At 45.5% G+C, this 71,841-nt stretch overlaps 3 protein-coding genes across 5 annotated transcripts; 2 read left to right on the forward strand and 1 right to left on the reverse strand.

Annotated features, from left to right (window-relative positions):
- Nucleotides 1-8,478: 8,478 nt before the first annotated feature.
- SF3A2 (splicing factor 3a subunit 2) lies at nucleotides 8,479-18,847 on the reverse strand. The gene is made up of 9 exons (XM_083179410.1): nucleotides 18,700-18,847; nucleotides 17,265-17,427; nucleotides 15,313-15,384; nucleotides 15,081-15,127; nucleotides 14,885-14,994; nucleotides 14,741-14,790; nucleotides 14,421-14,561; nucleotides 10,008-10,076; nucleotides 8,479-9,123 (listed from the first exon to the last, which is right to left on the reverse strand). Exons 2-9 carry the CDS (start codon nucleotides 17,388-17,390, stop codon nucleotides 8,581-8,583), a joined length of 1,158 nt encoding a protein of 385 aa, XP_083035536.1. The 5' UTR covers nucleotides 17,391-17,427; nucleotides 18,700-18,847; the 3' UTR covers nucleotides 8,479-8,580.
- On the forward strand, nucleotides 18,792-45,078 carry PLEKHJ1 (pleckstrin homology domain containing J1). 2 transcript variants are annotated; one of them, XM_083179412.1, is made up of 6 exons: nucleotides 18,792-19,063; nucleotides 23,360-23,427; nucleotides 30,723-30,789; nucleotides 32,037-32,127; nucleotides 32,993-33,056; nucleotides 44,908-45,078. In XM_083179412.1, exons 1-6 carry the CDS (start codon nucleotides 18,970-18,972, stop codon nucleotides 45,061-45,063), a joined length of 540 nt encoding a protein of 179 aa, XP_083035538.1. In that variant the 5' UTR covers nucleotides 18,792-18,969; the 3' UTR covers nucleotides 45,064-45,078. The 2 variants fall into 2 exon arrangements, with proteins under 2 accessions (XP_083035538.1, XP_083035539.1); XM_083179413.1 differs by lacking the exon at nucleotides 44,908-45,078 and adding an exon at nucleotides 33,138-33,711 and having other exon boundaries at nucleotides 18,798-19,063.
- Nucleotides 45,077-50,828, forward strand: LOC146070914 (uncharacterized). 2 transcript variants are annotated; one of them, XM_083179409.1, is made up of 5 exons: nucleotides 45,077-45,182; nucleotides 45,467-45,558; nucleotides 46,204-46,621; nucleotides 47,499-48,090; nucleotides 48,920-50,826. In XM_083179409.1, exons 1-5 carry the CDS (start codon nucleotides 45,123-45,125, stop codon nucleotides 48,955-48,957), a joined length of 1,200 nt encoding a protein of 399 aa, XP_083035535.1. In that variant the 5' UTR covers nucleotides 45,077-45,122; the 3' UTR covers nucleotides 48,958-50,826. The 2 variants fall into 2 exon arrangements, with proteins under 2 accessions (XP_083035535.1, XP_083035534.1); XM_083179408.1 differs by having other exon boundaries at nucleotides 47,499-50,828.
- Nucleotides 50,829-71,841: the final 21,013 nt, after the last annotated feature.

Here is a 71,841-nt window from a genome sequence, read left to right on the forward strand (position 1 = left end):
GTGAGGTAAGCTCCGGTATTTATTTTTATGTTAGGCAGAAATTATTTATTTTTAGATATTTAGTGACAGGCATTTAATCTCATTTTAGTGTGCCTGCCAATCCAGTTGTACCAAAGAAGAAAATTGCAAAGCAGAAAAATATTGATAAAAGTTGTTGAAAGTTCTTATGAAGAAACCATTTGAACCACTAACAGAGACTTCGCTAAAATTCCTCACATGGAAAATAGTCTTTCTAGTCGCGATTACCTCCGCGAGGAGAGTAAGTGAGCTCCAAGCTCTATACATAGAAGAGCCCTATCTAAAGATATTTACAGATCGAGTGGTGCTAAGAATGCATCCAGATTTCTTACCAAAAATAATCAGTTCTTTTCATCTTAATCAAGAAATCACACTTCCAGCCTTCCACTCTAATCCAAAGGATGAGAGAGGAGGAATGGCATAAATTAGAATTGGCGAGAGGCATCACCATTTATTTAGATCGTGTTAAAGATATCGGAAAATCAAGGAATTTATTCATTATTCCAGAAGGAGTACTAAAGGGTTTGTCACCTTCTAAACAGACTATGGCGAGATGGATCAGAGAGATGATTTCTTTTTCTTATGAACATGAGGACAAAGTAGTTCCCGGTATTATAAAGGCACACTCCACCAGGGCGATGGCGACCTCATGGGCTAGGAAGGCTCAAGCTTCAATCAAGGATATCTGCGGTGCAGCAACTTGGTCATCCATTCATACATTTGCAAAACATTATGCTCTTAATGTATCAAAATCTTGTTTCGGAGATCAAGTGCTTCAAAGTGTCCTTGATGATTAAAACATTATTTGGCATGTATTTAGTTTCCCTCCCTCTTCTTGCTTTGGTATTATCCCAAGGTCTTGGCTGCCATAGGGATCGTAGAAGAAAACTGCGGATTATACTTACCGATAATTCCTTTTCTTCCTAGAGATCCTATGGCAGCCATTAGTTTTTCCCTCCCCTTGTGGTGTTTTTTTCCAGGACGAAGGAAGGAGACACTCAAAAAGAAAAGGTGGATAAGGAGGAGCTGGGATTTATACTAGAAGCGGGAGGTCCTAAGGAAAAAAAACAGCCTGTCTAACTAGAGAGGGATGAAATCCCAAGGTCTTGGCTGCCATAGGATCTCTAGGAAGAAAAGGAATTCATACCCCCACTATCCACGTCGGCGTGGAGTTGAGAATAGAAAGTGTGGCGAGCGCAGCGAGCCCCGCGTGGGGACGTGGATACCTTCACAGGTATCCGTGTCCCTTCGCGGGCCTCACAGGTATACGTGTCCGCTTGGTGGCTCGCTGCGCTCGCCACACTTTCTATTCTCAACTCCACGCCGACGTGGATAGTGGGGGTATGAAAAGGTCGTAGGACGCGTACCGTCGCCCCAAGGGTTGGCGTTGATAGTGGGGGTGGTACAGTGTGAAAAATGACATTTGGGGTGCATTTTACATGATTTCAACTCATGTCCATAATTTCTGTGAAAAATGACATTGCATCAGATCGTGATGCGATGCTCCCCTGTACGATGCCCATCGTGGGAGCCGTGATTGTACACAAGTACCCAATTCTCTATTGAAGAAGATGAAGATGCTTGATAATTGAAAGAAGTATTGGAGGATTGGTTGAAGAATTGGATGATTGGTTTCAAGGTTGGATGATTGAATAAAGAATTGGATGATTGAATAATAGGTTGAATGATTGACTGAGGATTGGATGAAGGATTGGAAGATTGGATGAGGATTGGATGATGAAGTCTGAGAGTCCTTGCTGAATGTGATCGTGGCTGCAGGACCAGAAGTAACTGTGGAGAATAACAGTCAGGAATAAGGATGAAGATAATACCCCTTTGGGGGGGCTAACCTTGTCCAGTCCGTATTGGCGGCAGCTGGTTCCGTGGTATTCAGGTATGCAGTAGACAATCGGCAGGAGGAGAGTAGAACTTCACCAGAGGCGCAGGAACTGAAGTATTCACCACAGACAGCCAGGAGAGAGCAATGATGTTAAGGCATAGACATCATTGTACTGACTGCTGGTCTGTCCGGCCAGTCAGTACTTAAGGAGTGGACTGTGTGGCTATTGGACAGCCACTTGACAGGCGGAGGTGGTGCCGCACAGTACAGGTTGCAGAAACCGAAAAGATTGTGGCCGCCAGCGGAGGCGACAGAACCCAGCCGGCATTGAGGAGTATTCAATGTTTTTTGAGAGTCTGGCTCACTGCTCACTGTTCTGTGTCCCTGTGATCTCGCTGAAGTGCTCGGCACTTTTTCTTATCTCCTCATTTCTGACTTCCTCAGTATTCAACGTGTGGCCAGCTCGCCGGCCCCTTTTGCGAACTTAGCATAATTATGCGAGTTCAAATGGGAGTGCTGTAACTGGAGACATCTGTTTTCTCCTGCTCTTCACGTGAGCTGGTCAGACTGGGATATTTCTTTAACAAAGATAACCTTACAGTTCACCTAAAAAAGATGCCGAGGGAAAAATGGAGTACATCTCTAAAAAAAGAAACCAGCAGGACTCGCAATTTGTGCATTGAATACACTTTGAGAGAGACACTAAAATCCCCATTGAACAGACATGGGGAGAAGTGCAGGGTGAACTGAGTTAGCTTGGCAAAATATTTTTGGAGAAGCAACATAGCTGAATACAGGGAAGCACAAAATAGGAGAGAAAAGTTCACTACTCTCCAAAAAACATGCACACTCACCGTTATTTACGGCGACATAGGAGCATTGAATACATGCCATTGAGTGTGCGCAGCCTGCCGGTGTTTCCAGCCAGAGGCCTATCCAGGAACGAACACACATGGCACCTCACACCACCCATGTCCTGCGTGGCACCGGAGCACAGTGCACCATTGTCACCACGCGGTGACAATGCGGACATCTGCACCCCACCAGCAGAAGGACCAGGAGCGGAGGTGAGAGCTAGGGTAGGAGACACGCTGCTGCAGGGCCCAGGGCTAGGCACAGCACAGAGAGACAGGGTGGCAGCCATGGTGGTCGTGACACCTTCCCATTCCCCATCAGACCACAGTCTTAGGAAAAAACTGTGTCCGGGAGGTAAGGAGCCCCAGAACCTCTGAGAAAAATCACCAACAGCCAAATACCAAACAGGAATAGAAGAAGAAAAAAAAAAACCCGGTACTTATGTATTATCTGGGCTCCCATGTTAAATGCACCCCATTTTTTCATACCCCTACTATCCAACTACGCATGGAGTTGATTTTATATAGTGTGGCGAGCGCAGCGAGCCATCGTGCCTGAAGCGTGGCGAGCGCAGCGAGCCCCGCGAGGGGACGCAGTCTCATAAGAAAAACGGGAGCCCAGATATTACATAAGTACCAAAAAACCTATCACCAGTGAAAATACATCCTTCCATTCAACCAGACCTACTGGTCTACGAATAAATCAAGACAAAAAAGCGCTGGGAGGGAGCGCAGTGTCCCCTGTGGATTCGGAGAAATGGAATTATCGGTGAGTACTAAATTCCTATTTTCTCCTCCATCCAGCAGGGGACACTGCCTTAACCATGGGGATATACCAAAGCTAACCCCACAGGAGGGAAAGCGCTACTCTCCCTGTAAAACGGCCCGGCCAAAACTTGTCTCCGGCCGAGCAAAAGTATCAAATTTGTAAAATTTAACAAAAGTATTAAATCCTGACCAAGTGGCCGCCCGGCACAGCTGAGCCAGAGATACCCCTCAAGTGGCTGCCCAAGAAGCCCCCACTGACCTAGTGAAGTGGGCTGACACTACCGCTGGGATAGGACGTGAAAAGAAATTATAAGCTTCCCGAATAGTCAGGCAAATCCAACGTGCTAATGTCGCCATAGACGCTGGATAACCCTTCTTTATTGCTTCATAAAAAACAAACAAGGAGTCCGACTTTCTGACCGAATCTGTACGACTGAAGGGCTCGAACAACATCCAGAGATGCTAGGTCCCCCGATAAAACTGGTACCACTATAGGTTCGTTGATAAGGAAAGCTGATACCACCTTTGGCAAGTAATCCTGGCGGGTCCTTAGTTCTGCCCTGTCTGAGTGAAAGACCAAAAAGGGAGATTGGCAAGACAAAGCACCCAAGTCTGAGACTCTATGAGCTGAAGCAAGGGCCACCAACATAAGAGTCTTCCATGTCAAATATCATAATTCCACCGTCTCCAACGGCTCAAACCGTTCTGACTGTAGAAACTGTAGAACCAAAGAAAGATTCCAGGGTTCCATCGGAGCCGAAAAAGGTGGTCTTAACCGAAGCACCCCCTTCAAGAAGGTCTGGACCTCTGGAATTATAGCTAACCGCTTGTGGAAAAACACTGACAAGGCCGAGACCTGTACCTTCAAAGTACTTAGACCTGATGCAAATCCAGACTGTAGAAACTGAAGGCGTGCCAAAGAAAAAAACGCTCTTGGCAACTGACGCCTTTCACATCACATTATGTACGCTTTCCAGATTCGATGGTAATGTGCTGACGTGACCTCCTTGCTTACTCTGACCATTGTCAGAATTGCCACCGCTGGGTTACCCAGTCTCCTTAACAGCTCGGCTTCAATAACCACGCCGTCAAACCAAGACGAGACAATTCTGGGTAAACGCACGCCACCTGCAGAAGCAGATCTGGTCTCCGCGGAAGCCTCCTGGATCGTCTATTAACATTTGTCTCAGATCTGTCTACCATGATCTCCTCAGCCAATCCGGGGCGATCACAATGACCACAGTGGACTCTCTCTTGATCCGTTTGGGAAGCCGAGGTAGAAGCGGAAAAGGTGGAAAAGCATATGCCAGCCTGAACTGCCACTGAACGGTAAACACATCCGTTGCCACTGCCGCCAGGTCTCTCGAGCGCGCAAAATATAGGAGGCACCTTGTTGTTCCTTCTGATCCACCTGAGGGACCCCCATCTGAGTGTCAACTCAAGTAGTCTGCCTCCCAATTCTCTACTCCAGACAGGTACACTGCTGATAAGCTCAATGCATTGCGTTCTGCCCAAAGAAAAATTGGGCGAACTTCTCTCATTGCAGCACGACTCCTGGTGCCTTCCTGTCTGTTGATATATGCCACTGCTGTGGCATTGTCCGACCGGATCTGGATTGGTCTTCCCTGAAGAAGATGCATAGCCTGGATTAACACCAATCGAATGGCTCTTAATTCCAGCAAATTTATATGAAGACGGGCCTCCTGCTGGGACCATAGACCCTGAAAGTAATGTCCTAGAGTCACAGCTCCCCAGCCCAGAGGACTGGCATCTGTCGTCACTAATGTCCAGTCCGTGAAACCAAACCGACGCCCCTCCAACAGATGATCCATGTGCAGCCACCACATCAAGGCCAGCGTTGTGTGCGGTTTTCATTTTCTGCGTTTGTTCATCTGGAGAGGAGACCCCGACCATTGGGAAAGAATGTCCAACTGAAAAGTCCTTGACCGGAACCTCACATACTGAAGGGCCTCGAAAGAGGCTACCATCTTCCCCAACAATCTTATGCATAGGTGGACTGTAAGGTGTCTCATCTCCAGAACCAGCCTCACCAGAGCTTGGAGGGACGCAATCTTGTCTCCAGGAAGATATATGCACTGTTGCACGGTGTCTAACAGGAGTCCTAGAAAAAACAGTCTCTGAGTTGGCTGTAACTGGGATTTCGGAAAGTTGATTATCCACCAATGCTGTATCATAAACTGGTATGTGTGGAAGGCATCCGAAATCAACCTCTCCTTGGACAGAGCCTTGAGCAGAAGATCATCCAAGTATGGAATGATTGTGACTCCCTGTTGTCTTAATGCCGCAACCATGCGTGCCATTAACATTTGTAAAATATCCGAGGAGCTGATAACAGCCCGAAGGGCAGGGTTTGAAACTGAAAATGCGCTTCCTGCACCACAAACCGCAAAAATTGATGATGCGGCTCCCAAATGGGAACGTGCAGATACGCATCTCTTATGTCTTTTGACATGAGAAACTCCTCTGGCTCGAGGCCTGCCACCACTGACCGTACTGATTCCATCTTGAATCTGTGGTAAACAATAAAGTGGTTTAAACCTTTTAATTTCAGAATTGGACGAAACGTGCCATTTCAGCTTGGGCACCAGAAAAAGGTTGGAATAAAACCCCTTTCCTCTTTTATCCACCCGCACTGTTACAATCACTCCTGATTGTAACAGTTTCTGTATTGAGGACTGGAATGCTTCTCGCTTTAATTCCGATATCGGAAGTCCTGTTGAAAAAAATCTTTTTGGTGGAAAAGTTGTGAACTCCAGCTGATAACCTTTTGATACAACCTGCTGGGCCCACGAATCTGTGCAAGTCTGCTGCCATGCTTCTGCAAATGCCAGCAGCCTTGCCCCCACCTGGGCATTTCCCAAGTGGTCGGGAGACCGTCATGCCACGGGCTTGTCAGGAGCCTTCTGCTCCTGGCGGCGAGAGGTAGAGGCTGTAGGAATTGACGTGGCTGCTCCCCTTACACGTTTTCCTCTGAAAGCTGAAAATGCTCCTCTACCTCTGCCCCCTGACGCTCCTTGAAAGGCCCGAAAGGACTGCCCTGTATACGGCCTTCTGGAAACCGGTGCCAGGGAAGGCAGAAAAGTTGATTTACCGCCAGTAGCCTGCAAAATCAATTTGTCCAACTCTGGACCAAACAACATTTCCCCATTGAATGGCAGAGCCTCTACGCCTTTTTTAAATTTCCACCTCTGCCTGCCAAGACCGGAGCCATAACGAACGTCTGGCCAGAATAGCTGAGGCCGAAATCCTGGCTCCCAACGCAGCAGTATCTGTGGCTGCACCTGTCAAATATTCAGCCTCATCCTGAATATATTCTGCTAGATGCAATAGTTCTGCCCTGGGCCTATTACCGCTAAGCCGCCCACTAACTGAGCTGCCCACTTTTCCACAGCCTCATTCACCCAGGCTCCTGCCAGAGCCGGACATAGCAAAACCCCTGAAGTGGAATAAAAGGACTTCAGAGTGGCTTCCAATCTGCAGTCCGGACCTTCTTTCAATGCCACAGCCCCCAGAATAGGGAGAGTGGTACGTTTAGACAATCTAGAAACAGAGGTATCCGCCGGAGGAGGGGACTCTCACTTTTTCCCTAGATTCCTAAGAAAAAGTGTACAAAACCCCGAACACCTGAAATTTTCTATCCGGTGACTGCCAGGCCTTCAATTACAATGTATCCAATTCCAGAGACTCCGGAAAACAAACCTGTTGTTTTGGCAATCTACCAAATATAGATATTGGAACCGGAACCTCCAGATCTGACAAATCCAAGGTCTGTTTAACGGTCTTAACGAGGGCCTCAATACCCTGCGATTGCTCCTCTGGATACTCTTCCAAAGGAGGCTCCTCCTCCGGGCACTTTTTTCCAAAGACTGGTGGGAATGGGATGGGAAGTAGCCAGCAGTCCAAAGTTTTCTTAAAGTGCCGGCTCCTCCAGATCACACCCCAATCCCCATGGTTAAGGCAGTGTCCCCTGCTGGATGGAGGAGAAATACCCAATACCAACTGGTTAACACCAAGAAGATTGAGCTTCAGTGGTTATGTATTTTAGATCTACAATGTCTAGATCTACAGTCATATGGTGGACAGGGTCAAAAGGTCAACATGAGTTCATCAGGGTGTCTATGTCAACATGGACACTGGCTAAGTGTACCGCGTCCACTCGCCATGCTTCGGGCTCAGTACACTATTATATTCTTCCTCCATGCCGTAGTAAATTTTGTTAAAAAATGCATGTTGACCTTTTGACAGTGTCGACCTAGAGCAGGGGTGGCTGGACTTTTACAACCCGGTATCTACTTTCTGTACATTTACTTACCGGGGATCTACCTCTACCTCTGCCCCCTGTGTAAAGTATAACCCTCCAAATGCAATACGTTATTTACACCTTATGCAACACGGAATGAGAGAAACAGCACATTACAGTATGCCACACATGACACAGGGAATGGGCACGAAATTCACATTCTGACACAGGGAATGAGGCCGAAAATTACATTCTGACACGGGGAATGAGCCGCAAACTTCACATTGTGCCACACAGAATGATGCAAACAAATTTTACACTGAATGATGCAAAATTATATTATGCGGTGGGAGGGGCTCCCTTTACAAATGTAAGTTCATCCCAGTTGCTGCCTGGAGGTTTTTTTTTGGGGGCATCCCTGACCTAGAGTCAATCTATCATGACTCAAGTGTTAGATTTAAAATGCTGTAATACCTTACAAATTAGTGAACAATCTGAAGTTAAGCAATGTCAGCTTTAGCAAAATTGCAAAGTGTTTTTGCTAAATTGTTGCAAATTTTATTGAAATAAACCATTTAAGCAATGTTACTGCAAAAGCCAAAACATATTTTAATGATGTTGCATCTAAAATGAAATGGATATGTGTAACCATTGTTTCTGAAAATACAATGTGAACAATCACCATCTGCAAATCGAAATTCTACAACTTACATGGGGAAAAAAAATTAAAACATAACTAAGTTCTTTAAATGATCCAGTTTAATTAGTCATTCAGTAAAACAGCCTACAAAAAAAGAAGTGAAAATATTATAATGTCCAAGAAAAGTAGCAAAGTAGGTTTAATTGGTTGGGGGTGGTGGGGGGATATTTGAAGGCCCTTCATTTGGTAAAGGAGGCCTCATCATTGGGGGCATAGGTCCAGGTGGAAGTACTCCAGGTGCTGGAGGAGGAACACCTGGGGCTGGAGGTGGAGGAACACCAGGTGCTGGAGGTGGTGGCACCCCTGGGGGTGGAATACCAGGAGGAGGAATTCCAGGTGGTGGGACTCCAGGAGGAGGTACAGAAGTATTCGGAGGTGGTGGTGGTACTCCTGGTGGTGGCACACCAGGAGGAGGTAAGGATGGTGGCGGCACACCAGGAGGGGGCACTCCTGGGGCAGGAGGAAGTTGAGGAGGTGGTCCAGGTGGAGCTGGTGCACCAGGAGGCATTGGAGGCAATGACATTCCACCTGGAGGAGGTGGCGGCATATTTTCTGGCAAGTGTGGTCGAGGTGGCATCCCATTCAGCAATGGTGGTGGTGGTCGTTTAACACCAGGTGGGGTAGGTGGTATTGTGGGTACAGGTGGTGGTTTCTCCATCTTAAAGTGGAACTGCAAGAAAAACTGAAGGGAAAAAAAAAATATTTTTGTTCAAATTTCCAGTGTATTCCTAGAAGAATTTTTTTTGTTTCTATGCTAATAGCACAAAGATGCACTTCCACGATGCAATGTACATGGGGTCAGGAGGTCTTATGTGCAGCCAGGAGGTGGGCAGTGAACGCTGCGTATGAGAAGCCAGGTGCACATAGAAGGTGGAGGCGGAGGGAGCCAAGCGGGGTGGGGGGGCTGCGCTCAGAGAGAGCCGGGCAGGGGACGCAGAAAGGCAGTGGGCGGTGAACGCGGCGAGGGGACCAGAGAGCCAGGTAGCATAGGGGAAGCTGAGAGCTCTCAGCCAATCACTGGTTGCCCATTCATTTGTATGTTTTTTTTTTTTCTCTACGTGCGCCCGCTGCCCTGCTCTCTGGTCCCCCTGCCGCGTTGACCGCCCCACTGCCTCTCTGCGTCCCCTGCCAGACTCTCTGTGCCGATTGTGTCCATACTCTGTAAGATCTCTCACAGTGTATTGGCCACAATATCAGCACTACATCCAGAGAGGACAAGTCCCCGTTCCAAGATATAAAGTAAGAGGAGACATGTTTATAGGGCAGACAAAGTAGGGTATACACTGCCCGAAGCAACGGATGGATATGAATGACAATTTGGTATACCAGACCGACCGTTATTTGGCTTAGTCACATACTTGCAACAATTATCTGGCTAATCTGCAGATGTTGGGCGGTTCGGCCAGACATTTGTAGGGTGTATGCCCAGCATTAGCTTCAACTTATATATAGCTAAATAATTAGTTGAATTGTTGGAACATTGTGTATGGCCAGCTGTACTGCTGATATCCAGATGACAATCATGGCACTGGGGAATAATGATGCTACAAATGTAGTCTTTGTTACCTGCTTAGTTTCTCTGTTCCAGTGTGTCCAGAACTTCCCTTCAACCTTGTCAATCTCCCTGCTTGGGACCTGAATGGTGGCAAAAGAAATCATTACATATACCTTTCAAATATACCTATTGGTCAGCTACAGATTGTATGATTATAATAGGGCTTGTTACTGCTTAGTTAATTGCCAGGACTAATTATTGCTGTGTTCTTACCATATTGCAAAGCTTTAATGCGTAGCTTATTAAACAAACTTACACACTGCCCATGTGTTGATTATACATATGCTAGCACTTTATACTCCCTGTCATACATATTCTGTAAGGAATATAGATCTAATTATCTCTCCTCCTGACTGATTTCTGTTTACTGATCAGTCTAATGGCATCCATACACTTATGTGATCTGATGCGATGCCCCATCGCATACGATTGCATCTTATAGTGCCTAAAGTGCTCTCTTTCAACACCTGATGTTGCATGCCATCTTTGATGCCAAATTGGGTGCTGGAAGAGGGCAGGCCACAAAGTAGCATAGCACTGTGAAGGAACAGTGGGGTTAGCGGCGGCAGGATTTGAAAAAACAGTGGACTCCAGCTTCCTCTCACTGAACCGGACAAAAGGGCTCCCTCAAACTTGCACCACGTGTGCAAGTTCGAGGGACTTGTGCATGTGTGTTGCACTTGTCAACACATTCTTTAATGTTTTTTCAGAAGTAGTAACCAACGCGTTTTGTCCTTAGTTGGACTTCATCAGGGGTAATTGTTTCTAAAGGAATAACTGGTATGACCCATTTGAATTGAATGGAAGGATACTTAAATAACAAAGATAATAATGAAAGAATAAATGAGATATGAAGGGGAAAAGAGGCAATAATTTAGGAACGTAATATCACTAGCACTTGTATTTACTTTAAAATAAGATTAACCACACACCCCATCACAGAGCGGAAGGAAGTGATATAATACTCCCTCCCTATAAATAGCCAGACCTGAGCTAAGGCGGTCATTTGTGCTTCAGACTCAGAGACAGCTGGTTCTAGAGATCAAGGTAAGACTATGTACCATCTTGTTGAGAGCAATTACCAATTACCATTTTGTGAATATTTTAGGCCTGTTTATAGTTCATTATTTTATTCTTGATATACCCTCTTGAGCACTAAGAGGGTATGTATGATTCATATTATTTCACGGTACTTGTGTACTATCACGGCGCCCATCACATCGCAGACCATATCGCATGCGATATCGCCCGATATTGTACAATAGTATACAATTTTAAAATTGTATGTCATTGTATATGGCATACAATTCGATGGGATGCAATTATAAATTGTATAAGCACCCTAATGGGTGCTTACAATACTTAAATGCACCCCCACGCCACCCCCCCCCCCCCCCAGTATAAACGTGAACCCGAAGCGTGGCGAGCGAGGGGCGGCGGTACGTGTCCTACGACCTTTTCATATCCCCACTATCCACGTCGGCGTGGAGTTGATTTTATAAAGTGTGGCGAGCGCAGCGAGCCCGAAGCGTGTTGAGCGCAGCGAGCCCCGCGAGGGGACGCGGATACCTTCACAGGTATCCACGTCCGCTCGCCACACTTTATAAAATCAACTCCACGCCGACGTGGTTAGTGGAGGTATGAAAAGGTCGTAGGACGCGTAACGCTGCGCTCGCCACGCTTCGGGTTCACGTTTATACTGGGGGATGGCGTGGGGGTGCATTTAAGCATTGTAAGCATCCATAGGACATTAAGTACATTTGTCAGCATTCTAAAGATGCGGCCACTTATAAACATCTTACAATAAGAATTTTCTGGGAGGTATGGATCTTTGAAATATTTCTAAAATTATATTGCAGCACCATCAACCTTCTGTCTGTAACCCTTCCTTCTTCCACTGTTTCCCTTCCTTCATTGAAGGTTATATATTACAACAATTGTTACTGTAATCACTTAAATTTATTATATCCCATTTATATTTATTTTAACTTATATGTACATGTATATTTATTTTAGGTTATGAAGTCCAACTAGGGATGAAAGAATGTGTTGACATGTGCAAACTCACATCTAAGAACTTTGTAATAAAGCTCTTTGGATAAGACTTTTTTTCAATTGATTCAAACCTTGGGAAAACGACAGCTCTGCTAAAAGCTGAAATACCAATTGTGGGCTTAAGAACAGCGCTGATTGACTATTGTTGTATACACTGTCTTCTCCATTTCCCATCCCTCTGGGAAATTAAGTGTCTGGGCTGCTATAAACACTTATGCTGCTTTCAGACCGCATAACTGGCTTTGACCCTGTATTTGAAAACGTTTCCAAAAACGGGTCTGCCAGGTTTAACCCCTTTTACACCGCATCTCTTAAACGGTATATTACCATTCAAGTGCCATTTTTTGCACCTGGCAGACCCGTTTTGGAAAAGCTTTCAAATACAGGTTCAAAGCCAGTGGCAGCACCCCCCCCGTGAACGCTGGCCGGGGGACACTGGGGAACCGTATACAGGTGTCGTCGCCCCCCCCTCCCGTGAACGCTGGCCGGGGGACACTGGGGAACCGTATACAGGTGTCGTCGCCCCCCCCCCCCCCCCCGCCCAGAACGCTGGCCGGGGGACACTGGGGACCAGTATACAGGTGTCCTCCCCCACCCCCGAGAACGCTGGCCGGGGGACAATGGGGACCAGTATACAGGTGTGTCGCCCCGAGCCCCCCCCCCCCCCACCCCGGGAGAACCCCCGGGCAGCAGCGTCCACACACACACAACCGCCTCGCAGCCCAGCTTGAGCCGCCCGTCCCCGCTGCGCTGCCCGGGGGGCGCTTTTCACTGTGCTCGGAGAGACTGCGCTGAGACACAGGGGCTGCTTCTACTGCTGGCGCCGAGGAGGTGAGCTGGGACGGGCGGCTCTGGCTGGGGTGCGAGTGGCTGTCTGCCCTGACTCACCGTCAGCCTGCAGGTTCCGGAGCGGGGCAGCAGCGGAGTGCGGGCAGCGGGAGCCCGATGTGGATGCCCCGCTGCCTCCTCACCCGCTGGGGGGGGGGGGGGTACTGCTTATCACTATGCTCTGAAAGACACAGGCAGCAGCGCAGGGTGTGCTGATGATGAGAGGGACAGAGAGCAGCCAGCGGTGCAGATGATGGAGAGCGGGCAGGGGGACGCATGGTGAGGGGTTGCAGAGGCAAACCAAACCAGTGCTATACTGACCATGGCCAATTTGGAAAGGCATAATACTCTTCTAAATTTAGTCCAAATAGACATAATTGAGGGTCAGCAAGAGAATGGGATGTAATTATTATATCATGCCCTTCCGGACTACAGAAAAGGTGTAATTATTGGGCTCCATAACTAATGCCAGACCCCTAAAACAATCTCTCTGGGTGAGATTTAATAGGATGAGAAATTCAGAAAGAGAGCGATTTGGTGAGAAATCTCCACTTCAAAATCAAACTGGTTTTGCAGTTTAAATGATTGCCGCTTTAAAAAAAACTGGAGATTTCTTACCAAATCGCTCATTTTCTGAATCTCTCATCCTATTAAATCTCACCCTCTAAGTCCAGCACAACATAGAAGCTGGAGTACAGTAAACTCTGCGCAAAATGTAGAAGTGGATTTGTTGACCTCTAATATATGGAGGTGGAAAACAATAGAGCCAAGGATTTGTATCCAATGCTAAATCAGAAAAGTAAATAAATAAAAGCAGTATGCAGAAGAGTCAACTCTTCCCTAAGTTGTGAGAATGATTTTAGGAACTCCATCAGCATAGAGATGACCCATAGACACTATACCCTCAGTTCAGGGAATGAAGTATTGAACAAAGAGGTGAATTTGATACCGGTCCAGGAATACAGAGTACGAGCATAGTGCCAGATAAGGAGAGCTTGGTATTACAGGGGAGGTAGAGTAACTGGAGAAAGACTAGAAAGTAGAAACAGAAGAAATGTGAAATAGGACGTAAAGGGGACAATAGTTTGAGAAACTGGTTTACTCTCAAAAGCAAATTCTCTTTCTCTCTCTCTCTAATGGACAAAACCATATGCACTGCAGGGGAGGACAGATGTAACTTGTGCATAGAGAATTAGATTTGGGTGGGGTTTGTACTTCAAACTGATATTGCAGTGTAAAAATAAAGCAGCCATCATATACCCTGCACAGAAACAAAATAACACCCAGACCTAACTCTCTCTGTACGTTACATGCAAATGTAGAGTAAATGGCACTAACTCATTATAGTGAAAAGTCATAACCTCATTTTAAACAAAGCCCCTATTTTCACTTGGATCAGCAAAAACTATTAAAAACAGATGACCCAGAGAACAAGAGTCAGTCTGAATATGTTCAAATGGACTACGTTATTGTGATATTATATACCTCTGGCCACATAGGGTTTGCACTGGGCAGGTTGAGAATGGGGAACTACAACACACCTTAAAAGCAATAGTTTCATAAGGCTCTGCTGCCATCAAAAGATATTGCCAACGTCTGTCTGGAGGTTCAATCCTCTGTTCATAGGCTGACATGAAGCGGTGCCTAGGAATGATGCTCTCTGCTATCTCTGGATAGTCAATCTGACAGAAGAACATTAGAGTTTAGAGCAATTCAACATGGTGATGCAAAAAAAACTAAAAAGGTGAAAACCAGTCACTAGCTTACAAGATTATATAGGTTTTTATAACAGTATAAAAAAATAATATGACTTAGGGGAACAGTATGCAGTGAATGCTTAAATAATAAATAAGTATATTACCTGAAACAGCAGAGACTGTTGGCCCACCTCAGAATCCCTCTGTTTGGTCACTGTCAATTAAAATGTAGAGGTTATGGGTCCACGTTTCATTTAATATATATATGCAAACATCCATATAGCACTATAATAAAAAAGAAAATCCACCTTTATAACCAGGACGTCCAATCTTGACAAACTTCTTGACTTCAACCTTTACCTTCTCCGGGGCTGGTTGTGCAGGTGCCTCCTTGGCTTCCTTTGCCGCACGGCGAGCCCTGACCACAACAAGAAACATCTGAACTACAGTCTTTATAACACAGCTATTACACAACCCCATTTGATGATACTCAATTCAACTTACAAATTGGTCTGATGTTTTTTTCCTTGTGTGTGTGCAAGATAACTCCCCTATGGATATACAAAAACAATAATAATAAATAGAACATAAAACTTGAGTTTTCACAGTGAAAAGAATTAAGACAAGGGAGTCTTTTTAATATTTGTGAGATAATAGATCTCAAACTAAATAAAATTATCATAACGAAAAAAAACCAGTATATATGCCGGGTATACCATTCTAGAATATTACTTACCTCATTGTTGTGGAGAGTGAGGCACAGCTTGCATTCATATGAACCCAAGTGATTCTTCATAAAATATGGATCCTAGGAGAACAAGAATTTTTTTTTAGAATTTTAACCAAACTGGACTAGATCGCTTAGAAATGTGGAATGGATCGCTCCATGTGTATGCCCGATGGCGATGCTCAGTCTAGGGCGTCGCCATCCCCTGCAGGGCTAGCCAGTACACGCACTGTCTAACCTGCTTAGATCACAGGGTTTTACCTATAAGCATAACCCTGCTCAGTACAGATTGCGGGTACATTGCATGGGTACCACGATGTGTGCTGAGCGATCTGTGCTTAAGCACCTTGCTCAGCATGAAGGCTCTGTCGCTCCATGTATAAGGGGCATTAGACAGTAGTTATGGATTCACTGCTTAACAGTCCATGACAATTAGTTTACAAGTTTAACACACACACGGATATGTATACACACACACATAGATAGACAGATGAGGAACACTAAGAGATGTTATCTGATGAGAAATAAAGTGGTTACAATTTGGTGAAAAGACTTCAATCGTTTTTATTTAAGCCTATTTAATGTACTCTCTGATACAAAGCCTTACATCACATTATCAAGTTTGAGGACATAAAGGGCCTAATTCAGACCTGCCCACTAATGTGAGAATTCACAAAATGACAGCGCTAGCGTACCGCACACATCCCACATGCACGAGGGGAAATAACAGAAAATGTGAATGTATCATAAACTTAATCTCTTCCCAGTTTGAACTAACAGGTACCAGGCATTAAAGGGTATTAAACTGCCATTTCTGAGTATTCCGAATAAGATCAGGTGTTTTTGAGGAGGGTCTGCAACATCAGCAATGACCACTTCCTCCCTGTCTCAGTCGCAGATTAGATCAAGCCTCAGACTTACAATTGCACATGCAGCAAGAACTTGTCAATGGTTAGAATATTGGGGCAGATTTATACCCCTTTTAGACAAAACCGCCGGGTCGCACCCGGCTTTTTGGACCCTGGTTGAAGCCGGGTGCGACCCGGCGTTTATCGGCATTTACACCGGACGGGCTTAAACGCCCGCACCCCCTTCCCGGCGCTTGAAGATGACAGCGCGATGTCATCTACAAGCGCCGATTGACGCCGCCGTACCCGGAACGCTGCTGGGGGCAGCCCAGCACTAAGGTAAGCTGCTAGGCTGCCCCCATTACCCGCGCGCACCCCCCCGCCATTGGACAGGAGGTGAATGGATGCCGCACACAGGCATCCGTTCACCTCCCTCCCCCGCTGCTGTCTGCAGAGTATAGCAGACAGCAGCGCCGGCTGTCAGTGTCAGACTGACAATCCGTCCAAACTGCGGACGCTACGGTCCGCAGGTTGGACGTTCCCCATTCATGTAAATAGGAGCCGGGTCATCCGACCCGGCGTTCCCATTTACACCGCCCTCAACCCAGGTCCTAGCCATGTTCTACCCAGGTCAGGACCTGGGTAGAAGTCCCGTGTAAAGGGACACGGCGTTAGGGATTTACAACGCCGAAGATCCGGGTCTGACCCGCCGCTGACCCGGATTTTTCGGTGGTGTAAAAGGGGTATTATTAAGCTTGGAGAAGAGATAAACTGGAGATAAAGCGGAGAAAAGGTAAAAGTAGATAAAGCACCAGCCAATCATCTGTGTTTGAAAAAGACAGATGGGAGTTGATTGGATGTGCTTTATCTCCTTTTACCTTTTCTCCGCTTTATCTCCAGTTTATCTCTTCTCCAAGCTTAATAAATCTGCCCCATTGTGTGGATTTGCCAAAGGATAGCGATTAGCAATCCTATCACAACTCTCTCGCAATGTAATTTCCTGAATGTCCTAAGCAGCATCGCATATAAATTTGTAATAAACACCTATTATTGCCATTTGTTTAATAAATAAAAAATATGTAACTATGCTAGAGACCAATTTAATTTTAATACCTTGTTGATATCAATTGTCTCCAAGGCCAGCTGCCTGAGACGTTCTCTTCTGTCTCTGTTGCTTTCAGATGCAGATGCAACTCCACCACTGCCGGTCTTTCCACCAGCTCTGTGTTGGAAATCCATGGCTGGAGATGTTTAAGGAACACACGGGGAAAGAAACCTGTAAAGTCAAAATAAATAAAAGTGAAGGCTAAAAGTATGCAAATTTGGTTTTGTATACCTGTATTTCTCTGTGTGACAAGAAGCAGTTTACTGTAGATGGAAGTTTTCACAAGGAGCAGCAGAAACCTTATATGCAAGTTTATTGCATTTTTTTCTATAGGGATTAAGGCCTCTAATGAAGACGAGCCATCTGCAATGCATCCAGTTTTCCGAAAAAAAGATAGGGCTTTTAAGGCCCATACACATTGTTATATACATCAACCCCTAACATAGTGTTCCCGCTAGGCTGTTTTGCACCCTGCCCTGCTAGCAGCGCCCCACTAAAACAGCCTGGTGCCTGCCCTGGCTGTGTGCACGGGGAAGCGCAGCGCCGCCTTAGACGGCGATTCCCAGCGCTTCCCCGGCAGCACGGTAACTTCGGCGGGGCCGGGCATGCCCCCTTTAGTGACGGCGGCGGCCGGGCCCATCCCCTTTCATGACGTTGCGGCCCGGGCACGCCCCTTTTGTGACGTCGGCTGCCCGGGACCGCCCACAACTGTGACGTTGGCGGGCCCGGTCTGCCCCCCTTGCGCTGCCCCCATGCAGCGGTGCCCTGCCCGCCCTCATTTCTAGAGGGAACACTACTAACACAGTGGTCAGGGAACTCTGTCCTCATTACCCCGCACAGTGCATGTTTTGCTGGTAACCCAGCAGGTGCACTAATTATTTAAACATTTTATAAGGTCCGCAGGTGGAGTTAATTATTTCACTTGTGATTCTGTGAGGAGACCTGCAAAACATGCACTGGGTGGGGTAATGAGGACCGAGTTCCCTGACCACTGCCCTAGCACATACTTGCCCCTCTCCATGAGGGAGAAAATACTCTGTTCCTGGATTTCCCTGGTAATGTATGATTGCCATCACCTGTATCAATTAACTAACTCCCCACAGGTGATGGCAATCATACATTACCAGGAAAGACCAGGAACAGAGCATTTTCTCCATCATGGAGAGGGTCAGGTAGGCAAGTATGATCTAGGAAGCATAATTTGAAGCGGAAGCACCCACCCCTCTTACATCTACTTCTCGCACCCCCTGACCATTTGTACCCCATTTGGTTTCTAAGCCGGAGGTGCCGCCACGAACTCGCCGCCATAGAAAAACTAATTCCCCTCCACAAAACAGTGTGACTGTGAAAAATCACGCGCTCATCTACTGAGAACCGACTCCCCATTATATTGTACGTGTAACCCCACTGCAGCTGCGATCTCGTGCCCGGGATACTACTCACCGATGCGGCGCCTCTGAGCTCCCTCTGCTCTGTACCGGAAGTGCCGTGCGCCACAGGACGGACGTGACGTTGCTGTAGCCCAGACAAAACTTTAATCAGACTTTTTCAACTGACACAGTCACACTACACAGACTTCCGCCAGGTGTGAGTCGCGGCGGAGGCTGACACTGACTGATGCAGGTGTAACTATGCGGTGCCGCTGTGTATTATAGTGAGAGCCGGACTGCGGCGTTGTCTCCGTGCTCCCGGCACTAGGCTGCGGGGCGCAGCATGCGCTTCAATGAGAAGGAGCTGCTGTCTCTCTCCAGGCAGAGAGCCGACAAGGCGGCCGAGCTCAACATGAAGGTGCCCAAGAAAGGCAGCGGTGAGTGTGACCGGCTCTGCTACCACACCCAGCAGCTACACCGGACGTCGGGGCTGCGGCAGGAGTCCCCTGTCCCTTACTGTTTCCCTCACTCCCGGTCCATCTGGTACCGGTAGCTGTAATGAAGTGCGACACATACGGCGGCAGCTATCAAGTTGTGCATAGTTCAGATTCAGAATGTCCGTCCGCAGTGCGCACAGGCTCCGGCTGCAGATCTGCCGCATTCTCAGAACCCCGGACCCGCCGATGGTTCACTTGTATCAACTCCGAGATAACCGACACATCAGGGCTTAAGCTGGGTACACACACACACACACACACACACACACACTGGGTACATAAGCAAAACCCCGCAATCTAGCAGGAAAGATAGTGGATGATAGCGAACTACGGGGCTGTGCAACACCATCGCTGCAGGGCATACACACAGAACAATCAGTGCTCCATTTCTAAGCGATCTAGTAGTAGTACGTTTATTTATAAGGCGCCGCAAAGTGTCCGCAGCGCCGTACATGGCAAACAAAAAAACAAATTACAAGGTAACGTACAGGGTGTGTTGAAAAATACAGTATAAATAGGGTATAGCTCGTAGAAATAAAATCAGCATCAGTTCAGAAGTAGGTGTCAAAATTGTCGAGGAGACTGAAGATGAAGTAGAGGAAGGGAAGAACAGGACAGGAGGACATGTGAGGTAAAGAGGTAGGGTGAGTACGTGAGGCAGGAGGACCCTACTCATAAGAGTTAACATACTAAAAATAGGTGGGTGGACGAACGAAAAACAACAGGATAAGTAGGAACGGAGGCAGGATAGGAGGATCAAAAGAGGTTAGGAGGAGGGATAGGCTAGTCAGATTCCTTAGAAATGGGGCTGAAATCACCCATGTGTATGCCCCTTTAAGGCCCCCATACACCAGAACGACATTGGATCAAATGTTGAACAATGTCGACTGGTCGTGCAATGTATTGTGTGCACGAGATTGCGCTGTCCCACGGGTCGTGAGATTGCTCCTCAGCTGAGACGTGCTGCGTGTCTAATCTGTTGGCTCTTATTGCGGTCGAGCGATTGTATGTGCTTTTGCACTATCTACTATTAGATTTCCACTATATAGTCTTGCCTGACAAGACTACTTTTCTAATTAATTTACAGTACACATGAGCGCACATTGGGATCGAATGTAGAAAAAACATTTAATGCCCATTTGATTTTCTATTCGATGCGTCTATGAGCAACATTGAATAGAAAAATAGTGCATATTACCTGGCATTTTGCGTGCAGCCTGACCCCAATTCACTGGGTTAAAGCTTTTCAACCTGGGAATTTCCTGAAAATCCCTGTTTTTTGGTGGTGTGAAAGGGTCAACACTGGTCTTAAATCCCAGCACTCCAACCCTGGTCTAGAGCAGGGTCGGAGTGCCGGGGTTTAAGACCCATGCTGACCCTTTCACACCTAAGAAAAAGCCGTGTTTTTCAGCAAATTCCTGGGTTGAAAAGCTTTAACCCAGTAATTTGCTTCTGCTGTGAAAGGGGTATTAAGGCCCCCATACACTATACGATTTTGGGACGATTTCATCCGATTTCGGCACTTGGGGCCGATAACCGGATGAAATCGCCCCAAAATCGCAGGTGTGTGATGTATGATCCGATCCGATGCACGGTCCCGTGCGCATCGGACCGGATCAGGGAGGTCGGACAGTCAGCACATAAGATCATCCGACCTCCCTGTATGCTATGCATATGCCTGCCACCTGTCAGGCATATGCATGCAGACACCGGGGGGGGCGGGGGAGCACGGCGGGCAGACACACTGACCTGGCTGGGCAGCTGTGATCAGAAATAGCAGCGCTGCCGCTGCGGGACGGGACGGGACGCACAGTGGCGGCTATTAGATTTTTAAAATCCCTGTCAAATGACCGGCCGTTCTGTGATTGGCTGAGAGCTCAGCCAATCACAGAACGGCCGGTCATTTGACAGGAATTTTGAAAATCTAATAGCCGCCACTGTGCGTCCCGTCCCGCAGCGGCAGCGCTGCTATTTCTGATCACAGCTGCTGAGCTGCCCGGCCAGGTCAGCATCACTCGCCGCACCCGGCACCCGCCGGGAACTCATTTGTTTGCCGCAGCCCCCCCCAACAAATGCCGCCGCCCGCCCCCACTACCGATGCTGGTTCTTGTAAGAAGTTCACGGATCAGATCTGGTGGAAAGTTATATCATTCAGCAGCGCTGCGGGACGGACGGGGCCGGGCAGTGGCGGGTATTATATTTTTAAAACACCTGTCAAATGACTAGCCGTTCTCTGATTGGCTGAGAGCTCTCAGCCAACGGTCAGTCATTGGCTGAGAGCTCTCAGCCAATCAGAGAACGGCTAGTCATTTGACAGGTGTTTTAAAAATATAATACCCGCCACTGCCCGGCCCCGTCCGTCCCGCAGCGCTGCTGAATGATATATGTGAATGATCACAGCGCCCGGCCAGATCATCACACACAGGCGCCGCCGGCTAGTTACAGCGTCAGGACCCGCTGCCCGCTCCGGCGTCGCCCTGATGAGCCCTGCTGCTGACCACACCGCCCCCAGGTCAGCACTCAGTACCCCCGCTGCCCGCCCCACTGCTGCCACTGATCACCACCGGCCCCCATGCCCCTCACCGCCCGCTGCAGCTCCCCGTTACATGTGGTAAATCGCAAGCGATTTATCACATGTAAAATTTGGCTCATCAAGTGCCAAATTGTATGTGAGCCTCCCGGGGAGCTGCCGGGCGGCTCACAGGAGTATTGGGTCCGACTTGTCCTAAGGACAAGTCGGCCTAATGTATGGGGGCCTTTAGACTATCGTGAAATTTGGCCCTAGACCAATACATTCTTCAGGCGAGATAGTCAAGATAGACTTGCCTGCAAAGTCTATTTTTCTATGTGATACTGACTAAACGGGATCCCTCATATGGATCGAATGTGGCTGAACACTGCGATTCAGACAAACTTTGTATTTGATTTTGGCTATATAGTCAAAATCTATAGTCAGAATCAGGTTAAATACATGTGCCCCAGTGTTCCAAATCCTGGGCAAACCTGGGACTTTAGTGGAAAAGAGGTATAAATCTCTTAGCACATATTTGCCCCACCTGCAGTGTAAAGGTGCGTACACACGGGGGCAATATTGGCTGAAATCGCTGGGAATATGGTCGCTGAGCGACCATATTCCCAGTGATTTGGAGTGCTGCGCGCCCCCGTGTGTACCCCCTTATGGTGGCAGGAGCATGCTCCTGCGACCAGCGGCTTCCCCCGGCGCTGAGAAGGAGGTCAGCACTGCTGCCCCTTCCCCGTGACAGCAGACGGCTACCTGTATGTACTGCTGCTCCCTCCCTCCTGGTCTCTCCCCGACCACCCTCCCGCCCTGTGACAGTAGACGGCTACTGCTGCTCCCTCCCTCCTGGTCTCTCTCCCCCTCGCCCCGTGACAGCAGCAGCGTGAGCGTCTGCTGCTGCTCCCTCCTCCCTTCAGTTCTCCCCCCGCCCCGTGTCAGTAGCAGTGTCTCCTTTTCATCGCTGATGAAAAGGAGACACTGAGCAATATGATTGCTTGCAATATATGATCGCCAGCAATCATATCACCCTGTGTGTACACAGCATTACAGGATTTTGTCCAGGTTTGTTTATTTTTTTATTTGCTCCTAATTTTGTCTCATAATTGTTATCGTGTTAATTAATAGACTTGAGTCAGATTACTTTAAGTGACTGAATTACCCTAAAGGCTTACATATGTTTTTATATTTTTTAACAGCAGGATTATTCAATTCACATTAGTATATTTAACATTCATTGTAATTCTATAGTTAGAGTTTATTTTAAGACTGTGGCTTAAGAAGTTCGACACCTGAATTAGGTCGACATGGTTCAAAGGTGGACGCAAGCATTAGGTCGACAATGGCCGGTATTGAGCCGGTATGCAGCATTTCATGCCCTACCATCCACAACAGCACAGAGGGAGAAAATAGTGCCCGAAGCATGGCGAGCGCAGCGGAACACTTTTGACGGTGTCCATGTCGGCTATGTCAACATTCAGGACAATAAAGTGAAAAACTCAGTTAGACCTTTTGACTGTCAACCTAATGCTTTTGTCAACCCAATGACCCATACCCTAGCTCCAGATAGTGCAATAATGGCAGTAATATTATAAGATCATCTTCAATTAGTGCAAATGTTTAAAAAATCTGTTAAATGAAACCATTGTCTATTCTAGTAAAATACAGTATTACTCCGTGCCTTACCAATTGTTTTCTTTGCATTATTTCTCTCTACTCAGTATTGAAGAAGCGTCTGGTGAAATTGGTTGTGAATTTTCTCTTTTATTTCCGGGCAGATGAGGAGGAGGTACAGTATGGAAATAAAATATTTATTTGTCAAGTCACTTTGAAAGTTACTATTCTTTGCTAATTACCTGAATGCACATTAACCCCTTCAGTTGTACTTCACTGCACTACAGATCCCAGCCTAGCTTCTGCATAAACTTCTGGCATGTTTTTGCTGTAAATGTATGTAACCTCCACATTCACTGCACTACAGATCCCAGCCTAGCTTCTGCATAATCTTCTGGCATGTTTTTGCTGTAAATGTATGTAACCTCCACATTCACTGCACTACAGATCCCAGCCTAGCTTCTGCATAATCTTCTGGCATGTTTTTGCTGTAAATGTATGTAACCTCCACATTCACTGCACTACAGATCCCAGCCTAGCTTCTGCATAATCTTCTGGCATGTTTTTGCTGTAAATTTAAAGAAACAATTGAACAACTACATAAAGAAATACCGGAGGAACACAGGAGGACATAAAAGTAAACATCATCCACTGAAAATCCAGAATTCTGCAGTGAGTTACCTGACCCAGCATCACCTACAGTCTGCACAGCCAAGACAATGAACTCCATACTGAACAAATCTCTGTACCAGAGCCATGGTTCTTCAATCCTGTGCATTCCCTATTCACTCTGCATGCTTTCTGCCCCTAGCAGGGTGTGTTGTGGCATGGCCCACGGTGCAAAGCTGTTAGGGGTCAAGGGTGCAGGTGGAGGGGGAAAAGGAGAAGAGAGAGGACTACTTTGTCCATTCTCTTTAACTGCTGCCTCGTGTCCTGACCATCCCTGCCATCCTCAGGTCTCCTTACCTACACCTCATGTCACCTGTCTGTCTCCCCCTCCCTCTAGATTGTAAGCTCCTTAGAGCAGGGCCCTCCTCCCTCCTGTTCTCACAGCACTCTTCTTGTATTTCAACTACAGCTCTCTTACTCATCTACAATCTATACCTGCATCTATTCTCATTCACTTCCTTATATCTCAGCTGTATTGTGTACTAAGAATTGTGATTTAATTGTGTTATGTCTAGTTCTGTGTATCCTGTACTGTTCTTTTGTGTTCTATATGTACAGTACTGGCTGGTGCAATCGCCATGTGGCGCAGCTGATTGGCTGCCTGGGTGCTGCACAGCTCAGTAATGATATGTTCCCCATGTCTGTGTCCCTCATTAGAGTACATCTAGTATATATATCAGTACTGTTACTGGCTGTGCAATCACCATGTGGCGCCACTGATTGGCTGCCTGGGTACTGCACAGCTCGGTAAATATGTTCCCCATGTTTGTGTCCCTTATTAGAATGCGTCTTGTGCATATCTGTATGTGTGATGTACATCTGTACTGCCATTGTTGCCTGTTCCTTGTACTGATAACCCTTTGTATTGCAGTATGTGCATTGTTATTTTTAATGTCTGTAAAGCGCCTTGAGTCCTGTTGGAGAAAGTGCGCTATATAAATAAAACTTACTTCTGAGAATTTTCCGAGCTATGCTCCATTGCACAGACTGGCAAACCCGGAAAATTCTGGGGGTTAGCACTGTCTACATTGCTTAGTGCCAGGCAGCGCCGCTGAGCTCAGCCGCTGCCCGTCCCCAGCTCCTTCCTCCCAGATTTGTGTGGCGTGACCTTGCTGCAGGGGGCAGGGCTGAGCCGCAGCTGATGTAGTACTCAGCGGATGGTTCGGCAAGCCCCCATCCTAAACCGCTCAATCCTTTCTTGAGGACCGTCAAATTCAGGATGGAGTCCCCCCAGTGGGTGATCGCAGGTCTGGAAAAAGAAGAATTCTTGGTGTCCCTGGGCACTTACACATCCCTATTTTTCCACCTCACCAGACGTTCCGGTTCACAATCCTGAACCGGCACTTCCAGTTTCAGACCCTTCCCTTTGACCTGTCATCAGCACCATGGATTTTCACAAAAGTCAAGGTGGTGATGATGGAGCTACTTCGGGCACAGGGTGTCATGAGAATACCTTACTTGGACCATCTCCTCCTGAAAGCAGCTATGCCAGAGATTCTTATGCACAACATCAGGTTGACATTGATTCTCAATTTCCAGAAATTGCAGCTTTTCCCTCACAGAGGCTGCTATTTCTGGGGATGATTATGGCTATGTCCCTCCAGAGCATGGGTCCTTCAAACTGTGGCCCTCCAGATGTTGTGAAACTACATGTTCCAACATGCATTGCCACATTTTTTCCTATAAGAGCATGCCAAAACTGTCAGAGAATGCTGGGCCATGTAGTTCCACAACATCTGGAGGGCCGCAGATGAAGACCCATGCTCCAGAGGGTCTTTTTGCCTCAGGACAAGGATTGTTCTCTTCAGCTGTTGGTCTGTCAGGTCCTACAGCACAAACGTCCATCTTTTTACCTGCCTTCTGGGCAAGATGGTGGCTGCATTCGAGGCAGTTGAGAACAGCCGGTTTCGCTTCCGCCCTTTCCAACTTTGTCTTTTCCATCAGTGGTCCAGGTCTCACCTGTCCCTCCAGCAAAGGGTGACGTTCTCTCCCAAGGCTCACCTATCTTTGATTTGACATGAGATTGGAAACGTATCCCAGATTCCACGTGTTATAGTGCAATGGGTACTTTTTTGTTGGCTGATAAAAAAAAAAAAAACTTCTACTTGGATACCGCATTAAGGGCCGTTGGTATCAGGCAATTTTTATCTGCCAAAAATGGATAGCATCTAATTTTATACCTTTTATTTCAGTGCCAGTCTTCTGGCTGCTAGTTGGCATTCTGACTGTCGGCATACAATCTGCCGGGATGTTAACCACATCGCATGAAGAATACCTGCAATTCTTCTCCATTGCAGAGGGCAACATGCCTGTATCCTCTACACCTGTGGCACCTGTCACCCCTATGCCAGTTCACACTTCAGTCATATATTTCTCTATGAATCTGCATACAGCACAGTTTATTTGCTGTCCTGATCCTGAACATTTCATCTATTGTATGACTTGCCTGAAAACCCCTCCTTTTTTTTCACCGCAGAAACAGATGAGATCCTGGCTCTTGTTATTTAACTATTTCGCATACATGCCTGTTTCCCCTCAAATAGCTGGGACCATGTTTCTTATTATCTTACTCATGTTTTTTCAGGGATCCGAGGATTGGCCAGATTAATTATTTATGCTAGTGTAACTAGGCTACTGTTTCTTATATACTAGCCCCATATTCTGATAACATTCAAGTGGTGACCATACAGGTTGCTGTCCTTACTAGTATGTTCTTGTATCCGTCTGCTGATGTGCATCTATATATCCTGTTGTTTTTTTGTAATTGTCATCGTTTATATACCGTGCTCCCTAACAATATACAGAACAGGACCATTCTTACATTGTATCTATACTGCTGCATTTTAGCTGTAGTATTTAAAGTCTATCGAGTCACTGCCCCAACTAATCCATTCATTTTATATCTGTCTATGGGGGGGTTGTTTATACTATATAGTTGTTAGTGTAGATATAGTGGGGGAAAGGGTTTTTGGGATTGAGGTATTTCCTAAATTGGGGTTAGGTTATACAGGGAGGGGGGTTCTCAGAAGGTTTGCTTTGGGGACATTTTGGAGATGTTTTTTTTTTGGGGGGGGGGGGGTATTTAGATTTGTTTTTGTTAGATGGACATCAATATTTTTATATTGTTAAATTGCGATCTGATGTGCTGTTGTTCCATTAGAATTCAACGCAACATGTCTTGTACATTTCAATGCGCAAGTGACCCTCAACGTTATACCTCTATATACTTTTTACATGTCCAACCTGGATGGCGCCTCCAGGTGGATAGTCTATTATTCTCCTGATCTAATGGTATTATGTATATCCGAACTGTAATATCTGTCTTTTGCATATGTACATTGATATTTGGTGTTGGATGACTGCACAACACTTAGGGGGATAATCAATCTCCGGCAAGCACCTCCCGCCGAGCCCTATTCAATGCTGTCTTTCCCGACAGCATTGAGCAGGGTATCTTGGCAGAACGAGCCCGACATCACTAGCTGTCCGGCTCGTTCTGCCGGGAAGTGACGAGCTGCCGGCTGCAGCTCGCCACTTCCTGGCCACACCCCCTTCTCGCTCCACGGCTGGCGGGACATTGAATCCCGCCTGCATGTTCTCGGTCGAGCTGACCGAGAACGGGACTGGGTCACAGTGGTCGAGGAAGCTCGACTGCCGTGACCCTCACATTCAATACCCCCCTTTATCGTAATATGTCTATCGGAAAGTTGTTTCGGTACTTGTGGAGTATCACGGCTCCCATCGCATGCCATCGCATGCCATATATAGTGGTTTGATCGCATTCGATCGCATACGATTTTGCACTGAAAAGCATCCAAATGCATTGGAATTAGTATTAAACATGTTCAATGGCCCCCAACTGGCATTTTTGAGGCTGTACCACCCCCACTATCAACGCGAACCCGAAGCGTGGCGAGCGGCGGCGGTACGCGTCCTACGACCTTTTCATACCCCCACTATCCACGTCGGCGTGGAGTTGAGAATAGAAAGTGCCCGAGCCCGAAGCGTGGCGACGCGGACACCTGTGAAGCCCGTGAGGGGACGCGGATACCTGTGAAGGTATCCGCGTCCCCTCGCGGGGCTCGCTGTGCTCGCCACACTTTCTATTCTCAGCTCCACGCCGACGTGGATAGTGGGGGTATGAAAAGGTCGTAGGACGCGTACCGCCGCGCTCGCCACGCTTCGGGTTCGCGTTGATAGTGGGGGTGGTACAGCCTCAAAAATGCCAGTTGGGGGCCATTGAACATGTTTAATACTAATTCCAATGCATTTGGATGCTTTTCAGTGCAAAATCGCATGCAATGCGATTTTTTTGCACACGATGGGCATCGTGGGAGCCGTGATACTCCACAAGTACCGTTGTTTCTGCAAAAAATGTAATAAAAATTACTCAATTAAAAAATAAAAAATACCTGCCATTATGATTATTAATATATGGGGTGACAGCAATTCTTCTCCATTGCAGAGGGCAACATGCCTGTATCCTCTACACCTGTGGCACCTGTCACCCCTATGCCAGTTCACACTTCAGTCATATATTTCTCTATGAATCTGCATACAGCACAGTTTATTTGCTGTCCTGATCCTGAACATTTCATCTATTGTATGACTTGCCTGAAAACCCCTCCTTTTTTTTCACCGCAGAAACAGATGAGATCCTGGCTCTTGTTATTTAACTATTTCGCATACATGCCTGTTTCCCCTCAAATAGCTGGGACCATGTTTCTTATTATCTTACTCATGTTTTTTCAGGGATCCGAGGATTGGCCAGATTAATTATTTATGCTAGTGTAACTAGGCTACTGTTTCTTATATACTAGCCCCATATTCTGATAACATTCAAGTGGTGACCATACAGGTTGCTGTCCTTACTAGTATGTTCTTGTATCCGTCTGCTGATGTGCATCTATATATCCTGTTTTTTTTTTGTAATTGTCATCGTTTATATACCGTGCTCCCTAACAATATACAGAACAGGACCATTCTTACATTGTATCTATACTGCTGCATTTTAGCTGTAGTATTTAAAGTCTATCGAGTCACTGCCCCAACTAATCCATTCATTTTATATCTGTCTATGGGGGGGTTGTTTATACTATATAGTTGTTAGTGTAGATATAGTGGGGGAAAGGGTTTTTGGGATTGAGGTATTTCCTAAATTGGGGTTAGGTTATACAGGGAGGGGGGTTCTTAGAAGGTTTGCTTTGGGGACATTTTGGAGATGTTTTTTTTTTTTGGGGGGGGGGGGGGGGGGGTATTTAGATTTGTTTTTGTTAGATGGACAGCAATATTTTTATATTGTTAAATTGCGATCTGATGTGCTGTTGTTCTATTAGAATTCAACGCAACATGTCTTGTACATTTCAATGCGCAAGTGACCCTCAACTTTATACCTCTATATACTTTTTACATGTCCAACCTGGATGGCGCCTCCAGGTGGATAGTCTATTATTCTCCTGATCTAATAGTATTATGTATATCCGAACTGTAATATCTGTCTTTTGCATATGTACATTGATATTTGGTGTTGGATGACTGCACAACACTTAGGGGGATATTCAATCTCCGGCAAGCACCTCCCGCCGAGCCCTATTCAATGCTGTCTTTCCCGACAGCATTGAGCAGGGTATCTTGGCAGAACGAGCCCGACATCACTAGCTGTCCGGCTCGTTCTGCCGGGAAGTGACGAGCTGCCGGCTGCAGCTCGCCACTTCCTGGCCACACCCCCTTCTCGCTCCACGGCTGGCGGGACATTGAATCCCGCCTGCATGTTCTCGGTCGAGCTGACCGAGAACGGGACTGGGTCACGGTGGTCGAGGAAGCTCGACTGCCGTGACCCTCACATTCAATACCCCCCTTTATCGTAATATGTCTATCTGAAAGTTGTTTCGGTACTTGTGGAGTATCACGGCTCCCATCGCATGCCATATATAGTGGCATGCGATGTGATGCGATTTTCACAGATTTTGGCCGTTTTTTGACAAAATCGTATGCAATCGCATCGCATGCGATTTTGCACTGAAAAGCATCCAAATGCATTGGAATTAGTATTAAACATGTTCAATGGCCCCAACTGGCATTTTTGAGGCTGTACCACCCGCACTATCAACGCGAACCCGAAGCGTGGCGAGCGGCGGCGGTACGCGTCCTACGACCTTTTCATACCCCCACTATCCACGTCGGCGTGGAGTTGAGAATAGAAAGTGCCCGAGCCCGAAGCGTGGCGACGCAGACACCTGTAAAGCCAGTGAGGGGACGCGGATACCTGTGAAGGTATCCGCGTCCCCTCGCGGGGCTCGCTGCGCTCGCCACGCTTCGGGCTCGCCACACTTTCTATTCTCAACTCCACTCCGACGTGGATAGTGGGGGTATGAAAAGGTCGTAGGACGCGGGCTCGCTGCGCTCGCCACGCTTCGGGTTCGCGTTGATAGTGGGGGTGGTACAGCCTCAAAAATGCCAGTTGGGGGCCATTGAACATGTTTAATACTATATCCAATGCATTTGGATGCTTTTCAGTGCAAAATCGCATGCGATGCGATTTTTTTGCACACGATGGGCATCGTGGGAGCTGTGATACTCCACAAGTACCGTTGTTTCTGCAAAAAATGTAATAAAAATTACTCAATTAAAAAATACCTGCAATTATGATTATCAATATATGGGGTGACAGCAATGACTTTGAATATGTTCTATTGAACCATTATACTGTATAATATACAGCAGTAACTGTTATCTTTTGAGTGTATTAAGCCTTTTTGCATCTCTTGCTTTGATTTAATACATAGTTATTATTTATTGTAGCCTATTGGAGCACTGCTTTTAGAGCACTGCAGAGTGAGTAAAGAAGAGGAAACATGTTTCTCAATAAGTAAGTATTGTTTGATTGGCTGAAAAATATTAACCTTTATGTCATATGGGTAGAAAGAATCTCTGTTTTTAAATAGGACATTTTATGTTTACTGTTCAATGATTAGTATATTATTATAATAGTATATTATTATAATAAAATCCTGCTTGTTCCTACTCCTATAATAAATTTATGCTGTGATTTTTGTTTTTTCAAATCTGGAAAAAAAATCTGATAGTCTTAAAGGGGCCAACAAATAAGCAATGATAAACCATATTCTGTGGGGGGTTTTTTCCCCGACTTAATGATTTTCCAATCTACCATATGTGCTCATATATTTTACAGTGATTTTCAGATAATTTTCATCCAAAGCTCAGATTTGTAAATTATGAATATAGAGAGGAAGAAAGGGTTGGTGTTTTTTTGCTGGTGCACTGAAAGAAAGAAATCAATTTGAAATAAAATATACTCTGACTATCGCATTTACACATAGACAGTCACAGGATATTTGACCAAAATGACCCACAACAGGGTAACCTGTGTCTTTATTGTACAAGTGACCATTAACTAGCATTTCTATAATAAAATAAGAGAATCAAATCACACACACAGCACGTGCATCTTTTTAACCTTTATTGTTCAATGTTTGTCCAATAGTTTAGGTGGCATATATTTCACTTGAACGGTTTTATTAAAAATACTAATTAAAAGGTAGCTTTTTTTTCAATTTGATTTCTTTCTTTCAGTGCGCCAGCAAAAAACACCATCCTTTTCTTCCTCTCTTTATATACTTATTGTCTTTGGCAGCACCCCCATCCTATTGTAACTGTAATCCAACACAGTAATTACAGTTGGGGAACCAAAACTACTACAAAATATCAAGAACTAGTACAGAAGTACTCCCAACTCCCCCCATCTTTCCTTTTTTTGTATAAATTATGAAAGTACCTATTTTAAAAGTAGAATACCAGTAATGGTCTGAAAATAAACTGCTAGTTACCATACACTAACAATCTCCATCTTGATTGGTCGATGAAATCTCACACATGGAACAACCTGATTTAATCATTCCAATCACTTTTTTGATTGGAATTGGAGATGGGTGAACCCCAGTCAGTGCCGTTATATTTACATAATCCTCTGTGTAACATAGACTTGTCCACATTGATTGCTGGTGTATGGGGCCCCTTCGTTTAACCCTGCTTTTGAAACAAATGATTTGTTTTGGCATTTTTAGGGATAATTTTTTCAGCTGTTTTTCTTGTCAGACTTTATTGATGAGCCAGACAGGAAATACGTTTTTGAATGCAACGGTCGAGAACAGTGTGAAGAGTGGGTAGAAGCACTGACAAATGCGAGGTAAGCTAGCCATAGTGGTCATTTCTAAATGTAGATTAAATCTCATTATTACCAATATTTATTTTTGGAATGCAGCCAAGTGCAAATTATTTCATGACAAATAACCTCCCCCAGCAAATAAACATATATCCAGTCATAATAAGCAGTCTAATAATACATAAATTAAAACATACTTGAAAATGAAGGTTAACACTTGAATGCACATCAAGTAATATATGGAAAATGTGTTTCTAGAAGAATTTAAGGTATGGGTTTGTCAATACCTGTAAAGAGGGTACAGGTAGAGTATGTAGCCTCAGTTAGAGATAGGGGATCCTGGTACCCTTAGGGTACAAATAGCAAAGGCAAATATTCTCATGGCTGCAAATATCAATAACTATTTTACCACCATGTGATAATGGTTCAGAGTTCACTTATTTCTCCAATATAGAAGCGGTGTCTATGATCCCTTTTGCAGGTTACAGACCACTTCAGATTGGAGACTAACACAATTTTAAATGGAAAGGTCACTCCGAACACAATGCCTAATAAGTGCAGTAACACATGTTTGGAACATCATAATGGAAACAAATGTTTATTCGGAAGAAGCAGACTATGACTAGTGAAACTTTTGCTTTTATTAATTGTCAAAATAAATCAAATTATCACAAAGTTGGAGAATCTATATTGATGTTTCCTGTACCATGAGATATTGGCCTTTCACTACAAATGCTTGTTACACTACATGTATACAAGCATTTACCTAAATTACAGTACAAGTATAAACTACATTTTCTTAAAAGAAAAACACCTTGCGGCAGTTACTGATTTCTGGTTATAGTACATGGGGTGTATAGTGTTCTTAGTGTGAGCAATTGTGTTGCAGCTACGAGTTCATGAGGAGAAGTCTCCTTTTCTATAGGAATGAAATTCTAAAAGTAACTGGAAAGGTGAGTAAGGGTGTTGCGGGTCACTGTTCTAAACCTTGATGTATGGCTCTCATGCTTAACCCTGTTCATATGTGCACATAGGACCCTTTGGAGCAATATGGGATATCTGAAGAATCTAGATTTCAGCTAGAACCCCCAGATATCTAAAGTACAGTGTTCTTACTCTATTTGCCCAGTGTGATTTTCTTCAAGCTTAACATTCAACGCACGTTTATTTGGAAAACTGACTCTGCCTGATGCATTACCTCAAAATGGAACTGCATTGATTCTTATATCGTCAAAGCCATGTTATTATAGATAGAAGTATATTTGAATTAAGATAAATCAGTAATTTTATTTTTATTTTTGGTCAGCAATATATATTGTGTTGCAGCACAGAAGTGAAAGCTCTAATGTAATGTTAAACTGTCTTGCTATATGTTTGATACATGTATCTTATGTTATGCATAGATTTCTCAGGGAACTGGTGCATCTGCAGTTTTTACCTGATTTTACACTGATAATGCTGAAGTGATGCTTTCTGTACCTACTGGCCTGTGATGTTGCCATTGGTACCATTTGGGGGCCTTACTTGGCATGAAGCACTAAATCGCTGGTCTCAGTAGAGGAGACAAAGCTACTGTTGTATACTGAATAAAGTACATATGTGACTTGGTGTAATCTTTTGTTCTCCTTTTCTATGACCATGCTATTGGGTATGTATGCCTTTTTATTGGGTCTGCTATTGTAAATTGGCCATGCTCATTCTACAATCGGACAAATTCATTCATTGTTACAAGCAACAGTTATTATTTAAATGTTCATTGTGTGTGTGTTATGGTCGTAAAAATTGTATGTTTCCTATGCACTTAATTTTCTACTGTCACATTAAAATTTATAATGAATGTAAAGCAGTCACCATTTCTTGTTTACAATGATAAAATAGCTCCAATACAATAGTATATCATTATTCGTATTATTTATTAACAGTTTCTTATATAGCGCACACATTTTCCGCAGCACTTTACAGATCATATTTGAACATTTACATCAGTCCCTGCCCCAGTGGAGCTTACAATCTATATTCCCTACCACATGTACATGCACATAGACATTCTGGGGTTGGGAGCCAATTAGCCTACCAGTATTTTTTTGGATTGTGGGAGGAAACCAGAGTACCCATGCAAGTACAGGGAGAATATACAAACTCTGCACAGTTAGAGCCATGATGGGATTCAAACCCATTACCTCAGCGCTGTGAGGCAGTAATGCTAACCATTACACCATCCGTGTGTACAGAAAAACACCAATCAGCTACACCAGGGTATGAACCACATCCATCCAGTCACACAGTATGTGCCACGAATGCTATAGAATAGTTACCTGCAGGCTGCTAGATTTACAAAGAACCTGCAAACTTAATACAGGTACTGTATTAATAACATTGTAATATTCCTATTATAACATTTAATTGGTCCTTTGGTTTTCAAGAAATTATTTAGGGGGGTATTCAATATGTACTGAGAAATCTCGTCACTCACCTACTCAATGCTTCCATTAACGACCGCATTGAAAGGTGTCAGACCCTACTTTTATTTAAAAAGTCAGATATGTTTACTGGAAACAGACGTTTTTCACCGATACACGGACTTACCGACACTTGATAGCCGGAACACTGAATTCCGACTGTCGAGTTACTGTCGGATCAAGCAAACGGCCCAGGATTCTGACTGTTGGGCCATTCAGACTGTAGTAATCCCATATTGAATAGCCCCCTCCATTTGCTGCCATGTAAGTTATCTCTTTATAACCAAACTAGAAAGACACCTAAATCCTATAACAGTACACTGGTACAATTACTGGAGCAAAATAGTACCATAAAAATACTTTGCCCATAGTGTTTCATAATGCAACACTGCTAGGTTTAATTTTGATCAATTATATCTATATTGGATAATGCTAGTTAAGGAAATTCTCTGTTCAACTCAACAAAATAGTATACAGTGTGGAAAATGTTCCTATTGGAAACTTCAGAGTCCTTTTTATGTATAGACTAATTGTCCATGTCCTCTTAAGTATATTTGTTCAAGTCAAAAAGTTTCAATGGGACAATGAGAACAAAGAAACATGGTGTACTGTAAATAGTCTTTTTTTTTTTTTTTTAATACGAAAAAGTTTTTTTTCAGTATAGAGGAGAACAGGAGAAGTTCTTTATATCTCCCTCTACTTTAATATAGTTGTGTACTGTACTCACACCTAACTGCCGTGATTTGCATTCATAAAGGTATCTGGGTGTGGTGGTGGTGGTGGTGGTATCATCCCACCTTCTAATCCCCACATGCCCATGGAAACAGTGTAGAAAAAGCTGGCATACCTAACTTACAATAAAAGTCCTGTACAAACTAAGCGATATAATAAACAATTTATTATAGTGACCTGTTTGAACACCTCCACTGATGGCCAATGCATTCTCCTGCCAATAATTAAAGCACTTTCTTGCCTGTACATGTACATACGAGGGAGTACATCAATAACAAGGGCCATGCTCCAATGCATCCATTGGCAGGCAGAAATCCTGTTTTAAATGTTATTAAAATATTTTAACGTTAAGTAATGTTTGATCAGTGTAAAAGTTTTTGTGGTCATGGAGAAGTGAAAAACTGCAGTGTTGATGCTGAAACCGAACTCTTAAGGCCCATACACACTGGGCGACTTTGAGCTGAAAGCCGCTCAAAATAGCAAGTTTGAGTGGCTTTCAGCTCAAAGCCATCCAGTGTGTATGGCACAGCAATGATCGATGAGCGCATCATCGATAAGAAAGCCACTCATCTTCTGGTATTGCCATCAGATGAGTGGCTTCGAGGACCGCTTAGCCTAGCCCTGCGCTAGGCAAAGCCGTGCTCCCCACACTGACTTTATTATAAAATATTGGGTAACATTCTAAAGATTACAAAATCAAAAACTAAATTAAAATTTACTGAAGGTGTGTAGAATTAATTTCACAAAATAAAATATCTTCCTCTAAAGGTGCATTAATGGTACAGTATGAACTTATCACACCATCTCTTATATAATAGCCCAGAACTGTCAGTCTGTGAGTGTGTGTGTGTATAACGCTGGGAGGAGTCATACACACAGTCACAGACAAGTGACCTATCGGGTGCACACATCCTCACACACATTATGCGTCACCCACCCCACCACAGAACTTCTATTTACCGGGGAACACGTACTGAGCTCCAGTGATGTCACCGCTGGAGGCGTGTCCTTGTGCCAATTAGAGGAGTGCCACCATGTAGCGCACCCCCCCCCCCCAGACCCTCCCAGATGTGGGAGGAGCTGCTCTCCCTGTAGCCCGGCGTAATCCTCACTCCTCCATTCCCACACACAGGCAGCCATCTGCCCACCTTGCCCGGCACCCTCTCCTAAGCTTGCCGGGTATACAGCTGGGGCCGGGCTGAGTAAGGCGCTGCAATAGTCAGAGAGCTGCTGGCAGCATGGAGCACTGGCCACAAGCCAATTGGAGCTGGCTCTGCAGCCAATCAGGCGTTGTGACAGTGGTGCATCTGCACCACATGCCCCTCCTCCCACTCTGCGAGGTGCTTCTATCCCCCTCCTCGGCTTTCTCCACTCCATCTCCCAGTTGGTTGGTGGCAGCGCCCGCTTTGGTAACATCCTCATACACAACTCCAACAGAAAGCTCCTGCCCAGTGAGATGAGTGGGGATGGGGGCGGTTCTGTGGTTGGCTGTATTACTATGCCTCCTGCGCTATGACCGCAGTGGTGGCAGAGGAGGGAGAGAATACAGCCGGAGGTGATTTATAAGGCAGCCCCAGAGAAGCATCACCTGTAAAAAGTGGTGAGGGTTTATGCTTAAGCCATGCTTTGTTGCTGGGGATAGAGGAATCAAAGGCTGTGCTGCTAAATCTAACCCTACATCCACCCCTCCCCTTTTCCCCCTAGGGTAGGCATTCCCAACCACGGTCTTCAAGGCACACCAACAGTGCAGGTTTTGTAGATATCCAGGCTTGAGCGCAGGTGACTTAATTAGTATCTGAGGGATTCTGATTAAACCATCTGTGCTGAAGCCTGGATATCACTAAAACCTGCAAGTGTGCCTTGAGGACCTTGGTTGGGAATGCCTGCCCTAGGGGTACCACACCAGGACCGCTAATGTCCATCACTCACCCCATGCACCACAGCACCTAAATACCCACACGGGCTGCACCTGGAACTCCACCACCCACATTACACTAACAACCGCTCTTCCCCCACCTGACTCACCTCCATCCACAGTGCACTGACACCCCGTCCCTCACCCACAACAAACACAACCACCACATCCTACGCCAGACACACGCCTGACAACCACCATCCCCCACCCAACTGTCGCAGCACCACACATACACCACGACACACCCCTATCCACAGTGCACCTACGCCAAACACAGCCACCCCCATCCACAACCATCACACCACACCTAACTGTCGAACCCGTCCCTCCACCACCTCACCAACCAAACACCACCCACGCATCTGCTACTCAAACACACCCTGTATCCCCGCACCCCCCCCCCACCCCTAAGCACCTTCCACCAGCTATAAAATACATTAACTAAAAACTTTCTTCATAACTCCATTCTGTACATCTTACTCTCTAAGCACTCCTTATACCAACGTACAACGCTACACTCCCTTCAAAATCATACGCCCTTTTCATTTGAAATATTTAACCTCTAATGCAGTGCATCCTCCATACAATCCAAAACATTTCACACAAGAAAGACCTTCACAGGTTAAGGGGACAGAGCCCCTTACGACGGTAAGAAGAGCGCCTGTAGGGCACAATGAATCACCTAGTGTGTATACAACTTGCAATGCCAATGCACACCCCACAGGATCAGCATCACAAGAAAACAAGGTCGGCAGATCAATTTTGATTTACACAGGTTGGGTATCCCTTATGTGGGTGTCCCATATCAGCAGCAGGATCCATTGCGCCGATGACGTCAGGGGACCAGGTGATTGTTAAAAAAAATCCACAATAATCCCTCATGGTCCTGAGCATTTCGGATAAGGGATGCTCAATCTGTATTTTGTAAAATCTAGTGCTTTTAGAATAGACAAAATCACTGTGTGTAGTCTATGATGGGTTTCTGGGTTCAAAGAAAATCTGTGTAAAAATCGCACTGTATGTATGCACCTTAACATGTGACTACTATGAACTCTTTTTACTTATAAATTTATTTATTTTTGTAATTTTACACTGAGCGGTTAGCGCTAGTAGTCATAGCACTGCCGTTCCATTACCCCCACCGGCGTTTATTATCTCCTGTCACCCTGCGGGGCGTACACAGGCAGAGTGCATGGAAGAGGGACCCAGTGCAGCACCGCTGGGTATCACAACTTCCAGAATAGCATGGATCACGAGTGTAAGCGCTCTCATTGAAAGCATAAATCGCTGTTCATGCTGTGTTCTCTGTGGGAGCAGGTCACAGCACTGGCATGGACACTGCCTCCCACAGCAGGGATTCTATTAGCCCACCAGGGTAAGAGAGCACAGGCTGGAGGCAGTCCCCATAGGCAGGAAGTTTTTCTCCATTTTTAATCAGGCTCCATTATACCAGTGGGGGAATTCCAGCTCAGGGGGAGATGGTGCTGGCCTGTAGCCCCTCCCCCCAGCTTTAGGTGCCAGTTCACCTCACTGCTGCGCGTATGTAGCTGCAGATTTGCTCCATCAGTCTCCTCCCAGAAGCTGGCAGCCATCTTCAGAGTGCTGAGTAGACTCCTGGATTGCTGGGCACTGCTCCCTGTATAAAAGGATGGGATAGGTTACAGCCACTAAGGTTAATGTCACTGAACTCATAACCGCTATACGGGCGGTACTCCTGTGTGAAGAGGAGGAACCAGTACAAGTAGCCCAAAAGGAGGACATATTTAAAGTAGTCAGAGCCAAAGTCTCACACTTTGATCTTTCAATGGAAATCAGAACAGAGATTTGGAAAACCAGGGAAAGAAATTTCCAATCCCTAAAAAGATAGCCGTTAGGTATCCACTACCTGTGGAGGATTGCAAATTATGGAAAATCCACCACGGGTATGGATTCCCATGTGACTCGTCATTAAACCTTTAGGGCAGTATTCAATGCTCCCGATTCACTGGGTTTTTTTTTTCAGCGAATTGGGCTGTTTTCACACCTTGCGGTGAATCTTTTTCACTGAAAATCTAATTCACCCTATTCATTGTTCGACGAAAGTGAATCACTGGGATTCGCCGAGAGTGTACTCCAGGCATTCCCAACCACAGTCCTCAAGACACACCGACAGTGCAGATTTTAGTGATATCCAGGCTTGAGCAAAGGTGACTTAATCAGTAACTTAGTGATTCTGATTAAACCATCTGGGCTGAAGTCTGGATATCACTAAAACCTGCACTGTTGGTGTGCCTTGAGGACTGTGGTTGGGAATGCCTGGTGTATTCAATGTTAGCATGGAGAACAGCTTCTGCTGTCTGTGTCCCCAGGAGCCCTCCTCCCCCACAAATTCTGGAGCAGGCAGGGAGGCTTACATCTCCCAGCCTGCCGCCGTCTCCCGGATCTTTTGCCATCAGCGGCAGGGAGCAGCTACGGCATTGAATAGGGTGACAGGTAGGGCTGGCAGCGAATGTTGCACCTCTCCGTAAATCTGCGAATGTGCAGCGAATCCTAAACAGGATTCGCTGCACATCATGAAAAAAACACATTGAATACTCCCCTTAGTGTTGTTGGTCACATCTGCGGCCTCTGTAAAAGATGTAACAGATAGATGTCTGGAACAGTGCCTAAAGTTAGTGATTAGCCTGGCAGGTGCTATTAACAGGCAACGTCCTGGGCAGCAAGGGCAGTGTGGGACTGGTTAAAGGTTATTGAGGCTGAACTTCTTCTGAAGCTTTGACAAGAATGTGCAGCATGTTTAGCAGGCGGGCATCTACATGCATCACTGAAGCTATGATGGATGCAGGTCAATTAGCAGCGAAGGTCTCAACAGTTTCGGTACTAGCCAGCTGCATTTTTTGGCTACGTTCATGGAAGGTGGACGCAAAATCCAAACGAGCCTTAGAGGTGTTACCCTTTGCAGGTATATCCTTTTTGGGGAGGAACTAAACAAAATAGTACCCTCCTTAGCTGCAGCTAAGACAGCGTGCCTCTCATCAGCCTCTACCACCACTTGGCCTAAGGTTAATACTTTCCATTCCATTCGTACCTCAGAAAAGAGTAAAGGACAAGTGTTCGGCAGACAGGCGGGACAAGCCAAGTCAGCAAAACCTGAGTCCAGACAGCCATGGATGACCAGACAGGTACCCCTAAGCCTGACAAGCCCACAGTGTGACGGTGCAGGCCTCCCTCCCTCCGGGGGACCGACATCTTCTTTGCAGAAGAATGGCTCAGGACAACATCCAATGCCTGAGTGAGAGAAGTGGTGACTCATGGGTATGCTTTGTCCTTCAAAGGACACCCCCCAACAGTTCTTTCCAACAAACTTGGCAAAAAACCTAAAAAAGAGGGCCTGCTTGCAACAGGTAATGAACTCCCTGGAACAGTGATTGTACCAGTACATGAACAACAGAGAGGGCAAGGGTATTATTGAACCCTGTTTTTGGTACCCAAACCAAACGGATATTTCAGACCCATACTAAACTTAAAATCGATTAACAAGTTTGTAAAGGTATGGTGTTAAATTGGCAATGGAACCGGGGGGACTACATGCTATCTCTGGATATTCAAGATGTGTACCTGCATGTCCCAATTGCCTAGTCTCACCAACGATTCCTGCGGTTTGCCATGCTACCACAACACTCAGTTCCAGGCCCTTCCATTCGGATTGGCTGCAGCACCGAGAATCTTTACAAAGGTTATAGTTTACATCGTAGTTAAGGCTGAATAAAGACTAGCGTCCATCGGGTTCAACCTTGGTTTTAGCGAGTATGATCTATTAGCTTATCCCTTGTTATACGTATAGTATATTCTGATATGGTTAGACAGATTATGATTATTGTTTGTACCCCTGGATGTTATTAACCAATAGATGTTTGTTCAACCTTATTTTAAATGTATTTATTGTGGCTGCTGACATCACCTAACGAGGAAGAGAGTTCCATAGTTTGGCTGCCCTGAAAGTATTTTTTTTTTCCTTCTAAGGGAATGAAATCTTCTTTCCTCTAATCTAAACTCATGCCCCCGTGTCCTTCCTTACAGTAAAAAGGGCACTTGACAGATCCTTATATTGGTCCCTGATATATTTGTACATGTTAAGTATGTCCCCCCTTAAACGTCTCTTCTCTAGCATAATCAATCACAATTTTTTCAAATCTGTCCTCATAGTTTAAATTCTCCATTCTCTTTATTAGCTTTGTTGCTCTTCTTTGGATTTTTTCCAGTTCTATGATGTCCTTTTTATAGTGCGGGGCAATAATACTCCATAATCTAGATGTGGTCTAACCAATGCTTTGTACAGAGGCATAATTACTTTTGCTAGTATCCTGTTGGCCTTATTTGTTGCTACATGACATTGAGCACTGCACCCCAGTTTGTAATCAATTTGGACTCCTAGGTCCTTTTCAAGTTCTGAATTACCCAATGCCTCCCCGCTTAGGTTAAAACTAACACATTAGTTATGTCTCCCAAGATGCATAACCTTGCATTTATCCACATTGAACCTCATTTTCCACTTTTTTGCCCACTCATCTAATTTATTAAGATCGCTCTGAAGCGTGGAGACATCCTTGGTTGATCTAATTACTCTGCTCAGTTTTGTGTCATCAGCAAAGATGGAAACATTGCTGAGTATTCCCTACCCAATATCATTAAAAAAAGATAAATAAAATGGGCCCTAGTACCGACCCCTGTGGCACTCCACTTAGTACTGGTATCATATTTGATACTGAGCGTTCACAACCACTCTCTGTTCTCTATTACGCAGCCAGTTCCCGACCCATCTACAAATTCTTACCCCTAGTCCCAGATCCTCCATTTTATTTAAATGTAATGCTCGTCTTATTGTTGATTGCTGTCCTTACTGTTTTGTCCAATGATGATGGTTATGGCAGTCATGACAGCCTCCCTGAGATTTCATGGAGTCAGGGTCCTCCCATATCTGGACGATTTATTTTAGGAGACACTGCTAAATCACCTTAAGCTGACAAAATAATTCCTACTGGACTCACTGATGGCTGATAAATTGGAAGAAATCTGCTCTGGTACCATCCAGGCAGATGTTACATTTGGGAGCTCTAGAAACAAACAAAATTTGTTGTAGCCAGGCGCAACTCTCTCAAAAAGACTTCATGTAAACCACCATAAGCTGAACAGGGGTTTATGGGAATAAAACATGCAGACAGGTATATGTCACAAAATATACAACACAATATACAAACAGATAATCCTTGTGGACATCAAAGTGGGGTCGCCAATTTTCATATATTCGGGGGTCAATAAATTTATCTCACCATAGACCGGTGCTGCGTTGGGCTGTACTTCAGGAGAAGTGTCTGCGGCACCACCGCAGAAGGCTTGGTTCCTTGATGAGTTCCCCAAATAAAGTGCAAGTGCAGGAAAGTGCGGTCCCAATAAAGTGTCCAGGTGCAGTGCATACCAATGGGAGGATTGCACTGTGCAGAATTAATCAAAGTGTGTCCTTTTTTTCAGGGTCAGCATTTTTGGGAGCTCTGTTAGGCTAGGGAATCCAGAGATTTATACACCCTCTGGAAAAGGGCCAGCAGCTGCAGGCCAGAATTCGGAACTGCCATCACCTTCCGAGAGTCACTATACACCAGGCAATTGCAGATTCTGGGCTGGTTGGTGTCGGCATTCGACATGGTCGAATGGGCGCAATTTCACTTTCGCCCTCTACAGAGACTGATTCTAACCAGGTGTGATGGACGTCCCCAGACTATATGCTCCTGGACGATGAGGATCACCGCAGTCATCACTGAGGTGGTGGCTCATCAAGACCTACCTTCAGTTGGGAAGGCCATTTTGGATTCCTCAGAGGGTACTTCTTACAACAGACACAAGTCTGCAGGGTTGGGGAGTCGTAGTAGAATCCCAATCCTTGCAAGGAAAGTGGTCTCAGGAGGAATCTAGATTGTCAATATAAATCTTGGAACTAAAGGTGCCCATACACGTTACAATTATTGTATACAATATCGCATCTCATCCGATCTCGGTTTTGCGATGACATCAGATGAGATGAGATCTAGTACAAAAAGTATGTGCAGCACGTACTTTTTGTACTAGATCTCATCTCATTTGATGTCATCGCAAAACCCAGATCGGATCAGATGCGATATTGTATACAATATTGTATACAATAATTGTAACGTGTATGGGCACCTTAAGGGCAGTCTTCAATGCACTCCAGCTGGCACAGGATCTGGTACAGGGCAGACCAGTTCACATCCAGTCAGACAATGCCACCACAGTGGCTTACATCAACCACCAAGGGGGCACGAAAAGTATAAAGGCCATGAGGGAGGTATCCAGGATTCTCCAGTGGGCCGAGTTCCATGTGCCAGCCATCTCAGCAGTGTTCTTCCCAGGCATTCTGAATTGGGACGCCAACTTCACCAAGATGTTCACTCAGGAGAGTGGTCTCTACAAAGTCAACGTGGACCTGATGGTGTCTCAGCACAACAACAAGGTGCCGCTGTTCAGGTCCAGAGCCAGGGATCCACAGACGCTCTGTCCATTCCGTGGAACTTTCATCTTCCATACACTTATTTACCAAAATCACTTCTTTCTCGTCTTCTCCAGAAGTTCAAACAGGAAGACGGAAGCCTGGTGGCCCATACATTGCCCAGGAAACATTGGTTTTAAGATCTAGTTTATCTGTCTGCAGCTCCTCTGTTTCTGTTACCACTGCAACAGGATCTGCTCAGTTAAGGTCCTTGTCTGCACCCGGACCTGAAGAGGTTAGCTTTGATGGCGTGGTTCTTGAGCCAGCCATCTTATAAAGGAAGGACTTCTCTGAAAAAGTGGCTACAACAATGATTCAGGCCTGGAAGCCGGCCTTGACACGAATATATTACAGGGTGTGGCACACCTATTTCTCTTGGTGCAGAACAAGGTCACATGACACCAAACAATTTAAAGTGGCAAGAGTCAAGAGTATTAGCATTTCTTCAAAGTGGCTTGGTAAGGGTTTGCGTCTGGCATCCCTTAGAGTAGAGGTCTCGGCATTGTCGGTCTGGTTTCAGAGACAATTTACACTTCCAGATGTACGCACGTTCTTTCAGGGAGTTCTCAGGACTTAACCCCCATATACCCCTCTGGTGGTTCCTTGAGATTTATCGTATATCTGATCAAATGCCCATGTGGCCTAAGATACATAGGCAAAACAACTAGGCAAATGAAGGAAAGACTGGCTCTGCATAAGTCGCTCATCAGGGCTGCTTTGGAGGGTAAATCAGCTGATCAACCGGTGGCCAGACATTGGCGTGATGCACACCATAGCATCTCCAGCATTAAATTTCAGATGATTGATCACATTCCCAGTAACAACAGAGGTGGTGACCGTGGTCGGACTTTATTACAAATAGAAACTTTTTGGATCTTTTAGCTTCAGACTGTACACCCTAAGGGACTCAATGAAATCTTATCATACTCAGCCTTCTTATGAATGAACAGGACTCATGCCGCTGTTGATACAGCTCACTACATTTTGTCAGTACATGTTCACATTCAGGGTTCTCCAACTCAGGAAGATGGATGCATTGTCCCAACACACCCTGATCCATCATGTTGTTAGCATGCAGTTATTTCTTGCCCTTTTTCCAACACTGTAGCACTCACCACTTTATCACTTTTGTTTTATCTTGTATTTTTCATGTGTTACAGAGCAGCTCATCACTGAGCTTTACCTACAGACTGCCCCAGCAAGGAGGTCCGACTGATAGGAATGTGCCAGCGAGTGAGATAAGGTATCTCTCCTCAAGCATGGTTGATACGCACTTTGTCAATACACACAACATGGGTTACTATGACAATCAGTGAGACGCTCTGTAACCGCGCCCCCTGGGGAGTACCCAGATCGTCACTGCAGGCGCAGCCGAATGACGTCACCGGACCCCGAGCGGATGCGCGTCTGGTGGAGGGCGCACAATCATGTAAAGGTGCGTACACACGGATAGATTTGGCCAACGATCTGGGCATTCCTGATCGATAGAAACGACCAATCGTTCAAATCGTTCCGTGTTTAGGAACGATATAGGCGACGATGCGCGCACCCGCCAGTCGTTAGTAGAGGTCGCTGATCTTTCCTGCATGCAGAAAGATCAGCGACCAATCACTATCAATGTGTACCAATCGTTTGCATATCGTTTCCACAGGAAATGATTTGGATTGGCTGACAACTGGCTAACCCACTCCCCTCTGCCATTTCCTCATTCTGTCCCAGGCTGCGTGGAGAGGAAAGCAGAGGAGACAGAGCCACATGGAGAGGAAAGCAGAGGAGGCAGGAAACAGTGAACCTGTTTACAAAAGCCGCATGTAAGTACATTTTGCTTCTATTGCTGCTGTCCACCAATGTATATAACCCTGCAGCGGACACTGGGCAGCATCAGTGTCTCCTATAATCAGAGTAGTGTCTGCAAATGTCCCCTATATCATGTGCCAGCGTGTGTAGCATTCAGCAGACACTGCCCACCATCATTTATGCAGCTGCAGCTGTTGCTGAACTACACATCCCAGCATGCCCTGCATTACTTTTTGCAGGCCAAATAATAGTAGTGGAGTGTACACCCCCCCCCCCCCATGTGTCTGCACACTATATGTCCCCCATAGCATGCATGCACTTTGCTGCAGACACCGCCCACCATGCATTGTGCATTGCCCCCCATGTGTCAGCACACTATATGTCCCCCCATAGCATGCATGCACTTTGCTGCAGACACTGGCCACCATGCTTTGCACCATGCTTTGTGCATTTCCCCCCATGTGTCGGCACACTATATGTCCCCCCCATAGCATGCCTTGTTGCAGACACTGCACACCATCTTTGCATACAATAATTCAAAGAAATTTAAGAGAAAAAAAAGAAATATAATTTGGTTTTATAAAAAAAAATTTGGTGGGAAAAAACACAGAAACATTTATTTTATACATAAACCGTAACCATAACTTTTGTATTTACAGATATATGACCAGTGACCGGGAGCGAGAGTTTCTCACAGGATTCTTTGGTATTTACCAGGAAAATGGGTGTCTGTGGAAGATGAAATCCCGTGACTACGCCAACAAACAGAAAAAAGACCTGGCCATACAGCAGCTCGTGAGGTACAGCCTGCAATATCATGAGGAAGCATGCCCAATTTGGATCCGCAGGAAGATACAGAATGTGCGTACTGTATTTTTAAAGGAGCACAAAAAAATTCTGGCATCACGGGCTTCTGGTGCTGGGGCACAGGACGTGTACCAGACCACTTTGTGGTATTACGACCTGCTCAAATTCGTCCTGGAACAGGATCCTGAACGGCCATCGCGATCACTGTTGGTAGAGGAGGTGCCAACAGAGGACATCGAGGATGTTGTCGTGAATTCTTCAAATGACTTGGTAAGTACATAAAACACAATGTCCCCAGTTGTCTACATGGCATTATTGCAGGCACTCCTCCTGCCACAGCACTGCACCATCACCATTAAAGTAGGCCAGATATTGGTCACGTACCGCTTTTGCACGTGCACTCCCTGTATCATGGAGGGCAGGAGCTCCCACAGACGCAATATCTACCACCTCCTGTGGTAGATTTGGGTCTTCTGACATACCGGTGACTAATGTTTGTAGCTGCATTGCTTTGCGTCGTAAATAGTTATGCAACACACAACATGCCAGCACAACCCAGTCAATTTTACCAATCCTCAGGTTAATTGCAGTGTGTAATACACGGAAGCGGTTGCTGAGAATTCCAAACGTGTTCTCAACAACACGCCTTGCCCTAGACAGCCAGTAATTGTAATTGCGCTGCTGTGGGGTCAGCCCCCTTTGGGTGTATGGCTTCATGAGATGCTCATGAAGAGCAAACGCGTCATCGGCAACAAATACAAAGTTTAACCCTTGCTTAGTATCAGGCACAGTCGGCAACTTTAACCTATTGGAAATCATGAGGTCATAAAAAGTTTTTTTTTCTTTAATGAGCCACCATCCGATGAGCGTCCATTTTTACCCACATCAACAAAGATAAATTCGTAATTGGCATTTACCACTGCCATGAGTATGATACTAAAGTATCCCTTTGTAGTTGTAGTAAAAGGACCCTGAGTTTGCTGGTGGTGTGATCCGTATGTGCTTTCCGTCAATTGCTCCCCCGCAGTTTGGAAAGTTCCAACAGCGATCAAACTCATTGACAATTGACTTCCAGTCTTCAGTGCTTGTTGGGAACTATAAAAAAAAACAAAAACATTAATATAATGCATTTTTCTACTTTCAACAGACTTCCACTCCAGATCTGGAACAAGGCACCCCCCCTGATCTCGCCACCCCTACCCATGCATCCCCAGTCCTCACTTCCAATACTGGAAGCAAGGGTGATTCATCCGAAAACACGCATCACAGAAGAAGGTACAGGGGAATGGATACCCCGACCAATCCAACTGAGGATGAGGATGTTGTTCTGCTCAAAAAAGTTGATCAGGCACTAAATAAGCCACCAGATTACTTTGACAATTTTGCCGCCCACGTTGGGAGTGCTTTACGAAGCTTGGATCGTGAACAACAGGTGGAATTTGAAAGACTGGTGTATGATTTACTTTACCGTGACAGGAACAAACGCCTCAAGCCTGCAACAGTAGTTGTAGAGGAGCCTTTCCCTCAGCCTGTTAAAGGGCACACAACACCATATTTAACCCCAACAACCACTTGTGAACATCCCCGCACAGTGATGAACACCGGGCCAGTCCAGCATGAACCTGATAGGACATACCAGGCCAGTTCAGAAATGGTCACAGCCGCATCGCACATTACTACCCCACCCACTTACCATCCCCGCACAGTGATGGGCATCGGGCCAGACCAGCATGAACCTGGTAGGACATACCAGGCCACAGCACTGCACCATCACCATTAAAGTAGGCCAGATATTGGTCACGTACCGCTTTTGCACGTGCACTCCCTGTATCATGGAGGGCAGGAGCTCCCACAGACGCAATATCTACCACCTCCTGTGGTAGATTTGGGTCTTCTGACATACCGGTGACTAATGTTTGTAGCTGCATTGCTTTGCGTCGTAAATAGTTATGCAACACACAACATGCCAGCACAACCCAGTCAATTTTACCAATCCTCAGGTTAATTGCAGTGTGTAATACACGGAAGCGGTTGCTGAGAATTCCAAACGTGTTCTCAACAACACGCCTTGCCCTAGACAGCCAGTAATTGTAATTGCGCTGCTGTGGGGTCAGCCCCCTTTGGGTGTATGGCTTCATGAGATGCTCATGAAGAGCAAACGCGTCATCGGCAACAAATACAAAGTTTAACCCTTGCTTAGTATCAGGCACAGTCGGCAACTTTAACCTATTGGAAATCATGAGGTCATAAAAAGTTTTTTTTTCTTTAATGAGCCACCATCCGATGAGCGTCCATTTTTACCCACATCAACAAAGATAAATTCGTAATTGGCATTTACCACTGCCATGAGTATGATACTAAAGTATCCCTTTGTAGTTGTAGTAAAAGGACCCTGAGTTTGCTGGTGGTGTGATCCGTATGTGCTTTCCGTCAATTGCTCCCCCGCAGTTTAGAAAGTTCCAACAGCGATCAAACTCATTGACAATTGACTTCCAGTCTTCAGTGCTTGTTGGGAACTATAAAAAAAAAAAAAAACATTAATATAATGCATTTTTCTACTTTCAACAGACTTCCACTCCAGATCTGGAACAAGGCACCCCCCCTGATCTCGCCACCCCTACCCATGCATCCCCAGTCCTCACTTCCAATACTGGAAGCAAGGGTGATTCGTCCGAAAACACGCATCACAGAAGAAGGTACAGGGGAATGGATACCCCGACCAATCCAACTGAGGATGAGGATGTTGTTCTGCTCAAAAAAGTTGATCAGGCACTAAATAAGCCACCAGATTACTTTGACAATTTTGCCGCCCACGTTGGGAGTGCTTTACGAAGCTTGGATCGTGAACAACAGGTGGAATTTGAAAGACTGGTGTATGATTTACTTTACCGTGACAGGAACAAACGCCTCAAGCCTGCAACAATAGTTGTAGAGGAGCCTTTCCCTCAGCCTGTTAAAGGGCACACAACACCATATTTAACCCCAACAATCACTTGTGAACATCCCCGCACAGTGATGAACACCGGGCCAGTCCAGCATGAACCTGATAGGACATACCAGGCCAGTTCAGGAATGGTCACAGCCGCATCGCACATTACTACCCCACCCACTTACCATCCCCGCACAGTGATGGGCATCGGGCCAGACCAGCATGAACCTGGTAGGACATACCAGGCCAGGGCAGGAATCGTCACAGCCGCATCGCACAATAATACACCAGGCCAGACCAGAATCTACCTACAATCACCTATCCCTCTACCTCTTCAGGTGTTATATATAATGCCTTGCAGGAATGCAATGATGACCCTGAAAATATTTTACACCTATAAATAGTGTTTTTACCCTAAAAACTGCACTGGTATTTACTCTACCACCATCCATTTTGAAAACCCATGCAGTTCCTGTTCCCTTTCACAGGTATCACTGTCTGCTGTAGTGCTTGTGGCACAGGTCTTAACTGCATATCATTGCTGATATACAGACCACACTGTGCTAGAAGCACTACAGCATACAGCAAAACCCACAAAAGGGAACAGGAACTGCATGGGTTTTCAAAGATGGATGGTGGTAAAATGAGCACTACAGTACTTTGTGTTGTCTCTTATTTTACAAAGTTAACATTTTAAATGTTTTTAAGAACATTTATACGGTTTATAGATGTGAGATTTTTGTACCTTTGGCACTTTTATTATGCGTGACATTTTTGTACCTTTAGCAGTTTGACTACATGTGACAATTTTTTTGTACCTTTGGCACTTTGATTACATGTGACATTTTTGTACCTTTGGCACTTTCATTACGTGTGACATGTTGAAAAGTTATTCCTTAAGGGCTGACAGTTCAGCTTATTTCTTATACAGTATCTGCTCAAAAAGCAGCAATGTGTTGTGCATTATGGTTATGGTTTTAAAGCATATAAAGGTGCGATTTCACCTTGTTTTCCGAAAGTAAGATAAAACAGAAATGGTTTGCACCAGAATAATATTGTATGTTTTATTTACGCTTACCTTAAAGTACTGAGACTTCAGGACTTCCACAATAGCCTAACAAGTGTCCGGTATAATCTTCCCCAATGCCTGAGGTGAGATCAGGGAGCCGAACTTCAGATCAGCCAGGGATCTTTCAGTAGCAAGGAACCTGAGGGTGACGACCAGTCTCTTCTCCGCAGAAATAGGAGCCCTCATATTGGTGCACTCCTTCTGGATATAGGGAGTTACCAGACCAAGCAATTCCTGGAATGTGTCCTGATCCATTCGCAGGAAATTGCGGTAGTCACTGGGGTGGGTATCTTTATTCGCTGTCAGGAGCGTCATGTGGGAGCGAGTGTCCCTCCTCATGAGCCACTCCTTGCTCCAACACAATCTGACCAGCCTCCTCCTTCTGCCTGGATCCCTATTGCGTTTCAACTTGAGATATGCGTAGGACAACGCAAGTTTGTAACGATAGGAATCCATGCTGATCAAAGGCTCAAAGCACACTTTGCTAAAAAGCAAAAGCAATGCAGTTCACCAGGAAAAATCAGGTATAAACCAAGCCTCTCCAACAGCAGAACTGCACTGAGCTAAAATGGTGGATGCCTTTTTAACCTCTTTTTAGTCACACCCAGGGGCGGGCTGGGCCGGGGGGCAGGGTGCCATGTGCCCCCCGGGCTGCTCTAACATGCACTGCTGCGGGCTGCCTCCTATGTAAAATCCTGTAGGCAGCACTGCGGCTACAGGAACTCCTCCTGTAGGCAGTACCGCGGCTACAGGAACATGGCCGCCTCCTGGATGAGGACATGCGCACCAGCCTAGGATGTGCAAGTCCCGGCCTGATTCCTGGCTCTGGTGGACGCCGTGTGACGTCATGACGCCATCACCGCTGCGACAGACAGATACTCAGAGGACGGAGCCGCGGTGCTGGAAACTGGAGCAAAGCAGGGGAGAGATAGCCGCAGCTATGGAGCTCGGACCCGGGTCTATGAAAGGCAGGTGACTGTCACTATGTTCTGGGTATTATAATGGGGGCGGGGGAGCTGCCTGTGGTGCCCTGGTATAATTATACAGGGGGAGCAGCCTGTGGTGTCCTGCCAAGACCCCACAGTCTGCTCCCCCTGTATAATTATACCAGGACAGACTTGGTACAATTATACAGGGGGAGCAGCCTGTGGTGTCCTAGCATAATTATACAGAGGGAGCAGCCTGTGGTGTCCTGGTGTAATTATACAGGGGGAGCAGCCTGTGGTGTCCTGCCAAGACCCCACAGGCTGCTCCCCCTGTATAATTATACCAGGACAGACTTGGTACAATTATACAGGGGGAGCAGCCTGTGGTGTCCTAGCATAATTATACAGAGGGAGCAGCCTGTGGTGTCCTGGTGTAAAATTACAGGGGGAGCAGCCTGTGGTGTCCTGCCAAGACCCCCACAGGCTGCTCCCCCTGTATAATTATAACCAGGACAGACTTGGTACAATTATACAGGGGGAGCAGCCAGTGGTGTCCTAGCATAATTATACAGAGGGAGCAGCCTGTGGTGTCCTGGTGTAAAATTACAGGGGGAGCAGCCTGTGGTGTCCTGCCAAGACCCCCACAAGCTGCTCCCCCTGTATAATTATTCCAGGACAGACTTGGTACAATTATACAGGGGGAGCAGCCTGTGGTGTCCTAGCATAATTATACAGAGGGAGAAGCCTGTGGTGTCCTGGTGTAAAATTACAGGGGGAGCAGCCTGTGGTGTCCTGCCAAGACCCCCACAGACTTCTCCCCCTGTATAATTATACCAGGACAGACTTGGTACAATTATACAGGGGGAGAAGCCTGTGGTGTCCTGGTATAATTATACAGAGGGAGCAGCCTGTGGTGTCCTGGTGTAATTATACAGGAGGAGCAGCCTGTGGTGTCCTGCCAAGACCCCACAGGCTGCCCACCCCCCTGTATAATTATACCCGGACAGTCTTGGTACAATTATACAGGAGGAGCAGCCTGTGGTGTCCTGGCATAATTATACAGAGGGAGCAGCCTGTGGTGTCCTCGTATAATTATACAGAGGGAGCAGCCTGTGGTGTCCTATTCTGTTATTTTAATAAAAGGGGGCAGCCTGTGGTGTCCTGTTATTGTTATTATACTGAGGAGCAGCCTGCGGTGTCCTGATATTGTACAGGGGAGCAGTCTGTGGTGTCCTGTTATTATACAGGGGGAGCAGCCTGTGGTCAATGTTCCCTCTAATTTTATGAAGACTGTGTGCGGCAAAAGATTTTGGCTGTGCAACTTTGGAAGGAAATTTTTATTTTTGTGCGTCACTTCTATATATAACTGGAAAATTACGTTCAGCATTTGTGTTAACAGCAGCGGCCTACACTGTGTGCTCCATGTCCGTGTCCCCCATCAGGATACATCTAGCATATATCTGTACGTGTCCTATATCTGTACTGTTTTACCTGTTTACCTGTCTACCCATCTGGCTGGTGCAATCACCATGTGGCGCCGCTGAATGGCTGCCTGGGTGCTGCATAGCTCAGTAAATACATGTTCCCCATGTCCATGTTCCCCATCAGGATACATCTAGTATATATATATATCAGTACTGTTACTGGCTACCTATCTGGCTGGTGCAATCACCATGTGGCGCCGCTGATTGGCTGCCTGGGTGCTGCATAGCTCAGTAAATATACGTTCCCGTGTCCGTGTCGCTCAATAGAGTACATCTAGTATATATCTGTATGTGTCCTATATCTGTACTGTCTTACCTGTCTACCCTTCTGGCTGGTGCAATCACCATGTGGCGCCGACGAATGGCTGCCTGGGTGCTGTACAGCTCAGTAAATATGTTGTCCATGTCCCTCATTAGAATGCATCTAGTGCATATCTGTATGTGTGATGTATATCTGTACTGCCATTGTTGCCCGTTTTGACAACCCATTGTATTACAGTATGTGCATTATTTTTAATGTCTGTAAAGCGCCTTGAGTCCTGTTGGAGAAAGCGCGCTATATAAATAAAACTTACTTACTTACTTACTTACTTAACTTTTCTTCAAAATGATATTAAACATTCAAAACGTTTAAACATTCAAAACACAGCACATGATGTAGTTAATGGGTGAAACACAGCGCTCTGTTGTAATGTCTGTGCGCATGCTCGGCGAGTTGTGTACGCGCACAGCTTAGAGGGAACACTGCCTGTGGTGTCCTGTTATTATACAGGGGGAGCAGCCTGTGGTGTTGTTGTTATCTTTTTTTTTATTAATACAATTTTTTTTACCGAAAAACCTCCATTTTAATGATGCGCTGTTACTTATGGGCCAGTGCTCTGGACTTGCCCCCCAGGCTAAAAGTTGCCAGCCAGCCCCTGGTCACACCCATTATTTAAATTTCACAGAGCAGAAGATCAATCTACTGTGTTTTTGGAGGAACGACCAACGATAGCGACTCGTTAACGATCAGTCGTTTACTAACAATCGTTAGTTCAGTCGTTTAACATTTGACAAGAAATCGTTTGTTCAGGAGTTCAGAGCAAATCATTAACGAGATCGAATTGTTGGGCAAATCTATCCGTGTGTACGCACCTTAAGTCTTATGTCATTATATTTTCTATATATATTTGTTTTGTACCACTGGCTTTCAGGTCTTGATAAAAGGGTTAAATTCCCTAAAACGTTGGCTATCAGTCTGTTGTGCTTTTGCTTTATTTGTGATACTCTGAGTGACATCCACCCCAGGACGTATATGGATGGACACCGGGGTCAAGGTGATACTTTTTGCTGTGGAGTGCCGGTCAGCCGGGTTATATATATAAGGCTTGTGACCACATTGTTTAAACAGAAATTGTAGGGGCTCTGCACTCACTAAATTAACTGATATTAATAAATAGTGGAGATTTAGATCATGGATTGATCAATGCATTTAAGCCTGCAGCCCCCTTCACGGGACCCCACTTTTTTGCAGTAGTTCAGTGCCGCAGATAGGTCTCCTTGTGACGAAGCTGACTCGGCTGTTTTTTTTGGTGAAAGATGTTTTGATGTTTTTGTCTTTTTGTCTTGGATTGATGTATATGTTTGTCAGCTCCATGAGAAAGGTCCACTTTCAAGGACCGAAACGTCGGGGGTTAATATAAATTTTAACAAAGCATTATACTTGTGAAAAAAGGAATCCATGGCACTGCTTAGGTCAGGGGTGGCTCTCCCCCTGTTAAAGTACGGCTCCTGCATTAACCCCTTAAGTGGTGGGTTTTGCTGGGGCAGGCAGCCTGACGTCGGCGGCAGGCTGGAGGAAGTTTGCGGCGGCTCGGGAGGACTCAGGTGCCTGAACGCTCCCAAGTCCCTCAGAGCCGCGAAGAACATACCCGAGCCTGCCGCTGAGGTCACTGCTGCTGTAAAATGAGTGGCAGCTGGCTGCATGGTCATGGGAGCTCCAGCATACGCCGGAGCAAATGTGATGGGGGGATCGCATCATTTTAGCCACGCCCCCTCTCTGCGGACCCGCAATTTCAGGTAATTACATCAGCGGGCAAGGGGGGATCGGGGGCAATTAGCAGAAGGCGGGAGACTTGCCCACCTTCCCGGGGGACCGGGAGAAGAAACCGATTTCCGGGAGGCTCACGGCCATTCAGGGAGGGTAGGCAAGCCTGTAGTAGCACTGCCTATACATATGCCGACACCAGTTGCCGAAAGTAGTAGCGCTGCCTTTACATACACCCACACCAGCTGCCAACAGTAGTAGCACTGCTTATTCATAATGCCCACACCAGTTGCTGACAGCAGTAGCCCTACCTATACATATGCCCACACCAGTTGCCGACAGTAGTAGCGCTGCCTTTACATACACCCACACCAGCTGCCAACAGTAGTAGCACTGCTTATTCATAATGCCCACACCAGTTGCTGACAGCAGTAGCCCTACCTATACATATGCCCACACCAGTTGCCGACAGTAGTAAGGCTGCCTATGCATATGCCGACACCAGTTTCTGACAGTAGTAGCGCTGCCTGTGCATATGCTGACAATAATAGCGCTGACTGTACATATGCCCACACTAGTAGCGCCGCCTATTCATATGTCCACACCAGTTGCTGACTGCAGTAGCGCTGCCTATTCATATGCCTACAACAGTTGCTGACACTCAAAGCGCTGCCTGTACATATGCCCACACCAGTTGCCGACACTAGTAGCGCTGCATATAGATATGCCCACACCAGCTGACGACAGTAGTAGCACTACTTAAACGTAATGCCCACACCAGTTTCTGACAACAGTAGTGCTACCTATACATATGCCTACACCAGTTGCCAACACTTGTAGCGCTGCCTATACATATGCCCACACCAGCTGATGAAAGGAGTAGCGCTGCCACCAGTTGCTGACAGTAATAGTACTGCTTGTACGGTACTTACATGTTAGCCGGGCGCCCGGCTACGTTGTCAGCGTAGCCATTGCCGGGCGGCCAGCTAATATCGGGCATCGGGCCAGGGATTCTGTGGCGTGCGGAGGTGGCCGGGCAGACAGGGGGGGTTTTACTTACATCGTCCGTGTTAAAGACCGGGCGGCGGGGATTCAGCGGCGGGGATTCAGCGGTGGCTGGGCGGGGGTGAAACATCTAGGCGGTGGTGCAGCAATGGTGGCGATTTAGCATAGTCACTCCACCGGCACTACGCCACGCTTCGGGCTCGGTGCACTCACCACACTTTCTAAAATTAACTCCATGCCCACATGGACACTGGGGGTATGATGTGGATAGTCGGGATATAACCCTTTATGTATTAGCTGAGCTCCAGTTACGTAGTTTACGTAGCCAGCATAGTGGTGTATTGGTATTCTCAATACACCACTACGCAAACCACATAAGGGGCGCCCAGCTAACATATAAGTACCGCTTGTACATATGCCGACACCAGTTACTGACAGTAGTAGTGCTTCCTGTACATAATGCCCACACCAGTTGCTGATGGTAGTAGCGCGCCTGCCTGTACATATGCTGACACCAGTTGCTGACAGTAGTAGCGCTGCCTATACATATGGCGACACCAGTTGCTGACAGTAGTAGTGCTTCCTGTACATAATGCCCTCACCAGTTGCTGACAGTAGTAGCGCTGCCTATACATATGCCGACACCAGTTGCTGACAGTAGTGCTGCCTATACATTATGCCCACACCAGTTGCTGGCTGTAGTAGTGCTGCCTGTACATATGCTGACACCAGTTGCTGACGGTAGTAGCGCGGCTGCCTGGACATAATGCCCACACCAGGTGCTGACACCAGTAGCGCTGCCTGTACATATGCCCACACCAGTTGCCAACACTAGTAGCGCTGCCTATACATATGCTGACACCAGTTGCTGATAGTAGTAGTGCTTCCTGTACATATGCCCACACCAGTTGCAGTACAATCACGTTACTCACCTAGTTCAGGTGGCAGCTCATTCTCTCCTGTTGCTTTTTCCATCAGTCAGTCTTGCTCCCTTATAGCCCCGTGCAGCTCTGTCCCCTCAATCCATGTAGCCCTGCCCCTTTCCAGTCCCTGCCGCGGCTCCCCTCATAGTCTGACTATGGAGGGGGGGCACTGTTCGGGGAGGGAAGTGGGGTGTGCATTGCTTGGACGGGAGGGAGGAGTACGCTGCTCGGGGAGTATTCTGCAGGTCCTGGCATGTGTCTCTTGGTGCATGCCTTCCCAGGGACAGTCTACTGTATCATATGGAGAGGAGGAGGTGGGGCAGTGGTGGGAGAGGAGGACATTGGGCGGGAGGAGGCTGAGCCGCATCCAGCAGCGGCAAATTGATGCTTCTGAATGATACACGGGGTGGGGACGGCCCAGACAGGTAATGACTCGGGGAGAGTCACAGAGTAGGTGTATTCTCTTCTGTATTACAGCCTTACTGGTGTCGGCCTCCCGGGAAACCTCCCAGTGTATATAATGGCCAAACCACCCCTGGAACCAGAGCTAAATCCCATGGAGCCACTGTAGGGGACACAGGTGGCTGAATATGAAGATCTCCCTGAAAGAAAGTACGACTGGTGAAATTGCTAACTGCTTTTGGAAAAAGTATTGATAATGTTGACACATGTACCTTCAAAGAAGCCAAGCGAAGATCCATAGCAAGACCTTTTTGCAGAAAAGCCAACAGGTGAGATAATCAAATACTCTGGGCTGTAACCCCTTGGATAAGCAACAAGAGAAAGTCTTCCAAACCCAATAATATACTCTAGCCAAGGAGCATGTCCTGGTTTGAAGCATAGTATAGATAACCTTTGAAAATAATCCCTCGTCTCTCAACAAGCATGTCTCAACAGCCACCCAGACAAACCTATGCAGTCCAGGTGACAGCATGGGCCCTGAAGAAGGTGGTCTGGCTGGAGAGGTAGCCACAGAGGAGCAGCAACCAACAGGCTTTGCAGGTCTGTATACCAGCCTCAGCGAGGCCAGTCTGGGGTCACAAGAATCATTGCCCCTCCTCCTTGAATTTGCGGAGATCCTGGACACTTAAGATATGGCACCCCGACTGCGTGTCCCTCCTTGTCGGTTTATCTAAGCCACGACCATGGGGTTACCAGACTGAACTTTTCCCATGAGTCCGGCAATGAGGTGCTGAGCCCTGGAAAGAGCAAGGAATATCACCCTCAGTACATTGATTGGTAGTGTGCTTTGCGAAGGTCCCATTGACCTTGGAACGTCAGAAAGGCAGACCCCAACTGTGCAAGCTGGCATCTGTGGTTATTAGGATCCAGTCTGGGATCCAAAAAGGACAGCCCTGAGAAAGGTTGCTTGTCGTGAACCACCACGTGAGGGAGAGACGTCCTTGGTCAGAGTGGTCCACAAACTCTTGACCAGAGCATTATTTCCATTCCACTAAAGCAGAACAAGAAGTTGAAGAGGGTGGGAATGGAACTTCCCATATTCCACCATGTCGAAGGTGTCCCACAATTGAGCCCAGAATCCTCATGTAAGCATGAATAGATACCCTGAAAAGGTGGAGGAGGGCTCGAATTCTGGACTGTAAAGAACAAATTTTCGCCAATAAAAGAAAAATTCTCTGAATCCGGGTGTCCAGGACTGCCCCCAAATGGAGCATTTCCTGTGAATGCCCTAGAGATGATTTTCTCGAACTGATTTTTCAGACATGTGATTGTAGAAGTTCCACTCTAAGCTGCAGATGTGCCTGCAAGATATCCGGAGATCTTGCCAACAGGAGTATATTGTCCAAATATGGTACAACCCATACACCAAGACGGGGGCGGTGTGCTCACTTTCATGAACACCCGTGGGGCAGTTGAAAGGCTGAATGGCAATGCTTGGAACTGATAGTGGCTGTCTTACAGAGCAAACCGCAAGAAGCGCTTGTGGTCTAATCTGACCAGAATGTGTAAGTATGCATCCTAGATGTCCAGTAGGGCGGAGTGAAAAAGTTGAAATTGAGATATTCAAAATCGGCTAGTGTGGAAAAGTTGTGACTTGACCTGAATAAGAAACGTGCAAAAGCGTTTTGCTCAAAGTCAATATCTTCTGTTCTGGCAAGATGAAAATAACAAAACATATGAAGAAGTTCCAACTAGTTAAAAATATGTCAGGACGTCTTAGAGTGGTTCATTAATATACTTTAGCATAGTAGAAAAGATTACGAACTTAGTGCAAAGTTACTGACTTTGGTGGGAGAAAAAAATCCCTGATAACTAACCCAATTTCATGGTCACAATTGTGAATATTGTGTTTTCACCCAAAAGTATTTATTTTTTGTTTTTTTTGGGGAGATGATGCTCTGTAAATGAAGTGTCCAAGAAAAAAAAACTTTGGTCAATAAATCAGGGAAAATCCCTTTTGTTTGCCCTTAATAGAAATAGTGCACCTCTGTGTCTTCTAATGTCCAACTCTGCTACAGTAATGCTGCCCATACACTTGTTAGATATTGTATACAATCCTTCGATTTCGACCTCATTTGGCCGAGAAATCGAATGATTGTATGCACAAAATGTGTACCATTTGACGGGATGCGCGGGCACACCGCTCGAATGTCGCGTCTCACTGTCTTATGTGCTGCACATAATATTTCTCAAATTCTATTTGCGGTCTAATGCTGTTTTGTGCGCATGCGATTTTTCTAAACGGCGACGTCTGATTCCTAAAGAGTTTTGGTCACTTCCTGGCCCCTCCTCTTCCACCCACCCTTTTTTATCGAACAGTGCATTTGATAAATCGCATGATCGAATGCAAAATTGAATACACTAAAATGATTTTTTTCATGCGATTTATCGAATGCTGAGCTTCAAGGGAAATCGAACCTGAAATTGCATCGAATGTAATCGCACAAGTGTATGGGCAGCATTAGTTCAATAAACAATGCATTACACTCTGTTCTTTAGGTACAGTATTTTAAACACTTCTAATTTGTGGCAGTTTATTTTAAACATTAATTGGTCTTAAAAACTGTTCTGCATCCCCTATGCTGGGAACAAGACTGGGCTGCATTAGAGCATATAATTATGCAAAAGATTAGCCAATATATTAACAGTTAAATATGTTAAAGTGCATTATGCTGTAATAAACAAATACATCTAATGTTTAGACAAATAAATCAAGAACATTGATTCAAAAATAACAGGTTTCAAAGATGTTGCAGATACAGTATTGTCTTCTTATTGTTTTTTTTGATGTTGTGTTTTGAGTTGTTTTAAACAAACCACTTGTGATTAATGTCCACTATTATTAGACTGTTAAATTGGGTCAGTAAGCACATAAAAAGTAAAGAAAGTATTGCTGATCAATCCTGCATAGGAATTGACACAATAATTGGTGTATACTGTATGTACTGCTGGACACCACTGAGAGTGAATAACTCGCAATAGCATATCCAGTAGACTTTATTATTTTCAATACACACAATAGATCTGATTTTAGAATTCTGGCTTGACAGTTGCTGTATCAAATGTTTGCATAGCATATGGGTGTGGTATGACTTGTCAACAGTGATCATGTTGACATTCAGTATGTCTTCATGGATATGTCGACATGAACTGTCAACAAACCATCCCTGGTTGAATAGTGGCCTCTTACCATTTCTTATTGGCAGCTCCAGCTTCGCAGTAGACCTGTAATACTCTTGCATTCCAATGAGTATCTCTCCCCTAGTGACAAACTACCTTGCTCACCTTGCTCTTCTGGCACATGCTACCAGCATAGGGGATGCACAACTGTTTTTCAGACCAATTAATGTTTAAAATAAACTGCCACAATTAAAGACAATAAACAGAAGTGTTTAAAATACTGTACAGGTTGGGTATCCCTTATCCAAAATGCTCGGGACTAGAAGAATTTTGGCTAAAGGATTATTCCGTATTTCAGAAAATTTTCATATTTCAATGATGAGGTATCTTGCATTTATGTTGTACAAACACATCAAACACATGAAAAACACACAAATATATTTTATTTGTCCATAAAACAAGGTTTCAAAACATGAAACAAAGTTTGTGTACTAAGCAATCATTTTCCTGCACATATTTATTGTCAGTTACATATCATATCCTCAGTAGTGCTGTCAGAGATGTCCCCAGTAGTGCTTTTAGCAAGAATGAGTTTTTTTCCCACTTTCCAGGAATGTATGGTTTTCAGGATAATTTGGATAACCGATATTTGTATAAGGGATACTCAATCTGTAACAGAGCGTAATGCATTGTTTACTGATACTGAACTTACTGTAGCATTCAGTGAAGAGTAGGACATTAGAAGACACAGAGGTGCACTATTCTAGTAAGGGCAAACAAAAGGGATTTACCCTGATTTTTTTCCCCCAAGTTTTTCTTTTCTTGGTCACTTCAGTTACAGAGCATTCTCTCCCAAAAAAAAAAAAACACTTTCGGGTGAAACACACAATATTCACAATTGTGACCATGGAAACGGGTCAGTTATCAGGGATTTTTTTTCTCCTGCAAAAGTCTGTATCTTTGCACTAGGACAAGCTCGTACTCTTTTTTACTATGCTAAAGTATATTAATGAACCACTCTAAGATGTCCTGACATCATTTTAACTAGATTGGAGCTTCTTCATAGGTTTCGTTATTTTCATCTAAAGAATTAAACTTTAGGTGTCTTGCCGGAACTGTGGAAAACGATATTGCACCTCTATGCTATTGTGACCATCCTCTACACTATTTTAACTACGCAATTTGTGAGGTTCTAGTTTTAATCAAAAGAATCATTAAATCGATCAAGGACGGATGTAATGCATTAATGATTAAATCATATGATACTTCCCCTTATATGTACATTTATGTATTCCCCAAAGTATTGGAATATGATTGTTCATACTGTATGTTTAGTATTGTTGTAATTGGCGCCACAGACGCAAGGTCAGTATAGTGATCGTAACAAGATCACAATACATGACCGTAGATATATATGTATGTGTAGTGAATCATTATGTGGAACACCAAACAAAGGACAAAGAACCATAATACAAATTGAAACCAGTTTCCTCCCTCATGGTCAAGACAAAGGAAGCATGATCAGGAAGTTACACTCGTGAACAGGAAGGAACCCACGTGGAATGAAGAACCAATGAGACTACGGCTAGTCTCTTTGTCTTACCCAATGACCACCAAGATTGACTCTCCTACCCCTTTGCTTAAAAAGGTCCAACGCTGTGATAACTGCACACTCACTCACTGAAAAGGAAGATGTGATCTAATAAGAACAAATTCTATCATGTTCCCTGTGCCTGTGACGGTAGTTGATATTCATATATGCGTGTCTGTTGTGTCGGGATAACTGGGCCTACGTTCATTTTCTGTATAGCTGTAATCTGTGTAAATCCTTAATTGTATTGTGAAAACTGTATCATGTAAATATCTGTTGGGGCGTGGCTTGACCTGGGACGTGAGCGGACGTTGGTGGGGAGAGGTCCGCTATAAATCCTACCAATTGATCCTGACCCAGGGACCGCTGGCAGACCACCTTCACCTCTTTGCTCCCCGAGACCTCTCCTGCACCTATTGCGCTATCCGCGGGTCTCCGGGGCAGTCAGTGGGGGATTCGGCGGCAGATTGGGCCTGCTACGCTACGGACGCGGGCGCCATCTTGGACCCGCTCTGCATCTCCAGGCCTGCTCCTGCCCGCTAGCGCGCCGGCGGGACACGCTTCAGGGACACCACTGACACGCTCCCCTTGCTGTGCTCTGCTCCCGGCTCCGGTGGTGAGTGCGACTGCCGGGCTGTGGGGTGGGGTGGCGTGGTCGCACCTGCTGGGAGGCCGCCGTGCCTGTTACTGCCTCACACAGCCCTCTACAACAAAGACTCCGGCACAATCCTGTATAGGAGAGGCAGCTGTTTCTCCCCTGCGCTCCTCTGCCTGCTTGCTGTGTAGGCTCTGGTGGCCGTCTTGGATCCACGGGCTCCCTGCAATCATCCAGGCTGACGCATGCTCCTCAAGGTAGACCTTCTGCTGTCTGCAGGTAGGGGTGCTCACTGCCAATTGCGCTTCTGCTGCCACTATCCTCGGTTTATCTGGTGGTGTGCTAGCCACCACCATGGTCTATAAGGGCTCCTTTACGGCAGTCAGATTGCCATCCTTAAACTTTGGAACACTGGCTGCACACAATAATCCTATATGTATGGAAGTCTCTCTTCAACAACTACTGCAGGCTATACACTCTTCTGCCGACAGACGTATTGCCAAACTGTCTGAGGTGCAGGGGATTGCCCTATCAACCTCCGTTGCTTCTGATCAATATGACCCTGAAGATGGGTAGAAACCACCTCAGTGCCATGATCCTGCCACCTCTGCAGCACCTACATTTGCTACTACCCTGGTTGGGTTACCCTGGATTGATGTATCTGGCTGCGAGGGTCCTTGGTATTTTAGGCCTGTGTTCCTTGATGATAACATCAATATTCCTATCCCGTGTGTTACACAAGATCATGGAAAGATCCGTTGCCAACATCCTGTATGTGTTTTCCTTGTCTGCTTTTCCTGATTGTGAGTGCTCTTGGCTACTTGTCCCTACCTGCGAAGATAAGGCTGCACTATGACTTCCTCCATTTTCTCTGCCTGTAGCCATACAGCTTTGCATTCTATTTGTCGTTCCGTCTGTGGTTAGACTTGCCTTGGACACTTTGGATTTTTGGGACCTTATGTTTATACTTCCAGATCGCCACAAGGATTATCCCCGTGATGCTGGGGACAGGCAGGACTGGCCGGATTGACGAGATACTTAGTATTATCTTCTTCTGAGATGCCCTTTCTAGTCTGTATATCCCCTTCCTCCTTTAATGTTCTAATTGTTATTTTATCGCTGTTCTCTACGCTGCATATATTCTATCTACAATTTTGTCGTAAATATCCTCATTTTCCATAATCTGACGCTATATTATATTTGGTATATCACAAATGTAAAAACAGTGCTTATGGATCTGGGAGAGCTTTCTTTCAATCCGTATGTGCCTATACTCTAAATTCATTGCCCCTCGCTACATTTTTGCAATAATATCCTGATGTTGGGGGGTGGGGGGTAGGTAGATTAGCATACTCTAGGAAGTTAGAAGGGTAGGGGGTCAGGAGGCAGGGGTAAATTAGTTCTGTTTAGGCTAGTTTAGCTAATATAGCTGAAAGTCGCTAATTTATTCCCATTTAAATTGATCCATGGATAGTTTGGGAACAGTTAGGGGATCCAGGTATGCCTCAGTTGGTGGTGGGTAGTACAGGGTGGGGTGTTATAGGGGAGGTTTGTTTTGGGGTTAAGGGAAGGTTTCATTTGACAGGGTTTATATTTGCTTTTGTTCGGGCTATTGGCACTTTAGTGCCTTTGTAGTTTCCTTACATTTTCTCTCGATTCAATATGTGGACTGCTCTGTATTTTGAGATGAATGTTTATATACAGTGCATTATGAGATATCCATAACGCATGTACTCCTGACTTCTTGCGCTGCATATTTGCCCGAATGGCGCCTTCGGGAATCTGTTCAACTGCCAGGTGCAACAAGTGTTCTATATTTTGCAAATGCTATATGCTGAATTATCACCTGTTTGTCATTTATATATCGGCATTGTACTCTGCCACTCTTTACTGCATGGGTATTGTAGTGTCCACTTGTTTGTTTAGCAGGTTATTTTCTTATGTAAAATCAATAAAAATTATTGAATTTAAAAATATATATCTGTTACCCTTTGTGAACCATTGTCCCTTAAGGATTATAATATACTAGGACAAGGGGTTAGATCCGTGATCCCACCAGAACGGATTGTCTGTGTGTATCAATTTCCTTATAAGTATATAGCGTATGAGACACTTTTAAAAGGTTTTTCTTATTCTCAGTCAGACTAAAGTTAAAACTAGTTAAGACACAGTACAATGGATTGTGATTGCATCGTCATATGTAAATGTACAGCCTTCCACATTGTCAGTGAATGGAGACAGGGTATCTACTGCCGTAATAGAAATGATGGCATGGTGGTTGTTATTGATTTGCAAGATAACGGATACAGCGTTACTACCTTGTTGTCCACTGGACTATGAATAATTTAGCATTCATAATTGACGCCCAACGTGGTAACTACTTACTTTGAAGCCAGTACAGCATTACAGACTACGGCTCACCATCAGAGGATGGATTGAATGTGAATCTAAACTTGGTGTTGGTGGAGCCTCGTCTGTGCTGACACATGGTTTGAAAGATGCTAGAGAAAAACCCGAAGAAAGTGGAGTAGTTATACTGTATCTATTTTTTTTATTATATCTTATTGATAATATATTTTAGATGAATACAATCACAATTTATTCGAATTTACATTTTTTATTGCATTTGATAAAACAATTCAAGCACCTTTAAGATAAAATTCAGAATTTTAAGGGAATATGTCCTGGTGCAGTATTCGGGGACAGAACTACCATGATGGGAAAAATTTTCTGTACAGAAAAATATCTGCTTGTTTGAGTCAGTGAGTGTATTGTGTGAATGCCAGTCACATCGGTTGTAATCCGTCCAGATCTGGTTGTGTAGTGGCAGATTAAATTAAAAGTGCAAACGTGTCGGTTTTATTTAACGAAAGTCCATCGAGGTTATAAGGGAATTATTATTGATTTGCGTAACTTGCCGTATTACTGTTGTGTATTCATTAACAACTCAGCTATAAGGTAGTTAAAGAATCACTGAAGTAGGCATTAACTAGGCTGAGGTACTCTGGTGGGTCCCTCTGGCAGTGCGGATTGTGAATAGATACTCGCTGTAAGGGGTAAAAGTTTTGTGGGGAAACTCAGGTCGCTTGCCAGAAGAGGTAGCTTTCTTTTGAACAGAGGGGCCATCTATAATAAGCATAAGATATCCAGAAATAGTGACAGCAATGGGGAACAAAAGTTCCCAGAGAAAGGAAGCTGTTAAAAGTAGTGATAAATTGGGCGAAAGTGTCATGCCCAAAGGATGCCCTGGATATATTATGCAAGATAAGTATGGTATATACGCAGTTGCGTGTATGAATGAATGGGTCAACAGGACCAAAAGCAGTGTGGTAGAATTCCCTGTTGTTGGTAGTTTTGATCCTGAAGTTCTGCTCAAAGTGAAAGATAAAATTTGTCAAATTTCATCCAAAAAAAGGAAAGGTTGAAACAAAATGATTGTTTAAATTTGTGGCAAAGATAACACCAAATACAAATACAAAAGAATTGTTTGATGAACGCAGGTACAGTTAACTTGAGAAGTGCAACTACACCCCCCCCACCACCCCCCCCCCCCCCATGTTAAATTACAGAGGGGGCAATTACCATCACAGGAGAACCTAAAATAAATGTACCATCTGAAAATTCTGTTAACAGGTACCCTGTTTTTTTTTTTTTAACATTTAGATTTTTATTGAATGCGAAAAATTGGATACAAAACTGAAAAGACCGCTAATTGAACATTCAATTCAATTTTTTAGGGGGAGGAAGGGGTGGGTACACAACAAATAGGAAGGTAGAAGAGAGGGTTAGGGGGGGTGGGAGGTACGGCATAGGTACATTATTATAACATTTTTTTTAGCATAAACAAAAAGGAAAAGCAACACAATGTATGCATAAGAAGCTCATCATGTCTGTCAGATTATCGCATAGATCTAATAAGTCCAATTACAGACGTAACATATATGTTAAGACCTGCCCAGTGTTATTTGGGGAGATACTGCTTGATACTCTGTCCAAGTTAGCCACTTCTTGGTTACGGGTGATGATAATGATGCATTGATAAATATACCCGCAGCTTCAAATTCAAAGTGCGATTGAACGGCTTTTTCTATGTCCATAATATGGGGTATCGTATCAGTTCTCCAATTACGAGCTAGGAGTCGTTTGGTGGAGGACAATAAGGGGGACATTTACCAAAATGGATTCGTAGAAAAAAGGTGTATTCGTAGGGAGAAATACACCTTTTTTTTACGAATTTGTATTTTCGGGATTTACAATCCCAAAAATACAACAATTCGTAGTCCTAAAGATGGAACATTCGTATTTGTAGTTACAAATACGAATGTCTACACCATCGATAGAATACGACAGAAATCACCATTCAAAAGAATGGTGGTTTCTGATTTACTAAGCAGCCGTACTGACAATACGGCTGCTTAGTGGTGTGAAACACCCACGCAAATACGACAGGAAAATAGAACACCATTTTCCTGTTCTATTTGCGTTTTAGCCTGCACGGATCAGTCAGATCCGTGCAGGCTTCAGTGTAAAAAAAATAGAAAAATAAATAAATTAAAAAAAAAAACGGCGTGGGGTCCCCCCCACAGCCGAAACCAGCACCAGGCTGAAGGAGCCGGGGCCGGTAATTAAAAATCAGGGAACCCGACAAATAGGGGTTCCCCGATTTTTAACAACCAGCCCCAGGCTCCAGGTCCGGGGCTGGTTCCCAAAATACGGGGGACAAAATGAGTAGGGGTCCCCCGTATTTTAAGAACCAGCCCCAGGCACAACCAGCCGGCAGGGTAATGTCACAGCCGGGGGACACTTATAATATAAGGTCCCGCGGCCAAAACATTCTCCCTACCGACCAGTCAGCCTGGCCAGGGGCCCTGGGGGAGTGGGGACCCCCCCAATGAAGGGGTCCCCCCCCTCCAGGACTTACCTGACCAGGCTGAAGCCTGGTGCTGTCCTCGATGCCCCTGGGCGGTGGGCATCGAGCTGATAAATGGTGTAAAAAAAAGATGAACCTATTGTTTTTTACTGTGGCACTACAAGTGCCAGCAAGCCTCCCCAGCAAGCTGGGACTTGGAGAACCACAAGTCCCAGCCTGCTGGGCATTAAAGGGCCCGCTGGCACTTGTAGTTCTACAGTTAAAAAAATAGTGCACAAAACACACTGACACACTTTTAAAATAAAACTTTATTACACACAAAGCCCACACATACTAATACTTACCTATCTTCTTCCCATAGGTCGCCCTGGTCCTGTGTCGGCGTCTTCTGGTCCTGTGTCGTCTTCTTCCTCCATGTCGACCGTCGCTGTCGCCGTCCGGATCCGACGAAATCCATTTGGGAAGCTGTGGAAGGAAACCATACTCACCTGTCCCAGCGCGACGTAGTCCAGGTAAGGGTCTTTGCAAAAAAACAAACCGACACCCCGAAACCAGACCGGACTGACGGAGACGCACGGTGTTTACATCGTGCGGCTCCGCCTCCCGAATGCCGCTATTGGCCGCCTTGCGGCCTAGCGGCCAATCAGGAGCCGCTAGGCCGCAAGGCGGCCAATAGCGGCATTCGGGAGGCGGAGCCGCACGATGTAAACAAACACACGTGCGTCTCCGTCAGTCCGGTCTGGTTTCGGGGTGTCGGTTTGTTTTTTTGCAAAGACCCTTACCTGGACTACGTCGCGCTGGGACAGGTGAGTATGGTTTCCTTCCACAGCTTCCCAAATGGATTTCGTCGGATCCGGACGGCGACAGCGACGGTCGACATGGAGGAAGAAGACGACACAGGACCAGAAGACGCCGACACAGGACCAGGGCGACCTATGGGAAGAAGATAGGTAAGTATTAGTATGTGTGGGCTTTGTGTGTAATAAAGTTTTATTTTAAAAGTGTGTCAGTGTGTTTTGTGCACTATTTTTTTAACTGTAGAACTACAAGTGCCAGCGGGCCCTTTAATGCCCAGCAGGCTGGGACTTGTGGTTCTCCAAGTCCCAGCTTGCTGGGGAGGCTTGCTGGCACTTGTAGTGCCACAGTAAAAAACAATAGGTTCATCTTTTTTTTACACCATTTATCAGCTCGATGCCCACCGCCCAGGGGCATCGAGGACAGCACCAGGCTTCAGCCTGGTCAGGTAAGTCCTGGAGGGGGGGGACCCCTTCATTAGGGGGGTCCCCACTCCCCCAGGGCCCCTGGCCAGGCTGACTGGTCGGTAGGGAGAATGTTTTGGCCGCGGGACCTTATATTATAAGTGTCCCCCGGCTGTGACATTACCCTGCCGGCTGGTTGTGCCTGGGGCTGGTTCTTAAAATACGGGGGACCCCTACTCATTTTGTCCCCCGTATTTTGGGAACCAGCCCCGGACCTGGAGCCTGGGGCTGGTTGTTAAAAATCGGGGAACCCCTATTTGTCGGGTTCCCTGATTTTTAATTACCGGCCCCGGCTCCTTCAGCCTGGTGCTGGTTTCGGCTGTGGGGGGGGACCCCACGCCGTTTTTTTTTTTATTTATTTATTTTTTCTATTTTTTTTTTACACCTTGCAGCCTGCACGGATCTGACTGATCCGTGCAGACTGCTAGAAATAATTCGTATTAGCGGCCGTATATACGGCCGCTAATACGAATCATTACACCATCGGAGGGTTACAAAGCAGTCGTATATGACTGCTTTGTAACTGATCCTCCGGAACACGACTTTGCATACGACTTAAACAGTCGTATGCAGTCGTAGGGAAAATACCAATACGAAAAACTAGGTTTTTCATATTGGTAAATTTCCCCCTATATGTCCGATTACATATTTATCGGAGGGAGAGGTCATATCTGATAGCAAGTGGAATAGTGCAACTTTTGGCTGGGGGGTAATGACCCAGCCCAGAATTGTCGAGATAAGGTGAAACAACTGTTTCCACAAGTCAGATACCTTAGGACAAGACCAGAATATATGGTAGATTGATCCTACTCCGCCACAATGGCGCCAGCAAAGTTTAGAGTTTGTAGGGCTTATCTTGTGCAGTAGAGCTGGAGTCATATACAATCTATGAATGAGTTTGTAAAATTGCTCAGCATGGGATATACATTTGGAGACTCTAAAGCAGCCCTGGAATATTGACTGCCATTCTTCCTCTGAGAGGATCGAGCCTATGTCAGTTTCCCATTTTAACAGTGGAGAAAACTTTGTAAAGCTTTGGGGAGTAACTAGAAATGCATACCACCTAGATAATGCACCTTTATTATTTAGCTTTTGAAGGAGATCATCGATGGTCCTAGGCAGTGGTTTGAAGCTATAAGGGGGAGCTGAGACACTTTGCAGCCAATGGCGCACTTGTAGATATTTGTAAAAGTCTTTCCATGATAAAGCATATTTAGACTGAACTTGGGAGAAAGTTTGTAGTACGCCCGCTTCCGTGATATCTCTCAACGAAATTATGTCGTGGGCCACCCACGTGTCCAGAGACAAATCAGGTATAAGGCGAGCCAATCCCCTCATTGATAGATTCAGAGTGGGTAGGGAAACTACTGGTATTCGGGAGATTAGAATATGCCAGGCCTTGCGTACCTCCTGTACCACCACCGATGAACGGGTTAAAGGTTTCCCTTCCGGTGGGGGCAACCATAAAAGGTCCGCAAGGGGGAATTGGGATACAAGGCCTTTTTCTATTACTACCCATGGTCTGGTGTCATCTGTCGTTAACCAAGGTCCCAACAAAGAAATAGAGGCTATCTGATATGCCTGAAGGTCTGGGTAGGCCAGGCCACCAAATGATTGCGGTCTAGTCATTATCTTTCTAGCTAGTCTAGGTTTTTTCCCTTTCCATACATATGTTTGAAACAATTTATTGAATTTATTAAGCAAAACTCCTGGTAGTAAAATGGGAATTGTCCTAAATAAATATAACAATTTCGGTAGTAAGACCAATTTCAGTGCTGCTATTCGGCCCAGCCAAGATATCTGATGCATCATCCATTCACGTGTCAGTTTTGAGAAACTGGTTAATAATGGTAGATAGTTACCGTATATAATGTCTCGGATCTTTGCCGGGATATGTATACCAAGGTATTTAATACTGTTAGTATGCCATGCATATGGGTAAAGGGATAACAGGTACCCTGTTTTAATCCCACTTAAGGATCCTGAAAGTGAAGCCAATGTAATACTGACATCAGCCGCCTCCTACCCGATAAATATGTGTGTCAGAGACAAGCCCAGTTAAGGAGGAATTATGAGACCTCCCAGTTAGAGGAGACGGCTGATGTCAGTAATCTAACCAGGAGGGGCAGGTAAGTATGACACACCAGACACCACAGAGACAACCATTTTAGAAAATCAGGAAATTACTTGTGCATGCCCACTTTGCACCCTTCATGTCCCTTATGGAAAGCCAGACAGGGATGGGGTGATTCCAGTAAGGCAGGTGGGTATGCATTGCCCTCTGACAAGGACAGACTTGATGTCTTTAATCCGTGATTTCCCTGACGCAAGACAAAACCTAATGGCCTGTCAAAAGTTTATCAGCGATTTAAGAAATTCACATAAACTTACAAATAAGGATTGGAGTATCATATTGAGAGCCTGTCTTCCCCCACACATTGATACACAGAGATTTGTCCAGGTGGTAGAAAACAGGATTTTAAATGGTGCTGACAATCAGGAAAATATACGCTTAATTAATATTCAATTGAGCAAGTATTTTCCTTGTACTACTGAGTACAGCAATATCTTTAGCATTCGACAAAAGAATACTGAATGTCCTGGTGAATATTTTGACAGGAAATTGACGGACATTTGAAGATTTACAGGTATCCCTGACATTAAGACAAGTGAACCCCATAGAGGAATGGTTGTTTCTGTGGTGATTAAAATAACCACTGAAGACTAAAGTGCAGTACTCCTTTCCTAATTGGAGAGGCATGACAATAGATGCCCTTAGGGCAGGGGTGGCCAACCAATCAGAGGCATTGAGCCAAAAATATGTTATGGTAAGACAAAGAGCCGATACCATGTAGAAAATGGGCGTGGCCTAGCTGGCACAAGGCCATACCCCATTTTTGTGTCTTTGAAATTACATTTGTAGGAGCATGACCTTGAGTCAAACCAGTTTTTTGTTAGACAAGCACATTGAAAATACACAATTACGTAATCTTCCCAATAAAAAAAAAAACTTTATTACCTTTTCTCATTGCTGTAATTTTTTTTAGTGGGACATTTGACAATCCCTGTTTTCAGTAATTTTTTACAATTCTGGCTTCTATGTGAAGCTACTTGCAGTAATCCTTGCAGAACAGATCAATGTTTGATTTCAAATATATTAGTGTTAAAAAAATGACTCACAAAGTTAAGCAGACAGCCTCCACCCCCCATTTGCAGCCGCATACCTAATCT

The sequence above is a fragment of the Crinia signifera genome, chromosome 1 (assembly GCF_055691185.1).
Source record: "Crinia signifera chromosome 1, ASM5569118v1, whole genome shotgun sequence".
Classification (NCBI taxonomy): Eukaryota; Metazoa; Chordata; class Amphibia; order Anura; family Myobatrachidae; genus Crinia; species Crinia signifera.

Excerpts from the sequence above, each read along its gene's own strand:
- SF3A2 (XM_083179410.1), bottom strand. The coding sequence starts at position 17,390 with ATGGATTTCCAACACAGAGCTGGTGGAAAGACCGGCAGTGGTGGAGTT. Across the intron at positions 14,791-14,884 it reads TGGACGTCCTGGTTATAAAG|TGACCAAACAGAGGGATTCT; the intron begins GTGGATTTTCTT and ends TTTAATTGACAG. Across the intron at positions 9,124-10,007 it reads GGAACAGAGAAACTAAGCAG|TTTTTCTTGCAGTTCCACTT; the intron begins GTAACAAAGACT and ends TTTTCCCTTCAG.
- PLEKHJ1 (XM_083179412.1), top strand. The coding sequence starts at position 18,970 with ATGCGCTTCAATGAGAAGGAGCTGCTGTCTCTCTCCAGGCAGAGAGCC. Across the intron at positions 32,128-32,992 it reads GAAGCACTGACAAATGCGAG|CTACGAGTTCATGAGGAGAA; the intron begins GTAAGCTAGCCA and ends ATTGTGTTGCAG. Across the intron at positions 33,057-44,907 it reads TTCTAAAAGTAACTGGAAAG|AGCAGCTCATCACTGAGCTT; the intron begins GTGAGTAAGGGT and ends CATGTGTTACAG.
- LOC146070914 (XM_083179408.1), top strand. The coding sequence starts at position 45,123 with ATGACGTCACCGGACCCCGAGCGGATGCGCGTCTGGTGGAGGGCGCAC. Across the intron at positions 45,559-46,203 it reads CCTGTTTACAAAAGCCGCAT|ATATATGACCAGTGACCGGG; the intron begins GTAAGTACATTT and ends TTGTATTTACAG. Across the intron at positions 46,622-47,498 it reads TGAATTCTTCAAATGACTTG|ACTTCCACTCCAGATCTGGA; the intron begins GTAAGTACATAA and ends TACTTTCAACAG.